Below are 60,948 nucleotides of genomic sequence, written 5' to 3'. Positions count from 1 at the left end.
GCCCTGCCTGTCAAAGAATGGTAACAGGACACGTATGATTTCTTCAGCTTCTATACTGGGCCACATCTTTGCTGAGGTAAAGACTATCATATTAAACTGTCTACTTGATACAACAATGTGGGATTCTCACAGACATCTCACTACTGTCACTTTCACATAACCTATTGCTTCCACCCCTGCAAATCAGTAAATTTTTGTAAATTGTTTATCTGTTTAGCCTAAAAGCCTAAGAGCCATCATCAATTCCTCTGTTTTTCTTAGCCCACTATCTCCTTCATCCAAGTGATTATGAGAGGAGAGCAGTCTCCCACCAAGACTGACAGACTGGACATTCACCAATAATAGGAAGTTGGTTTGCATGCAGGACAGTTCACAAAACTCTAACAGAGATGACATTGCCAGAGTTTGTAGCACTAAGATTCTCTGTGGCACAATTTGGCATACAGTGGCTCGTAACTGGAGTCTGTTTCATTTGTGTTAGGATTTTCTTCCCAATAGCCTAATTGCCACAAGAACACAGACTCTTCTCATATTACTCATGGACTCCGTAATGCGCAAAATGATACTTCATAAATTCTTGTGTATTGATTATTATTCTCTTTGGAGAACTACAAGTTCAGTCTTCCATAGGTTAAATATTTCTCAGTTTACCTCAGTGTTACCTTAAACCTGCATTTTAGCTAATATACAGAAATAATAAAACCAAGTAATATCTGTTACTTAAAATCAGAGATTAAAAACACTTCTTTAGAAATATTAATTTAGAGAATATTTCTTTCTGGATTCTGGAATTACCCAATGAACATATCTGGCCTTGCTTGCCCAAGTACAATAGTGAATAATTGGGACAATATTGTATTTTGTATCATAGAACCAGAAGGATGTGACACAGTACAAGTATTGATGAGAAGTAAAAAGAACTACAATAAAGCAGAGACCATTTGTAAATTATTTGATTTATGTTCTTTGCAGAGAATAAATTAAATTAGTTGACCCTGAACTGGAAGAGGAGAAGAACCTTTCACTTGTGTAGTTTCAAAAGCCAAAGATTTGTGTAATAAAATAGTAGGGAGAAAATACCAGTGGAGTTCCCAGTCAATGGCTGTAGTAATTAGAATAGGAAAGGAGTTTTTCTTTCACTGCGGAAAACATCAATTCTATCCTCTTCTGATTTCTCAGGATGGTACAAACATTTAAGGAGTGGTGCATTCTGGTCATAATATGTCAATGTCACTCCATCGGCAGTCTCAGAACTCATGAGTATTCACTTGACCACACCATTCGTGTGCAGCAGGAATAGTGCTGACCTGGAAACTGGTCAGTGTCTATGGCATGTATGGGCTTTTCTTTGGGGGAAAAGAGAAACAAGTTAGGAGGCCATTGCAATAATCTAGATAACAGGTGATTGTGACCTGAACTTGAGTGGTAGTGGTGGAACTGGAATTGGAAAGAAATGAAAAGATTGCAGATATATTTTGAAAGTAGCCAACAGGATTCATTAAAGGTAAGACATGAGGTGTGAGAGAGAGGAATGAAGGGTGACACTGTCTTTTGATCTATGCAAAATAAAGGGTATGTTGGCAACCACTGAGATGGAGAAGGTTGTGAATACAACACATTTCAAGGGAGATAGAGAGTTCAGTTTTAGATATGTAAACTTTGAGTTGTCAGCTAGAAATTCAAGTAGAATTGTTGGGCAGCCAGTTGGATATGTGCATCTCAAGTTTGTGAGAGAGCTCTGGGTTGGGAGCTCCAGGATAGAATTTGGAATTAATCAGTATGGATAGCATTTGAAGCTATGTAATTGGAGATCACTATGGGAGTGAGTCTGTGTGAGGAAGAGATGAGGACTGAAACTGAAAAAGATGTTGAATACTGCTATGAAGAAAAAAAATAATAAAACAAGGAAGGGACATAGGGATTAATGGAGAAAGTATAATTTTAAGAACAGTAATATTTGTGAAATCAGAGATAATTACTTTTCCTAAGAAAAGACTAAGACAAATTGAGAAGAAGCAATAATGCAAGACATAATAGAAAAAATTCTCCAGAGTAGGAAAAAAAAAAACCCCAGAGTTTATAAAGTAGTATAGCACATTGTATTCTGAGCAAAGTTAATGAAAGTAGACTCATATCCGTAAATATTCTCAGAAAAATGTTGACCATTAAAGACAAAGAAGCCATCCTATAAGCATGCAGAGAAAAATTTATCTATAAAGGAATAAAAACAGGCTTTTTAGGTTTTCTCTGTAAAGAAACAATGTCAAAAGGATGTTGTCCAGGCAGTTCATATACCCAGCTAAGATTGCGTGTTACTACATGAAGTGTGAAAGGACTATGGAAACACCATTTTTTTCCCTTATAAAAACTAAGTCAAGTATTTTTTTACTTATTGAGAATCTCACTTCCAAGGACCGTGGTGAGCAATGGTACAAATAAACATAGAGATTTAAATCTAATCAATTGTTACAAAAAAAAGACAACAAGAGTAAGTACAAAAAGAAACAACACATTCTTAAACAAGAAGCATATCTTATAAAAGTATTCACGTATTTGTAAATATAAACTTAATTCCAGAAACAGACTTGAGATAGATGACATGTATTTGAAAATATAAACTTAATTCCGGAAACAGACTTGAGATAGATGACATGAATTTTAAAAAAATCAGCAAGAAGTCACATTAAGGACAAGTGAGATAAATTAATCAAAAAGAGAAGAATATGAAGAATATAAAACTTAGCTGAATTAGCCTCAGAATGTATATTTAATGTCATGTATTTTGTAGCTGTGGGTCAGACAACTAGCTCTAAGAAAGTCTAGTAAATAATGTGAACAGGTTTTACAAACAATTGTGAAGATTCATAGGGCCTCTAAGGAAATATGTGTACACACACACACGCACTGTCCAGAAGAATCCCAACTATTCCTGGTATTGTGACCTGAAAAGAAGTTTTTTCACTTAAGTTCATGGAGAAATAAGCACTGAATATCATCAAGGACAGTATCCTTGACTCCTTGACAACACATGCATATTAAATATCCACTAAGTTTCATAGTACTGGCTTTTTTTTTTTTTTTTTTGCAGAGGCAGGGTCTTGCCTTCTTGCCCAGGCTAGTCTTGAACTGGACTCTCAAGCATTTCACTCGCCTCAGCCTCCCAAAATGCTGGGATTACAAGTGTGAATGACCGTATCTGGCCAGAATTGTTTTTTTTTTTTGTAATAATGTCACTTAATATAGGTTTATGATATGGTGGCAAAAATGATTTACTCCAAGTAATTTTTACCAAAGGCTAATTCTTTCTGATTGTGTGGTTTAATCTTGCTATAGGTTTTTGAGTGTCTAGAGTTATATGTATTCTTCTAGTCATCATTTGTAAATATTGTCTTTCTTAGCTGATACATTGAAATTGTTGAGAAGTGATTTGAGATTGTGCTTCCTGAAATTTGATAATAAAATGCTATAATCTAGGTTACCAGTGAGGTGATATTCTTTTCAGGGAATCACTGAACTCAACAAAATCTTAAATGGAAGGCATGTTTAACTGGAATGCTTTCTTGCCCCTCATTGGAGGTAAGGACATAACAATTAACCATTCAATCATCATCATTGTCTATAAATCAATACTATTATATTTGAACTAATAGTACAATTCAATAGTTTAGAACTAATGGTATAATTCAATACTATTAGTTCAAATAGTTCAAATAGTTGAACCATTAGTTCAAATCTAATAGTATTGAATTGAATTGTCAAAGAGAGAAAGTCACATCAGACATAATGTAAAAGTAGGCAACATTTCTTATAATTTTAAAATTTGAATTTAGGTAAGATATATTTTACTATATCTTTGGAAAACATTATTGCATTTAAATTTATACTGTTCATACTGTCATGGAATAAACATAACTTTGAATTGTATTTCATAATGTATACAACTGTGGTCTATTCCATCACATGTCATGTTCTCTTTCATTTTATGTAGTTAGATTGCTTTTCTGGTCTGAAACATCAGAATAGTACCTTGTGAGATGAAGTGAGGGGGTGAGGAACAGCTTATGTGTTATAAGCTGGAGTGGGAAAAAGGCGTTGTGTATAGCACCCCCTCTCTCATGTCAGCCTAATATGCTCATAAGAATTTCAGCTTGGTCTTTGCCTATTTGTATTCTAGCCATAGGCTTAAAAATCTTTTGTGTAGTTTGGAACCATTCTGTTCCTTGGTGGTTCACAGTATTAAATGAGACCTTATTATGTGTCAGGCACCACCTCAAGGCACCTGGGATGAAGAGATACATTAGGTAGGATATGGGACTATAACAAAGAGATCCCAAAATATAGTGGCTTAAACAACGCGGTTATTTATTTTAAAATTTGGATAGGTGCTACAGGCTTGGTGTAGCAGTGGCTCAGCCATGTTGGAGATTTAACTTCTTGCTCTGCCATTCTCAGAATGTGGCTTCAGTTTCATGGACCAAGAGACCACTCCAGGTCTCATGTCAATTTTGCATTCTAGCCAATGTGAAGGAAGAAAAACAAGGGGAAGACATGTCCCCTTGCTTTTTTAAGGGGAACTATCTAAAAATTACGTCTGTGACTTCTGCTCATTTCCTATTGCTAGATCTTAGTCACATGGCCACAGCTAACTGCAAGTGAGGCTGTGAAATGTACCCGTGGCTGGATGGCCATGTTTAGCATAACCTCTGCAGGTTCTGTTGCTGACAAAGAAGGGGAGAATAAATATTGTCAGATAATTAAAACAGGCCCTTTCTCATGTGGAGAAGGAAGTAGGCATGATCCTTGGCTTAAATTTGGCTCAAAAGTTAGAATTTACTCTTTTAATTCTATTCATATTCTTCATGCTAGTTATACACCATTTTACTTAGCCTGGAATGCTGCTCTCCCCGGCAATCTCAATTTACGGGCATTTAAATATAAAATAGTATAGAATTTACAATATGTTAACTATATTTCTTCTATCCCATCCTAGTGGCTCATGTTACTAATTCCCCCACATATCTCATCCAATATCTACTCAAGTTGGCCAAGTGCATGTCCCTCATTCTACTATGAACTCCTAACCAAACAAGAAAACTGTGGTGAGCAGAGCCCAGTTCATAGTAAGCATCCAATAAATATTTGATAGATTTTTATTAAATTGGTAATGAAAGTTAGCACAAGAATTGGATGCTGAACAGAGCAAGAAAACTCAATCTGATCCTGTCCAATTTAAATGTAAACTGAGCCTACATTATTTCTGCTTTTCACTCGCTCCTCACTATGACATTTATATGCTTGTTTAGTTTAGGGCTACACATAAGAATGACCATGAACATTTGACTTGGGAAAGGGGAATCAGGAAATTGTTCACCTTCTTGATCATTTTGTCAACCCCTCTTTCCCAAAGGAGATATTTATGTAGCCCAATAACTTTATTAAGCTGAAATAAAACATATCTTCATGTTTTCTTTCTATATAATTTCTGTAAAAAACATATAATTTGCATTCATTTTTATAGAAGAAAAGAATCTTGAAAAGAAACTTTTAATTTTATATGCTAGCATAGGAAACGTAGTCAATAAAATGAAAAAAGACTGAAGACAAGGGGGAGGGGGGAGAGACAGAGAGGAAGAGAGCTATGATTTTAAAAAAGTTATTGTTATTCATAGGTACTTATCTTGTGCCATGAGTGATAAATGAACAACTAGTAGAATGGTAATACAGTATAATACATTGAAAGCCAATTACTAATGATATAGGAGCATTAAAAAACAACTACAGCTAAATTGTAGCAAATCAGTCAGAGTATTAAAAATATTAGATTTATGAAAGAGTGAAGTACTCTTAAAGAACATCTGCAAAATCATAGATGTAATAATGGCATTATACTTCAAGCTGATGAAGAAAATGTTATAAATCACATCATCTGCCTTGGAAATTCTCCCAATGCTTGGAACTTTATTTCAAGAGAACCTCTATTTCTGAATTAAATGCCATACATTTGAGAATTGTATTCACTTTTGTCACCTGATCTATTTGGTAATACATTTTGTATGAGCCTCCATAAAGGGTTTCCCCCTGACCTTAGACAGAAAATTACTGTTTGTCTGAGTAGTGTCCTTTCCTCTTAAAAGGTGTTTACTTAGGTTGTGTTCACACTGTCCTCTCAGCCAGGACTCTTTAGCATCTCTGACCTCAGTGCTGCTCTTGTCATTGATTTGGGCTCCTTGGGTATGACAGTATAACTTAGCATTTTTTTTTTTATACTAGCACTGCATATGACATAAAACAATCTTAGTTTTTCACTCGGAAGTTGTGTTTCTCTTTTGTTGAGATAATGAAACAAACATTTCACACAAATGTTCTTTGTTATATGCTCAAATTTAACCTTTAGAAATTCATCTCAATTAAATTGTACAAAGGTATTGATATCAAATTTGACTGTAGTGGGCCATACATGGGCTAAAACACAGAATGGGTTTATCTAATAGGCATATTTTTTCCTCTCTCTCATATTCATGCTCCAGGCATTAATATGATGATGTTATGTTGTCAGCTAAAGTACCCTATTTATCATATTTATTATTAATAATGAAGTACGCTAATAAAATGTATCACCTAAAGGAAATAACAAGTGTTATATGGTCTTGCAGTAATAATCTTTTTATTATAGCACAGGCAGGGGGATGCTGTATATATATATATATATATATATATATATGTTTGCTATATATACATATATATATAGCAAACACATATAGACACACATAAATGTAGATGTATTTCTGAAGCATTTAAGAAATAGCCCAATTCAGATTAAAGGAACTATTTCTTTCTCACTCTGTGAACACAAAGCAGTACTAATATATAAAATGAGAGTAGGGAAACATCATACAAATTGTATGAAATAGAAATCATCTCAGTAGCAACAGATATACTATTTGAAAAGTAGTATAAATAGAAAACAGAGGAACTAACAGCAACTTTGTAAAGGAGGCCTTCTGTTTATGCTTATAAATTCCTGGCCACTCCAGCAATTCTGGTCCATATTTGCAAGGATTGTAGATTGTATGCAAACATATGCCTAATTGTTATGGACATGGAGCTTTCATTATACCAACATTTGTCAAGTTTACCTCTAGAGAAGGTAACAATTGAGTCAAAATCTGGCTCCACGTTTGTCTCTGCGTGAACAAGCTATTTTAACCAATTTGAATTTGTTTTTCTCTGTGTAAGGTGAATATATTAATATCCTTTTTAGTAAGTCTTTGTGAGGTTTGAATAGCATAACTTACATAAACAGCTGGCGCCCAGTAGTTGTCCCATGAATTAATTGCTCTGCCCCCTGGCTTTGAGGTGCCTTTCTCTGCACTGGCTGCAGTGGGGGTGGCAACAGCTCACTGGAACAGTCCACAGGAGACAAGTTGCCTTTAAAATCAGATGCAAAAAACAGCCAAATAAATAATACTGGATTTATGGTTCACGATTTTTGAATTTGCCCTTTGTGTTCCTTTATACCAGTAGTGAAGATAATGGAATCAGAGAACAGTAAGTAAACACTTGTTTTTTGTGATCTTTTTCTTTTTAGAATTCACCCAAGTTTTCATAATCTCTGATTATGTAATTAACTGATTAATTTTTGACAAGTGTGAACAAAGAATAATTGTAAATACAATATAATTCACCTGAATCAATGGATAGGGTTTTGTTTTGTTAGAATTAGCTCTCTCTCGGGGCTATTATGACCATATTCTAGGTATTAATTTAGCATAAGTGGCAAACTGTTTTGGTTTCTGAGGAGATTTTTTGTTCTGGTTTACTGGTATATAACTGTTTCCTCACCTTTTCATTTCCTGAAATAGCACCAACTACAGTATCTAAATTTTGACTAATATAAATCAAAGCACATGCTTTCCTTTCAGTAAAGTCCTCTATTTCAACACATGTGCAGGATTTTCCTTTTTAATGCATTAGACATCTGTTATTACTAATGGGGATAAAATGTCACATGTTAAAAACAATACAAGTTATTAAAAGCAGTTCAGATTTTAGATATTTTGAAATTATGCTAGAAAAGTTGATTTTTTTTCTTTGGTTCTGTGGCCGAGTTTTCAAAACATGAATATGCAAAATATGTTAAAATGAATATGCATAGGAACATGTGAATATGAATTTGTAAAAGCTCCTGGAGGTCACACTTATCAGGTTCTAATATATTCTTTTAGAAAGTAAATATTAAATTTTACACAATTTCTATGCACCATCACACACACACACACACACAGCACACACACACTGGGGCTAAGTAGGAAGAAAAACTGTTTACTAATTGTTTAAAAGTCTGGAATTTCATTTGAAATGTTAAGTGTATTCCTGACTGTCAATAAATGCCTTAGTGTTAGTATAGATTACTGTTATCTGTTTGTTTTGGGGAAGGTGTTTGTGTGTGTGTAAATTACAGATAAACTGAGCTGTGTTTTAGATGAAATCCCTTAACGTTTAATCAAATTTTCCATTTAAGTGTCAGTAGAATGAAAGAGCATGTTTGTTAAACGGTTTTCCTTTAAAATTTTAAACTCTGAGTACTTAATGGTAAATTTAATCCTTATCTTTCTAATTAATTTTAACTTCCTTTTTTGGGGAAGGCTGTCAGAATACACGTTTTGTTGAAGACAGATTTATAAAGGAAAATCAATGTTTTCCCAAAACCAATGATCTCTTTTATGTAAAACAATATAAAAACTGGGAAAATAGGCTGTTAGAAGTCAGGATACTGAATATTCTTGCAAGAAGAGAGGGGCAATGATTGGAAGGGGGACTGTAGTGTGCTGGGAAAGTTCTACTCTCAAGTGTCCAAAAAAAAAGTTAGACAATATAACTGCTAAGCATCTTAAATACCTACTTCAAATGTTTTAGAGTTAAAAAGACAAGAGTTCTCACCTAGATAACTAGATCCTGCTCTTCAACTAAGAGTAGACATCATAAATTGTATTGTTGTGTTGCTCTTTTTAGTTTAAAATAAGTTTATTGTTTTTCTGATTACAAAAGGATGGCCTGATTACAAACCAGGAAGATACAAACAGGCATAAAAAATGATCAGTCCCCCTCTAGTATATATAAAATGAAAATTTATATTTATAGATATAAAAATATGCACATACACAGATATACATGTTCTCATATGAAGCAGAAATAAAATTATGCCTTACGCACTGCTTTATAAAATACTTTTTTCTTATCAATTTTTGGAATTATCTTTCTGCAGTACAAACTTTTTTGATAATTCATCCTTTTAATGGATGGAACAATTTTAATTAAGGACTTACTTTTTTAGACATCTAGGCTATTTTCCATGTTTTGATATTATAAACAATACTGAGGTGCATATTTTGTAGTGCCATCTTTGTGCATGGTCTTGATTATTTCCTTAGGCTAAATTCCTACAAGTGAAATTTTTGTAGGCAAGTAGTAAGAATACACAAAATGTCATAATGTTATAGATATGACTTAGATCTTCCCAATCAGAGCTAAGGTTAAGAGAGCATTCTTGAATCCCTTCTAACTCCTTTCTTGATATGGTAAATTATTTGAACTTCAGATACTCTTGAATCTCCCCAAGAAGAAACAGTCTTACTCCCAAGGAAAGTTCTGTTTTTCTCATTGAGTCAATGACCCTCATCTAATCAATGAGTGTTCTGTAGGTTTTCAGAATAGCAATTCCAGACACTTTCTTTTCTACCATTGTCTGGCTGTTGGTCTTAATAGTTGTATTTAGACCTGATATACATATGTGGGGCCAATGTTTGGTGAAGAACTAGCAAAATTTCTGGGCTTGTTTTCAATGCATAGAAAAATACTGAAGCTCACTTAAATACCTGTTTTGGTTACAATAGATAGAAATATTCAATAATCCTTATTATTAAGACATAAATTATTCAAGAAAGAGACATCTATTACGAAAAAAGCGTAAAACCGCCTACCAAATCATGGAGGAAAAGGAAGAAAAGTCAATCCTTTTTAAGGTTTGAGTTAGGAATAAAAACAATTTACAGGCCAGGTGCAGCGGCTCATGCCTGTAATCCCAGCACTTTGGGAGGCCGAGGTGGGTGGATCACTTGAGGTCAGGAGTTCGAGACCAGCCTGGCCAACATGGTGAAACTTCCTCTCTACTAAAAATACAAAATTAGCTGGGCATAGTGGCAGGTGCCTGTAATCCAAGCTACTTGGGAGGCTGAGGTGGGAGAATTGCTTGAACCCGGGAGGCAGAGGTAACAGTGAGCTGAGATCTTGCCACTGCACTCCAGCCTGGGCAACAGAGTGAGACTCTGTCTCAAAAAAAAAAAAAAAAAAAAACAAAAAGCAAAAAACAAACAAAGAAAAAAGACTTTACATATGCAGAATTCATTCTAAAATACACGCGAAGGCACTCTGATTGAAATACTTTGGTTTTGCATGTATGTATATTTCCGTGTGTGAATCATACAATCGGCAGGGAGCAGGGGGATTGTGGAATTGAGAAGCAGAAGTTCTGAGGGTGTTCAGTGTAAGGACCCTGGGGTTTGGATTGAAGTATGATGCATATATTCATGTGCATGTAATTTGGGAAGAAGTTGTTGTGTTTTGTTATGTAATGCTTTGAGTTTGGGCCTTTTTCAGCCTGTTTTATGTTAACTTTAGAAGCAGTTGACTGAATTTGATGAAATGTAGTATACTAATAAAGGGTATGAAGTTTAATTTGTGGTTCTGTCATCTGAAACAAAATGGCATCCAATATATGTTTTTTAACTGAACTCATCTGCTTTAATTTTAATGGGCTTTGGTGAGATTAGGCAAATAAATAGTGATGAAAGAAATGGCATGGCTTGTTCAATAAGATCTACAATTAACAAAACCACTACTTGTCAAATGCTTGTTAACTATACTCACCACATTTTTTGGCCAAAAATATGAACTGATGGTCAGAATATTTGAAATTGGGTATGTTTCCCAAATTGGAAACATTTTAGTACATTTCAGAAAGCTCTTTACCATCAACCCTCAAATGAGCCACTTGAAGTTGAATCACAGCTTTTAAAAGAAATGGGATATTTAATAATTCTCCTTTTAACTTTCTAAGCAAGGAGGAAAATTCATTATATAACATGCTACATATGTAAAAAGAGCTATGCATTTTTAAATGTTGAGAGATTATGTGCAAGTGAAGGCCAATTTTATCTTTGCAAAAACTTTTACTTAGATTGCAGGTAAACCTAGGCCAAAGAATACAAAGCTTTTGCCATGATATTGTATAAAGCCACTAATGTTAAAGTGCAAAAAACAAAAAATCTGTTTGTATAAAGAGGATAGGTTAGGTGTCAAATTTGTAAAGACTGTAAATGGCACATACAACAGAGGATATCCAAAGACCACTTCAAGACTCACATTGCCTCTCTGATGCACCAAGAAGAGGCTCTTTCTTTTTTCCTCTCTGATTCCTTTCTATGGGAGGCAGGTAGAAGCCTCTTAACTTTTTTGGGTAGACAGAGGCATATGTCTCAGGGAACCTACAACAAAGCATGGTACACCACCTCATTTCCAGTTGAACAGGCTGAGTGGGTTCTAGGTTTACAGATTTCATCAGCCTAGATCAGGTAGTTTATTTACTCGAAAATAAATTCCCAGAGGATTTGCCAAACGTGTGGTAACTTTTTCATATAAAAAGTTTATATGCAAATTTAAGAGTTTTTTTTTTTTGATGGAGTCTTGTTCTGTTGCCCAGGTTGGAGTGGAATGGCGCCACCTTGGCTCACTGCAACCTCTGCCTCGCTGGTTCAAGTGATTCTCCTGCCTCAGCCTCCCGAGTAGTTGGGACTACAGGCTTACTCCACTGGGCCTGGCTAATGTTTGTATTTTTAGTAGAGATGGGGTTTCACCATGTTGGCCAGGATGGTCTTGAACCCCGGACGTCAGGTGATCTACCTGCCTCTGCCTCCCAAAGTGCTGGGATTACAGGCCTGAGCCACCATGCCCGACCAATATTTCAGGAGTGTAGAGTTTACAGTGACCTTTCTGGCAGACCGAAGATTGTGATTATGTATGCCATGGACCAGAAGCCTTACCTTTAAATTTATATGTTTAAAAACATAAGAGTTCAACGCAGCAACTTAGATTGGGCACAAAATGTCATACTACTTAAAAAACTTTGATTATATTTAGGAGAAACAGGACAGGTATTTCATATTCCTATTCTATGTGTTATCATGAGCCTTTCTAAAAGGCTGAATTATCATTTTGTCCTACACACACATTCAACATTGAAATAACATAAACAACAATAGCGGCATTGGCTAAATTTTTATATTGTGTGAGGCACTGTATTTATATGATCTCTTCTGAGTCTTATATGAGCACTTATATGATCTCTTCTGAGTCTTTAAATAGTTTCATGTTTATGATTTCCACTTTACAAATCAGGATGAGTAGGTTTAAGTGTTAAGTTAGTAAACTAATTTAGCAAGCAACAGAATTAGGATGTGCAAATACTACAAATCCATAATTAGAATGTAGCTGACTAAGAATATCAGCACAGACCAAGGAACCCAGAGTCAAGCACTCAGTGCTCGTCTATATTCTTTAGGGTCAGAGTGAAAAAACAAGTCTCGATTTTAATTCCAGAACCCACATAATGCCAGGCACAAAATGTTGGTTTCACTTTCATGAAACACGTGAAGAAAAATTACAGTAGAACAAGACATAAGTATCTGTGAATGGCTCATTAAAGCTAATGATAATTTATATTTCTATGGTTTTTTATAGGTTCAAAGGATTGTCATAGTAATTACCTGATTATTTTAATTTTTAAATTTTATTTTGAAGTAATTATAGATTCACAAGACTATGCAAAGATGATGGACAATTTTCATTTTTTACAATATTTCTACTTAAATATAATGATCATATAATCATCACCAAATAATCTTAATCCCTCAGAGTTTGGTCTCTGAAATCCTTGTCTGGGTGTAAATCTTAGCTTCAGTATTTGTTAGCTGATTGAGCTTGGAAAAATTATTTAACTTCCATATTCTTTAGTGTCCTCATCACTACGAAAATAACAATAGTGTGTATATCCTAAAATTTTTATGAGAACTTTACAAGTTTAACACAGTGTTTAGTACATATAAAGAACTCAACACAGTGTTTAGAACATATGCTGTCATAAGCTTTCAATAGTTGTTATATTATTACAGATATTACTACTTATTATTATGGATAATATTACTTCATTCGGATCCAATAATCCAATTATTTTGTTGTTCTCTTTGAGACCCTTTCTGGTTTCTCCAATATTTCACTGAACTCTGGTATTCAATATAGCCAATCAGTTTAAGATCTAGCCAGTACCAAATATAGAGTTGTATTACTATCTTTTGAAGAAGTTACAAAATTATCTGCAGTAAAGTAATAGTGCTATCATTCATTCGTTCACTCATTCAAACACGTTTAGATGATGTTTTTTCTTCTATTGTTCACCAACTGTTTGATCTATTTCCAAATTCTCATAGACATTTTTCTTCTCTTTTGAAGACTGGAAATCATAAAAAACTGTCCATAACAGCTGCTTTGAGGTCATCTACATTTGTTGGCTGCAGGTGGAAATCTCCTTCACACAGCCTGAAATAGAAGGTTGTAAAATTTGGCCTTTGAGGGAGCCAGACCAAACCAGCCTTTTGTATAATTTATCATCCACAGAACAAGTTAAGGTGCTTTTGATCTTTGAAGGCAATATCTTTCAAAGTGCTGTGGTGCTTATGTGTGACCATTGGTCCTTTTTGGGAGTCCCAATATCTTGCTGATTTCAATAGTGAGTGAAGGAATTTTTAAGATGGTACACTGATGACTTAGTTTAATAGAGAGATTCTAGAACTTGCTGAAATCCAATTGTGAAGATCAAATGAGATAAAGTATGTGAATGGTGCCTTGAAACCAATAAAGCACTAAGTAAACCTAAAGCAGTTTATTGTAATCATTTCCATCATGTCGTATTTGTCAAATTCTTGATTTCACAGCATATCGAATGTTCCATGCCTTCTGCCAGATTAAGGGTGGGATTCTACCACATATTTGCCATGAAGAGCGTTTGAAAATACATTCATATTTTTCTTTGCATTTCCTCATACTCCTTTAAGAAATGTAGTATAGACACAGAACTAACAATTTGGTGTCACAGAATATGTTGTGAAAATTTATAGGCTTTGGTTTATAGAGACTTGAGGAAGTTTTTCCACCTTTCTCATATTTTATTCCTGTCAGTTTGCATTGCTTCTTTTCTTTCCTTCTCCTCCTCCGCCAGGTTTGGTTTTAAGCTTTGGATTCAAAGAAACCCCAAAGTCAAAACAAAATGGTCAGAACTGCTGACTTTTGTTTTGTAATCTTTTTTTAGTCCAGTATTCACAGGAAGAGAGGGTGCTGACCAGAAATTGGGCCTAACTTCACCCAAAATGTTGGCAAAGTTCAGGAACCTTTGAGTGAACTTGTGCCAAGTTAATGATATATAGCAAACTTCACCAGTTTTCCAAAAACATTTAAAATATAATTTCATTAAATAATATCATCCTATAAAAAGTCAAGTTCATACTTAACATTCAATACTAATCTGCTAGCTCTTTTTGATAAAAATAAAATAACAGTCTAATTTGTATTTTGTATTAAATAGATTCTCTTGTTTTTTAAAAGTGTCAGGTATATTTTGGAACTGCACATGTAAAATGTACTTGTGGCTTCATTACCTTAGAAGTTTCCTTTGAAGATCTGTAATTAAGAAAAAAATGTAACCTAAGATCATGCTTATCAAGTTTCATCTCAGGATTTTTACAGCTATGTTATCAACCTCCCAAAAGATTATTTTATAATGGAAATGCTGACAAATGTGATAATAAACACTAATCCAAGGGTCTTAATTGTATCATATGTCTGCATGTAGGAATTATGCGTACTAGCAGAATATTTGGTTCAGTTTCCAGCACTTAATTTTGCCAAAATCTGCTTTAACATTGGGCAACTAACTGTAAAAGATGATCAGCCTAAATGACTCCCTGTTGATGGTAAGGGCTTCTGATTATTTTTAGATTCCTCAGAAAGCTTAATTATGTTTTTCAAATATGATTTCATTTAGATCTTTTTATGGCTTACATGTCTGAATACTAATAGTAATCTGATAGCTATGGGGAACTTAGTTTGAGACCAAAAGGCAGTGTTCCATCAGTAGAGAGTATATAAATAAATCGCCTCCAAGCAACATCTCAGATGGTATTTAGATTCTAAATGTTCAAATTAATTTAAGATTTCAAAAACAAGTTATTTTAATTGTCCAGAAGTAACTGACACCATTAGGTCTTAAAAAAATCCTGATTGAAGTTACTGAAAAGGCAATATCTACTCATGTTTCTATCAATTTTAGTTTAGGAGGTAATAAACAGTAAAACTATTTTAATGTAGTGGGTGTTACATACAAAAACCCTTGTATTAAAAATTAGCTGGGCGTGGGGTGCGTGCCTGTAATCCCAGCTACTTGGGAGTCTGAGGCAGGAGAATCGCTTGAACCAGGGAGTTGGAGGTTGCAGTGAGCTGAGATCGCACCACTGCACTCCAGCCTGGCGACAGAGCAAGATTCCATCTCAAACAAACAAACAAACAAAAAACTTGTGTTAAAGGTGCACTGATTTTATGCATCTAACATGAGGAAAACTAAAATTAAAATAATGCTTAGAAAAGTTGAGGGTCAAAATATGGAGGTACACTAGATTTAAGTTCAGGATGTGGATCATTTTGTCTTACCTCTATTGGTATTTGATGAAAGGAATAAGTCAATCCCTTTCTATGTGACTCTGATCCTTACTTGGGTTCAAGTTACTCTGAGTAAAATTATTATGAAAATATCTTAAAAGACTACATTTGAGGCAGTTCCTAAACATGTAAACTTACAAATAGCAAAGCATTTATAAACGATTAAAGTTTTTTTTAAGAAGGGTGGATAATTCCTCTATTGATAATGAGAAAATAACTTTTAATTTAGAAGTTTTTTAGGTATCATTTACTATGATGAAGAGGTATTCACTGGAGGAATATTATTTGCTTACTAGGAACAAAATGTATTAGAATATGAGGGAGAAGACTAAGGAAAATGGGTGGCTGTGTTGACTCCTCAGGACTTAGGAATGTTGATGTTCCCTGGTCTACACAATTTTGCTTTATTTCTGGTTTCCAAAACTGGTTCTTTCAACAAAATATTAAGAATTCCTAGATTGGAATTACTTTTTTTTCTTTTTATTTATTCAACACTTTCAGATGATTTTTAAAAAAAGAATGATGTTTAATTTCCAGGAGAAATTGAATTGGTGGAAGAATAAGAAAAAACAACACTCTGTGGGGCTTTGTTGTTGTTTGGTATTAGCTGTTTATGTATTTTTTTGTTTGTTTACCTGTTTATCCTGATGTTCTTATGGTACAGTTGGAAAAATTCTTGGTGGAAAGACACAGTAAAAGTAAAAAAACATCTTGGGAGTGGGGGATCGTTTCAGAACTAATCCAGGTCCTATGAAAAGGAAAACTAAGAAAAGTTTTAAATATTCGAAGTGCTAATGAAGGGGCTGGGAAACAGGCAAATCCCTGCAATGCTAGAGGGTGGGAGAGTGAACTGGCAGAACCCACCAGGAAGGGAATCTGGCCATTTATATTCACAAACTTGAATCCAGAAATTTCACTTCTAGGTATCAAATATTAGGAAATAATAATAGACAGAGAAGACATTTACAAGAATGCTGTTAGCAGCATCATTTATTTTTTAAAAAGGAAATAGCTATCTATCTGTAAAGGGCTGGTGGTGTGATACATGGATATGACAATAAGATATGGTAATCAAAATCACATTTGAATAATATTTAAAGTTAAGGGAAAACATTGCACCTTCTATAATGCCAAGTGGAAAAATATCAGTATCCCAAAGTATCTCGAATTAGTTAAATATGTTGAATTTATAACTGCACAGGGAAAAAAAGACTGGAAAGAAATAGATGAAAATGCTAACAGTATGGTAACTTGGAGTGATTCGAATTTTTTCTTTTTTGAAATTTTGTTTTCCAAAATTTCTAGGATGAGTATATGTTACTTATTAATGAAATGAATTCTATTTCTGAAAGCATGATTAAGAGAATTGTGTGTTCGCACAGGCGCCCGCCTATTCCTGTGTGCAATGAGGGGCGAAATAAAGTGTTGGAATAATCACTGGGGATTATCCTTTAGGATTACTGAATTTATGTTTAGGTGGGCATTATTCAATCGGGTTCCTCTCCTCAGTTACCCACTCCTTTTTGAAAGACCCCAGTTCTGGTACTAGCACGTCACCTAGAAGGAAGAATCCTGGAATGGCACGGGTCCAAACTAGAGGCGGCCTCTCAGCATGGACCCGCTTCAACTTCATCTGCATGGCAGGCGTTTTGCAAGGCGTCAGAAGGCACCTCCTCTTTGGACTTTTTGTCTCCCCTGGTAGTCTCTAGAAGCCATTAGAGTGAAAGCTATCTTTCCTCCCTACAGCTAAAAATGTAAAAGTGAGCGCTCCGGCGGCCCTGCTCCTAGAAAGATCCAGGCTCCTTCATACCCCAACCCCTGACCGGGGGACAGTTGGTAGCGCTGGCTGGTGGCGAAGCTGCAGGGCGCCCAAGGCCCCCTGCGGCCCAGGAGTGACCCGAGTGCACTCGCCCCTTACTCTGGCCTGGGGCCTGAAGGCACTGGAACACGGAAACTGATGCTGCACTTTAGGTGCAAAGCGTAGATTTGCACCCTAGCTAAGGCACTGAATGAACACCACTGTGGCCCTGGGACAAGGAGCTATGGTCCCTCTGGGATCAACTAGGTGGAGAAGGGGAGGGAGAAAGGAAGAGAGAGGGCTCGAGCGCGGGAGAGAGGAAGGGACGGGAGGGAGAGGGAATGGAAGACAGGAAGAGTGTCCCCTTCTCAGAGGTCGCACTTTGTCAGCAGTTCCTCTCGACTGCTCTGTCTTCCATTTTTCCTTTCCTCAGTTCCTGGACAAGCCTCGGAGGACCAGACAGAACCCTCTGGCTATCAGAAAAGCTCGCACCCCCGCACCCTTGCGGCGTCTGCTTCAGACCCTCCACGCAGGCGCCAGCTGAAGCGCCTGCTGGGGATGGCGTACCACCGACCCTTGAGGCTTTTTAAAAAGTAAGAATTTCTACTTTATTATCTCTATGAAAAAAAAATGTAAAGAGGAGAGGTTAGATTTTATAGAAGCTCCAAAGTCTGCCATTTGCGAGGAGGATTCACTTCCCACCCACCCAGCCCACGGAAGCTCTTAGGAGCAGCCTGAACGGCCCCGACTCATCCTCACGCTCTCTGACTTCCCCGCTCGCCCCTGACCCCGACTTCACTCAGGGCGGTCGCGTAGATATGAACTCTACAGCAGCCACTCTGCTCAGCGGATTTGGGGATCTTACAATCTCGACCCCGAACTCCAGAAGGCCAGACGTTCTGTCTTGGGGCGTCCCTCCCGGCCTTTAGCCTCACCCAGTGCCCGGTCCTGACACACCCCAGCACTACCAGACAAGGAAGGGCAGACTGTCCACACCAGGCTCAGCCGCTTTCCTTCTTCTCACAGCTCTCCAAGAGCTCGGTCATGAAGGAGATGTAGACGATTGCCAGGCGGAGGGTCTCGATCCGGGACAGCCTTTTCTCGTAAGCAAAAGTGGGCACCTTCCTCCGCAGCTGGTCAAAGGCCTCGTTGAGGTTGAACATCCGCTTCCTTTCGCGGATGTTGGCGGCCTGGCGCTGGGCGTAGGTGATCACCCTTTTCCTCTTGGGGCGGCCTAATAGGGAGACACCTCTTCCGCGCTCCTCTTCCTCCTCCTCTTCTCCGTCCCCCTTGTCCACTTCGCACTCCTCTTCTTCTGGGTCCCCCTCTTCAAACCGCGCCATCCTCCTGGGTCTTCCCTCTCGGAGCGCAAGGGCTGGGTCCCCCAAGGAGACCCCGGGTGCGAAGTCGCAGAGGAGAGGGCGTCTCGGGGATGCCAGGGACAGGTCTGCGACGAAGTCCAGCACCGTAGCGTCCACGCAGCTCTCCGGATAGGCCGCCATCGCTTCGGCTTGGCCCTGCCTCTCATCGGTTTTCCGCAGGGAGGGGCGAGGCTGCTGGTGGGGATTCTTAACAGCCTTGAATCTGATGTGGCACCATCACCGAAGGGCCAGGGAACATTAAATATTTATAACCAAGCTGATAACAGGATTAGTCGTACCGATAAGGAATGCTCTGACAACGTCCCTTCTCTCGAAGCTTATGGAAGATGACAAGCTTGAGCACGCATGGAAGACTCAAAGGGACAGGCCTCCAGTTCTGAGATCCTTTTCTCTGCGCCACCCGGGACAGTTCCTTGTTGGCAACAACCCCCAGCTCTTACCTGCTGTGCTTTTTGTGTCTGTCTTCACCCCTGCAGCCAACTAATGTTCTCCAGGCTCCTTATCTCATGTAGTTCTTTAATTTCGTGTTGGATTTTCAAAGCGAGGATGTTTTCCACCGCGATGGCTTCTCCTTGACTTCAGGGTAGGAGTCTTGAATCTTGCCACCATCTGCCAATGGATGTGGAGCAAGTGCATGTGCTTTTAATGATGTCCTGAAGAGGGGCCCTGCCTGCCTGGGATCGAGGGGAGCTGTTTGTCTGGTATCCCAGTGCAGCGGCTTCTGAAAGGCAAGACCTTCCATTAGCTTAAGTAAGCATGGCAGGGGGGCCGAGAGTGCATTCCCCAGAGTCGCTGTTGGAACCGGCTTTCTTTTTCTTTCCAGGGCATCGCAAACAGCTCTCCTGCCACGTTACAAACCCTGACTTCTAAAGTCTGTTTGGATGCAATCAGCCTAACAATTGAGATACTTGACTTTCCTTTCCCTACCTTTACCTCCTACTCATATAAAATAGAGGATTTTATTCCAAGAGGAAAAGTTATGATGGCAATAAAATGAGAAATTTAAGCTCAGGATATTTTCTATGCTCGGGCTTTGCTGTATACTTTTCAGTGTGGGGGACAAAGCAAACTCTCCTCACAAACAAAACCACTTCAAGCTCTTTTCAGAAATGCGATTTGCCCTTGATAAGCCAAAGAGTCAATCAGCTCACCCTCTGCTGAGGAGTCTTCGGACTTTTAAATTGCGGATCGAGTATTTGTTCCCGAACAAAGAAAAAAACCTAACACTTCCATCTGGCGTATTTTCCTCATTGATTTGTATTGTCCTACAGTAAGATTTAAGTGCAGAAACAATGAGTTATTGAAGTATATTTAAGGGAGATTTTTGGCTATCGTTAGATCGTTGTTTTTGAGATAAGAAAGAGATTTTAACTTTGCTTAAGAAAAATAAGAGTTTACTCATTTTATATTATCTCTAGTATCCCTAATATTTTAACAAAAGGGTTCTTTTTCTTTGTTTGCCAATAACTATATTTACTTAATTATTCAGTACTGTGTAAAGATTTATTTAAAAGACCCATTGTGTCAAAGTGACAGATTAGAAGATAATTTTAAAGGTAGATTAGAAGAAATAGCCTAAAAAGATGAATGTAGAAACATCCCAGTTCAAAAGAGAACTGCCCAGGACATCAGTCCCTATTAAGGGGGTAAGTTGTGGCTATGATGTTTCACTCAGTACATTGGACAGCTCCCAGAAACCAGAAACCGCCTATTTCTAACAGGTAATCTCAGTTCATTTTCTTCTTCCTAGCCCCTCTCTGTGTAATCAAAACAATATAACCTTTAATTCTTCTTTTAACCCATTTATGTCTGGTGTCTCTCGATCTTTTAATAGATTTTATCTTCTTTTGCTTGTGTTTACTCTTCATTCTCCAGTTTGAATTGTGATAACTCAGGCAGAGAATAATTGAAATTTGTGATCCCGGAAGATGTTAAAGAGAATGAGATCTTTGGTTATTACTTAGTTGATTTTTGCTAAGCTTCTTTAAAAGGGAAGGCTGAAAAATAAAAACTAATAGGATGGTCAACAGTGGCTATGAAGCTAGTAAATGGGAGAACTGATTTTTGTTTCAAAAAAGTAGTAACATGCTTTCTAACCCTTGTTTAAATTAATATGTTATTAAATATTTGGACAAATTTATTGTTGATTTTTAAATTATGTTAAATGCTTCTCAGTGACTTATTTTTTATTCATTTACAACCTATTTGCAAGTGGATTAAACACCTCAGTCAAGTGAGAATCTAGTTTCACAATATAATACACTGGAAAACTTAATGAAGGAATACATGGTTGATATTTAAACTTAAAATTTCATAAAATGGGGGTCAGAAGCCTTCATGAGACTAAAGAGATAGTTTCATTGGACTGAACTCCTTTAAGATTTTAGCCGAGGGAATGCATCTTTCTTGCTTGCCTGCCTGCCTGCCTTCCTTCCTTCCTTCCTTCCTTCCTTCCTTCTTTCCTTCCTCTCTCCCTCCCTCCCCCCTCCCTCCTTTCTGTTTCTATCTTTCTTTCTTTCTTTTTCTTTCTTTCTCTCTCTCTCTTTCTTTCTTTTTCTTTCCTTCTCTCTTTCAACAGAGCCTCACTCAGTCATCGAGGCTGGAGTGCAGTGCTACAATCATAGCTTACTGTGCCTCGAACTCCTGGGCCCAAGCAACTCTCCCACCTCAGCCTCCTGAGTACCTAGGACTGCAGGCACTGGCCACCTCATCAGGCTAAAGGTTTTGTTTTTTAGACAGGAGGTCTAACTATTTTGCTCAGGCCTCAACCAATCCTCCCACCTTGACCTCCCAAAGTGCTGAGATTACTGGCCTGAGCCACTGCACCTGGCAGAGAATGGAGATTTCAATAATCATATCACAAAAGGAACTGTAGCAAAAGTAACGTAACCAGTGCCTAGAATTGGGTTGAAATACTTGCATTAAAGTATTAGGAATTTTTAATATGTCATACTAGGTACACTTACAGCAATTATTTTAAAATATTTTCTTTTTTATTTCATCATAAAAATCCCAGGATAAACACTTCTGTTTATACCACCTTAATTTCTGTTTATCTTACAAGGTTATAATCACACTAATATAATTAAAGCAAAAAATGTTAAAATCTAAGTTATGAGTGTTTTTCATTTATAATTGCAATTAGTTATACAAATTAACAATTATAGTTATTTCATTTATAATTATAATTAATTATAGGAATAACTGAAATTCTTTTTCTCTGCTTATTGTGAAATGGTCATTTTATTTTTAGAAGACTTTTGTGGGTATTTGGTTCCACAGTAAATATGTATGGCAAAAGCAGTAAATTTATAAGGTGCCAAGTGATGTTACAGTTCATCCTATTGGAAGGAATCATTATTTTCATTTCTAGATTTGAAAGTTAAGAGAGAGATGTTTTTTAAAAACTCAATTTAGGATTAAAAGAAGCTAAGTTCAACCTTGATTCCTCTGTGTTCTAGGCCTATAGTTTATAGTTATTCAGTGACCTATAGGGAGGTATTTATAAAAAGTTTGATAACTCCTTCACAAATTTTACTCAAAATATTTCAAGAAATGATTATGAAATGACAATCAGTTTTGCTTATTTGATTATCTAGTTTATTTCTATTGACCATTCCTATTAGACATAAAACATTTTGTTTATACTATTAAACTGTTCAGAATCAAAGCAAAAAGAAAAAAAAATGACCAAGAATGACTTAAGCAATAATTCTTGAATGAGCTGAAGCCTGGGTTTAATGGTGCTAAGGGGAGAAAGGTAGATAAATAAAGCATCCAGGGAGTAAAGCAAATATATAAATTCCCCCAATTAAAAAAACCTTACCTTTCCTTCCTCATGTCCCTTCTTCTATTATTCCAGAAACATTAACTTTTAGGGCAAATGATACAGGTATGACGAAGGTAGATGTCTGTGATGATTGTAGGAGAAAGGCATAAGAAGTACTCCTTCTGCTGACCTGGAGAAGGGACAAGTGTCTTCTTCCTATTCAATTTCAAATTATGTATGGCTATGACCATGGCTGGTTTTAGAGACAGAAGAACATACATCCATTTATTTTGTTTTTTTTTCATTTCATATTTTAGGTAAACTTTTTTGAAGCTCAGTGCATGTACTTCAAAATTCACAAATTATATACGTGCAGCTTCATGAATTTTCAAAGTGAATATATCCATGAAACCAGTGCCCAAATCAAGAAATGGAATGCCTTTTTGAAGTTTGAGGTAATGTAAAAACAGTTAAGTCTTAAGTTTATAGCTTGAGACTGTTTCACAAAGTGAGCATATGCATAATCTATAAAAATAAATTATATTCTGTATACTCTTGTGTCTTTCAGTCAATATTTTATTTATGTAATTTGTGCATATTCTCATTGTTGAATAGTATTTCACTGTGTAAATATACCACTATTTGTTCTTTCCTTTTCCCGTTGGTGGACATTTGGATGGTTTCCAATTTTTAGTTACTACAAATAGCAGTGTCATAGAGGTTATGGTACACATCTTTTTGTGAGTACATTTATCCTTTCCTGTTTGGGATACACCTGGAATTGGAATAGATTATGCACATGTTCAGTTTTAGTGGTTACTATAAAATTGTTATCCAAAATGGTTGTAATAATTTACACTGTCACAAATGATATATTGGAGTTCCAATTTCTTCACATCCTCACTGATACTTGCCATTTTCTATCTTTTTAATTTAAGCTGACTTAAAGATGTGTAAGGGTATCACATTTCAGTTTTAAATTACATTTCCCTGATGATAAGTAAAATTGAGCACCATTTCATGTTAGCCGATTAGTTACTGACTCTTTGATAAAGTACTGCTCCACTGTTTTTTGGATTTTTCTAATTTAAAAAATTGATTTGTATGAATATTCTGGGTATAAGTTCCATGTCAGATGTATGTAATGTAAATATCTTCTCCCAACTCTGTGGCTTTCCTTTTGACTCTCTTTATGGTATATTTAAAAATTTCAGGCCGGGCATGGTGGCTCATGCCTGTAAACTTAGCACTTTGGGAGGCTGAGGCAGGTGGATCACGAGGTCGGGAGATCGAGACCATCCTGGCTAACATGGTGAAACTCCGTCTCTACTAAAAATACAAAAAAATTAGCTGGGCATGGTAGCAGGTGCCTGTAGTCCCAGCTACTCGGGAGGCTGAGGCAGGAGAATGGCGTGAACCTGTGAGGCGGAGCTTGCAGTGAGCCGAGATCATGCCACTGCACTCCAGTCTAGGTGAGAGTGAGACTCCGTCTTAAAAAAAAAAAAAAAAAATTCATTTATATTTTTTCCAATTTTTATGGTGGCAAAATACATATAACATAAAATTTATCACTTTACCTATTTTTAAGTGTACAGTTCGGTGGTATTAAATACATTCATAATATTGTGCAACCATCACCATCATCCATCTCATACAAGTGGAATTATACAGTATTTGTCTTTTTGTGACTGGCTTATTTCACTTAGCATAATGTCCTAAAGAGCCATCTATATTTTAACACACATTAGAATTTCCTTTCTTTTTAGGGTTGAATGATATTCCACTGTATGTATATGCCACACTTTGTTTATCCATTCATCTGTTGATGGACACTTGGGTTGCTTCCAGATTTTAGTTATTGTGAATAATGCTGCTATAAACATGGATATCCACAAATCATTTTGAGACCCTGATTTCAATTTTTTTGGATGTGTCCCCAGAAGTGGAATTGCTAATAATTTGGTAACTCTGTTTTTAATTTCAAAAATAATTTTGTATTCTTTAACCAACCTCTTTCTATCCTCCCCTCCCACTACCCTTCCAAGACCCTGAAAACCCACAATTCCATTCTCTACTTCATGAGCTCAACATTTTTGGCACCCACATGTAAATAAGACCATGTGGTATTTTTCTGTGCCTGATTTATTTCATTTAACATAATGTCCTTCAGGCTCATTTGTGCTGCTGTCTAGTTTTAATTTTTTGAGGAACCACTAAACTGTTTTTCACAGTGGCTCTACCATTTTACACTCCCACCAACACTGTGCAAAGGCTCCAGTTGCTCCACATCCTCACCAACACTTGTTTTATGTTTGTTTGTTTGTTTAGATAGTAGCCACCTTTATGGGTGTGAGTTTGTATCCTATTATAGCTTTGATTTGCATTTCCCTAATGATTAGTGATGTTGAGGATCTTTTTATATGCCTGTTGGCTATTTGTATATCTTTTTTTTGAGAAATGTCTCTTCAGGTCTTTCACTCATTTTTGAATTGGGTTGTTTGTTTCTTTTTTTCCAAGACCTTTACTGGACAAAAAGTTTCTATGATTCATTCTATGTGTTATACATTTTGAAACCTGTATACATCTGAAAAGTATTCTGAGAAAAATAATAATTGTTTCTTTATGTATATGTAAGTGAAAATGTTCTCTATATATCCTGGATATCAATCTTTTATCAGATACATGATTTGCAAATACTTTTCTCGTTCTATAAGTTGTCTTTTTACTCTATTAATGGTGTCTTTTGATGCGCAAAAGTTTCACATTTTCATGAAGTCCAATTTGTCTATATTTTCTCTTTGCTTGGGGCTTTGGTATCATATCTAAGAAATCACTGCCAAATCCTATGTTGTAAATCTTTTTTTTTTTTTCTAAGAGGTTTTAGTTTTAGGTCTTATGTTTAGGTCCTTGATCCGTTTCAACTTAGTTTTTGTATATGGTGTTAGGTAAGGGTCCAACTTCATTCTTTTATATGAGGTTATTCAGTTTTCCTGATGCTCTTTGTTAAAAAAAAAACAACAACAACAACAACTATCTTTTCTCTATTGAATGATCTTGGTATCCTTGTCAAAAATCATTTGACCATATATGTGAGGGTTTATTTCTGGGCATTCTATTCTATTTCATTGGTTTATTTGCCTGTCTTTATGTAACAACCACATTGTTTTGTTTACTGTAGCTTTGTAGTAAATTTTGAAATCAGGAAGTATGAATCATTTAATATCTTTAGATGAAAAGAAGTTCTTATTTTTAGTGTAGTCAAAATTATGCTTTTTTACTCCTTAGTGTTGTTTATGTCATGTTTAAGAAATCTTAACATGTTTTAATATCATGAAGATATTATTTTATGCTTTCTTCTAAAAGCCTGTTTTTTCTTTTACATTTAGAACTGTAACCAACCTAGAAATGACTTTTGTATGGTATGAGTAATGAAGGTGGTAGTCAAAATTTATTTGGTTTTCAATTGACCCAGAAACATTTATTGAAAACACTATCATATTTTATTAAACTTATTCATTTTATGAAAAAATTTCTAAACTAAATGAGAACTTTTTCTGTTATTAGTAGTGCTAGGAAAAGAATTCAAATATAAAAGGAAATCAATTCCAGGATTTGTCTATATTTTGAACTATATTTATAGTTCAAAAATTCTTGCTTATAGTCCAACTAATTTGTTGCCATTTTGATTATAATCTAGGTTCAAATAAAAATAAGGACTCTAGAATGCTGTAGTTTAGGGATTGGCTAACATTTTCTTTAATGGATGAAAGAGTAAATAATTTAATTTGTAGAGGTCATGAGTCCTGTTGCAACTACTCAACTCCAGTTTTGTAGTACAAAAGGAGCCATAGACAATGTGCAAATGAATAGGCATTGCTGTGTTCTCTAAAACTTCACTTACAAAATTAGGCAGTGGGCTGGACTTGGCCCTTGGGCTATGGTTTTCTCCTGCCCCATTTATTGAGCCTATCTCCATATTCCCTGGTACCCTGGTACACCTAATATATATACTTGCCAAGATAAGGCCATCAAAAATATAAGTGAATATGAATTTGTTGAGTGTATTTTAGATTTATGCATATATATGTATCTCACATGGGTTGGGGGAGGTGAAAAGAGAATATAAAAATGCTCCTGAAACAACTGAATCTGTAGCTTCTGTCTTTGAAGTTACACTGAGGTGTTAGAGAGTAACAAGAAGCAGCTCTGCACAGGAGGTGTGCATACCGCCTTAAAGTTACCAGTGCAGAGACTGAATGCTTAGTTTTAATCACTGACAAGAAACACCAAATCTGATGATCTACTCTTTCAAATATTAGTATTAGCAGGCTGTAGGTAAATTACATTCAACCAGGAATAAGGAAGGAAGAGGTAAAGTTACTGGACAGAGCAGTCTTTTACTGTGTGAAGTGCTTCTCTTTGTTAAGATGAACTAATCTCATCGTCTAATGTTGCCAAATTAAATGATGTAGGCAACTGCTGATCCTGTCCACCTACATTACCTTCTTTGGGCCATAATCTGGCAGAGACTGCACATTGTTCCTCAACATCTACTTGCTCTTTCTGCCTTTTGGTAATAGAACCACCCACACATATTTTAGGTGGCATATTTTTACCCCACTAACTTGGTGCCAATGGGATATGAGTAGCATTGATATGTGCAACTTAAAGTTGGTCTTTTGGATAGCAAATGATGTGCCCTCTGCTTGGTTTTTTTGCCTTCGTCCCATTGCCTAAAATGTGGGAATGTTAGTAGTGAGCTAGAATTAGCTACGTAGCAAAGGATATCACTGTATGGCAAGATTTGGGAAGTTTTCTTCTGTAAAGGGCCAGATAGTACATATTTTAGGTTTTGCAGGCTGTATGGTCTCTGCCACAACTACTCAAGTCTGCCATTGTATTGTGAAAACACCATAGACAATACATAACTGAATGGGTGTAGCTATTAAGAACTTTCTTTACAAAAGTGGAAGGAAGGCAGAATGTGGTTCTCAGGTAATAGGTTGCTTACACCTGCCTTAGGGAATGGCAGAGCAACAGAAAACTGGGACTTAATATGACCTGTAGAGTAGAGCTGTAGCTCTCAAATAGAGAGTAAAGGTGGGAGTATACTTCTAGTGCATCTCATATCTCTTTATTAAAGTGGTATGCTTTCTGCTGGCACCTAAAAATCCAGAAGATGATTTGAAGATTAAGCAGATAGATATGCTTCTTTACATCTATTTTTAAAGTATAATTTATAAAAACTGCTTAAAATCTGTCATTACTTTTTTCATCTCAGGTTTTTTCTCTTCCTATGAAATAATTCCATTTCAGTTAGCCTTTGGGGTAAATCTATCTTTCAAATTTTCAATTATATTAGTTCTTACATTAGTTGTTGTTTGAACCCTCTCCAAATTCTTTATTCCTTTTTGTAAATGTGGAAAATTAGAGAGATATAAAGGAAAAAAAATCCCTCGGGATGCTATAAACTACTATGCTCAAATAATATTTTTCTCATTTCTTATACTACATCTTGGTATATTATTTTTAAAAGTGACTTTTCTTTGTAATAAATGTTATAAGTTTTACATTAATCCTTAAATCTATAAGTTATTTGTATATTTGGAGACTAAATGCTATATGTGTGATTTTAATTTAATATTTTTTCAAACGTTTTTGCTATTATACTATTCATTTATGATGCGAAGAAAGTATTAGTATAAGTTGAAACACATGAAACCGACAAAAATCAATCCATTTTTAACCTAAAAAATGGGCAGTTTCATTTGATTGAGCCTAGTTTATCAAGAGGTACTACCACTTAACGAGAAAGTAAAATTTTAAAATATAATTCACATTATACATTCATATAGTACTTGCATTAACATATAACAGATTAGAATAATGTTATCCTATTGCACAGTAAGTTTATTGCAAAGTAAATCTGACAATATATTATACAATTTTTTTTCAAAACAATTTTATTGAATGCTTATGAAATGCTTGATCTGAGCCTTGATCCAGGAATTGATCTAAGTGTTGGGTATAAATCAGTGAACAAGATAGGTATCTGAATAAAAAAAATCATTATTGTGTTGAAGGTGATGAGTGCTATGGGAGAAATTGTTCAGTATACAGGTGATCAGGAGTGCTGGAATTTGGGGACAAGTTGCTACTTTAAATAGGGTTATTAAGAAGAAGTATGATATTCGAATAAATACCCAAAGGCAATAGGGAGTTAGTTAAGTGCATATCAGGTGAGAAGTTTCCAGGCAGAAAGAACTGACATTTCAAAGAAGATAAGGTAGAAGGATGCTGGGGATATTGGAGAAACATCACAAAGGCCACTATGACAGAAAGAAGTGAAGGGAAAGAAGGATGCTAGGTGATGAGATCAGTTTGGTAACAGGAGTCAGGGTTATACAATGAAGACCTTTTTAGCCATTTAAGGGTCTTGGCTTTTACTTTGAGTAAGATGTAATCCATTGGAAACTTTTGACGATTTACTTGCAGTTTGAAAGGATTTCCTCTGGCTAATGTGTTGAGAATACAATCTATGGGAGACAAGGAGGCAGAGGGAAACCTGATGAGGGGCTATGCTATTGGTAGTGGGTGTGGTGATATCAAGGGATTGTTTTCTGGATGTAATTTGAAGAAAATTCAACAAGATGTGTTGATGGATTGTATGTAGAGTGTGAAGAAAAGACAAGAGTCAAGAATGATCTCAACGTTTTGGCCTGTGTACCTGGAAAGAAAGAGTTGTGATCAACTAACGTAAGAAAAACTCCAGGAAGAGGAGATCTGGGGCATGGCAAAGATCAGGAGATCCATTTCAATCACCTTAAGTTTAATATATTTATTTGACAGACAAGTGGAAACTCTGAGTAAGTTTCTGTCTCTCTCAGGGTAAAAGTAATCTTCATGCCTTACAGGGTGCTACATGTTGCACTATTTTTACACCCTAATACCTATGTGAACACATCTCATATTTTCCCTTCTCCCTCACTCATTTTTAGTTATGTTGGTTTCTTTTCTCTTTCTCTCTCTCTTCCTCTTTCTCTCTTTCTCTCTAGACAGGGTCTCACCCTGTCACCCAGGCTGGAGTGGCATGAACACCACTCACTACAGCCTCAACCTTCTGTGTTCAAGCAGTCCTCTTACTCAGCCTCCTCAGTAGCTGGGACCACAGGTACGAACCACCACGTCCAGCTAATTTTTTATTTTTTATAGAGACGAGGTCTCGCCATGTTTCCTAGGCTGGTCTCAACCTCTTGGACTGAAGCAATGCTTGCAACTCTTGGACTCAAGCAATTCTCCTGCCTTAGGCTCCCAAAGTATTGGTATTACGGGTGTGAGCCACTGTGCCCAGCCAATTGTTCTCAAATATTATCTGACTCAATGCCTTTGCATTTCTGCTTCCTCTGACTGTAATACTCTTTCTCAGATATTCACATATCTCACTCTGTCATTTCCATCACTCTGATAAACAGGTCCCTTGATAATCCCAGTTTATCAGAGAAGCACTCTATATTATATTGGGTGATCCCTTACCACCCTATATAAACTAGTACTCTCCTCCTCTGTCTTGCCCTCCCTAACACTCTTACCTTGCTTTTTTCTCCATAGCACACAAACCACCTGGCACAATATATATTTTCGTATTTACTTGGTTAGTTTTGATTTTCTTCACTAGAATATGAGTTCCAAATGGTAGCCATGGAGCTGCGCTGCTCAGATATTTCTTTCAGCTTCAAGGATTGCAATTAGCTAACATGTTTCTATTGCAGTGCCTTAGAGAGCCAATACAGTACTCAAGCCTAGACCATGTTCTTTTTGGACAGCCCCAACAGAAAAGGAATATTAGGGCTTGGTCATTTCTGCCCAATGTGGGACTTGTCCAAAGATATTATTTGCTCCAGATCTCCCCATTGTCTTTGCTGAGACTTTTTTCAGCTCTGCAACACAGTCTGACGTTCTTCTTGCCTAGTCCTGATTCCTTTCCTTTTTCCTTTCATAAATATCAGATTCGTATTCTGGCCTCAAGCTTCACCCACATCAATTCCATTTCTTTCCCCTTTATATTTCACAAGATTTACCATCCCACCTCCCACCCTTCCCAAATCTCTTGTATTCCTGACTTGGTCTTAAGTCTTAGTATCTTATTCATGAAGACTCTGAATAGAGACAGTTGTTACTGGGAGCATTCTAAGTAAGTAGTAATTTGGGGTTTAGGGATTGGGTTACCCGCCCTCCACCCCGCCCATGGCTGACACTGAGAATCCTGGATGGTGGGTAGAATGCAGATAGTCCCTGGCACAAAGAAGTGGTACATTTGCTAAAAATTTCACTGGGGTAACTGGAAAGGATGTTTGAGTGGAGGGAATTATACTAGGTGATGTAATAAAAGTGTGGAGGACACAAAGGATAATGATATTGACTGACTGTTAATAAACCGCAATGATGTCCTAATGAAAAATACTGAAAAGTTGCAATCAGTTAACGAATAATTTCTAAAAAGTGTGAAGGCCAAAGTTCTTATCTCCTGCAATGAGAGAAGAGAAAAGCCTGAAAACCAAATTTAGGACTTAATAGTTAGAGTTGTTGAGTTTCAAAAATGATTAAATGATCCACCAAGACAGCAAAGGTCCTGTTGAATCATAAGTTATGGGTGCCAGCTGGACATTTTGCAGTGTTGTTTCCAGGGATGAGCAGGCAGGAAGAGGAGCCGTCATCCTCTGATAAGCAGGAGGAGGTAGCAGGAAAATGTAGCGAACTCCGATGATCCACTTTGGTGTCTCTTGGCCCTCCCTTGCTCAATCATGACTGAGGAGGATATGGTTACACCAGACTCAGACTTCTCAGGAAAGCTAGTTTGAGCTACATCACTAGGTAAGTTCCCAAGACCATCAGAGATGATGCCTGATGTGGGGAAAATTTGGAATATGGAGTGGAAAAGGAAGGCAAGGAGTACCAATTGTAACTTCAAGAACTGCAGTAATGGGATTATACTTGGTTCCACTAATCCCTCTCTTCTAAATTTTTGCTCAGGAAGAGAGACTAACTGAACTTTGAAGGGTCCAACACCCAGCTCGTGTATAGAGAGGTGAATCACATGGCACAAAGAGTGAAGTGTGGCATCCTTAGAGGTGCAATGCTCAAATCTCTATTCTAGGAAGAAATTGTTCAGCTCTAAGGATTGCACTTAGCTGACTGCCTTCAACTGCAACATCTACCGAATCCACTGCAACTTTCAAACTGAAGACATGCTCTTCTCACTGAGTCTCCAGCCAATGACTGAGCGTGGTGATAGTAGTAAAGCCTGGCCATTTTTGCCCAGTATGAGACTCTTCTAATAGAAAAGCTCTGTGCTGTAGCTGTTTCCTGTATTGGCTGAGACAGCACTGTATCTGAAGCACAGTCTAGTGCTGTTTCTGCCCAGTTTTACTTCCTCCCCTCTTTCTTTTCACAGATATTATATCTTTATGACAGTCTGAAGCCTTTCTTGCCCAATTCTGCATGTTTCCTCTTTATAGTTCGTAGTTCACTTACTCTTACCCCACCACATGTATTTACCTCTTGCATTCCTAACTGTTCTCAGTATGAGGGCAAGAGTTATCTTTTTAATTCTGAACTAAATTTCCAGTGTTTTGAACAGTATATTCCAAGCTACAGGCATTAAATAAGTAAATTTTGAAAATTGCAACCTGAGTTACACATGATAATTATCTCCCTTCTCATTAGTTTGTAAACTCTCTCAAGACTGGTATGACAATAATAATAATAATAGTAATAGTTACTGAGCACTTACTATGTGTTAAGTGCTGTGCTTATATTACCTCATTTAATACTTACCATAAGCCGGTATAGAAGGGTTTCTCCTTTCCTCATTTTTTTAAGCAAGTCTCCAAAAGATTGAGTTTACAATGTGCAAATGCCCAAGTATCATTTTTTCAATGAAGAATATCGCAATAAATTCATTAGATATTTCCATTAAATAACTGTACGCAATGATACTAAGGGTATTATTTGTACTTGTTTCTGTCCTATATTATCTCCTCTAAACGTAAGGGATTTACTTAAGCTTAAAAATGCTGGTTGTATCAGAACTAACAACTTTGAAATGGAAGGCTTCCTAACCATTTTCCTGCTTCTTGACTCACCAAACTTCGGGCAGGGTTTTCTGGTTATCCTGCCACCGTCTTTAACTTCTTTGTGGCTTCTGATAGCTATCATTTGAGGATTACAGAATCTCCCTTTGGTTAGTATCACGGATGGAGAAAACCATTAACATGGTGGAAGCCATTACTTCTTGATCCCTGCGGGTCCTGAAAGATGATGACCTTCAGGAGCATGCTCACAAGTGCTGCTCTGTGCCAAGAGAAAATTCAAAATTTGAAAACAAATCTCCCTTCACTCTCTCCAAGTAGCCTTAAATTTATATTAATCATCTTGTTTAGCAAAGTGATTTGATGTACTCTTTTTATCGTCTTCCTAGAGTACAGACTCAAGAAGACCTCTTTCAATACATTCATGCAGTATTCAGATTGAATTTTGAGCTTATCCTATTTCTTTATTTGAGAGCCACACTGGCTCTCCTACACAGCATTAACTTAAAAACCCTTTAAAAGCAAAGTGCCCACACCCAAGAATGGCTGCTGGATCAATAGAACCATTCTGGAGTCTTTCACTCCCTTTTTGTCCCACCTATGTATGCAGTCTCAGTCTTTCTCCCTATCTCCCCAGACTTCAGAATTTAGTATGTTACTCCCACCTGGATTATTATACTCTAGATCTGATCTGTTATTCTCCTCCATGGTTAGATGACTTTGAAGTGGCTCTTGGAACCATTAGCAGCAGATTGATTACCTTCAGTAGGAATCTCTGCTTGAGGTTCTTCTTTACAGAATTCTACTCTGATGGTTGTTATAGGCTAACTGATCTCTCTCTGTCTCTCTCTTTCTCTCTATGAATGCATTAGGGATTCTGTGATCAATTTTTTATGTTCATTATAGGGTAAAGTTATAAGATGGTAGACATAAGTAAAGATGGTAGAGATTATTAGATATTAAACAAGCTTTTTAAGATATTAGAGAAAAAATGATCAAATGTTTAAAAAATTTCTGAGAATTTATCTGTACTTTGTAGATAAATACTTGGAAGGTTTGTTTTGTTCTAACTCTAGCTCATAATCTGGTGACCTTGACCTTGCTTGAATATCAAGTTTGAACTTGATGTTCTATGGAAGGCAAAAACTGCGTAGGGCAAGTATGAGCTGGTTCAGTAATACCCTTGGAATTAATAAACTAACAACATAAAGAAATACCATAATGTTGTTAGCCATTGTCAATTTACTTTCTGTCATCTGAGAAGAAACACCCTACACACACACACTATTATAGTGGAGTGGGACCCTGGGGCCTTAGAATTTTTAGGGTTCCGTATTGTATCTTTTCTCTTTTCCCATTTTTCTCACCTCATATTTTCATTCAGTGATCCTCAGATCTCATAATACTCTCTTTTTCCACTAGGCTAGGGGCTCCACCATGACTGATACTATAATACTAAAATAATTTTTAAAACTACTGAGCACTTACTATGTATTTGGCACAGTGCATGTGCAGTCTCTTTACCTCTGATTCTGCCTTGTCTTCAACCATGATATGCATCCTATCTAGACCAAGAAATTTTCTTGCATTTGAATGATCAGTTTCATTCTTTATCATTTATCTCCAGAGGGAATTAGTCTTTTTCCAGTATGATATGACTATGGTTAATAACTTGATTAAAGCTTTGGTGGATTAGTTTAATTACCTAGGTTAAATATTGGCCTGGAATATTCCACTGCAGCGTTCTCTAAGAAGAGCAGAGTAATTTTGATGCATATTGGTGTGATTGTAGGATGAAGTTTTACATATCACATATACAATCATTTAAAGTATGCTATCTTTAGGATCTTAATTTATTTAACGTTATGGAGAATTAGGTTCATAATGTGACAGTGATAGTCCTGAAGAAATCAGTCAAGATATATTTCTAAGTAACAGTAATGGAGAGAACACTGGCTTTTAGGAAGAGCACAAGTCCTTTCTCTAGTCCTTCTCTTACTTCATTTCCAAGGAAGATAAGTAATTTTTGATGGAGATTCTAGGATATTTTATTGGGTCATCGTCCTAGTGGGCAGAACTTGTAAAGGTGAAGCTTCTGCCCACCTACTGGTTTTCCTTTCTTCTTCTTGTTCTTTGTTCCATTGTATGAAAGTAATAAGATTTCTGGAGTCTTCACATGTCAACCTGTCCTCTGATTTCATTTTCCTCCTTTCTGAGTCTGTGAGTCTTTTTATTCTACGGAAGTGGGGGTATTCTTTAGACAAGCCTTAATGAACACAGATCAGAAAAATGCAAAGCGCAGCTTTGAACATAAGGCAATGACTCTCATTTGAACTGAAGACCACCTGTCTCAGAATGACCAGTTAGCTAAAGAGTAGATTCCTGGACCCAACTCAAAGACCAAGAATAAGAATATTTAATGGTATACAGAGATTACCCTATTTAGGAGATTGTTATGTATGCTAAGAATTGAGGTTTAGTTCAGCAGTGATTCTTCATCCTGGCTGCATATTAGAATTTCCTGTGAATTGAAAACTATTGATAGTGGAGCCACATTCCTAAGAAATTAAATCAGCGTTTAAGCTGAATTTCTCCAAAGAATTCTAATATGCCCCAAGATTTGAAAGCCATGGGTTAGGAAAATGGTGTTACCTGAATAGTATAATCTTATCTTTGACTTGCTTTTCTTTCTCTCTGACCCTGTAGTACATGGTCCAATCAAAGCTGGATTCTTATACAACCAGTGTGGTCAACACTTCCAACAGGAAGAAAGATGAGACATATTTGGAATTAATAATAACAAACATGAACAAGAATACTTGTATTGAGCTATTAGCCTGGGAAACTTCATTATAATAAGTTATAAACCTAAAAATACAATCATGAGGTAAATTCAAGTTACATACATTGTTTACTAAAAAATGGAATAGATTTTTAAGCATATTAAACCAATAATTCTCCTCTGAGGTTTGAAAGATAATAATCAGAGTATCATTTAAAATGAAAAGAAAAACCTTCTCTGTCTTATTCATCCTGTAGGTGATAGTAATCTGATGCATGAAGTCCCAATTACTGCAACTGCTGCTGGGTTTTTAAATCACCATTATATTGCTAAGGCATAAATCAGTACTCAGATTAATGTTCTATGTTTGTGTGTTAGGTGATCTCCTATATGGCTTTCCAGGGTTCTTACGTATGGGGCATATTTTCTTAAAGGATTCTATATTCAAATGTAACACACATACGCACACACACACACACACAGTGCTCTGAAATATGTATATTTGTCTATATAGTTACTGAAGTTGCCATTTATAAATTTTATTTCTTTGGTGATAATAATTTTAGTGAATCTGAGCATTCATTTCATTGATGTGACTTAGCTTTCTTGTTTTGAAAACAGTAATGATAATTTAAATGAACAGAAAAATCAACAGTGATTTCTATAATGCAATGTTTGAATCAAATAGTTAAAACCCACATCTCAAATTAACAGCACACTGGATATATTTTGTTCATCAGAAAGCTGAATTTGCTAAGAATATTCATCCATAAAGGGAAGGAAAAATCTATATGCATCGATCCATTATCACATTGCCTTTATTGATAAATAATGATAATTGTGAAGATGGTAATTTGTTTTATTTCAGTTTTAAATCATTTTACTGCCATTATTCTACTAAATGCTTAAGTAGATTAGGGTAGAAATCAATAAAAGGATATGGTTTTTATGGTTAAGGTGCTAATTCTAAGAAAAATTGTATAGGTTGAAATAATGCTAAACTTGGTAAAAAGTTTGCATACTACAAAAAGAGTTACAAAATACTATGTTTAGGGTATCTTAAAGCTCATAAAACATTTTTGGTAGCTAAATAGTATTTTAGGTTTATAAGACAATCATCTACATCTAAGGCAGACTTGAGAAATGAGCTTGGTTTAATGAGGGAGTGTGAATAAATTATATAAGCTTTAAAACTATCTAAATAAATTTCTGCCCTAATATCAATTTCCATTTTCTCAAATCTACTTGAATCCCAGATTATTTTGGTTTGCTATCTGCAGTTATCTCCAAATGTCCTTGAAGGTTATCTCTATCTCTTAATCCATGTGACATATTATTATCAATAAAGAACTTCTCTGACATGCTTTCACACAAAACCTTCAATTTCTTAATAGTTTATTTTGTTGTATAGCTACACACCCAAATATATTTATATAACAAAATAAATAACAAAATATTGTATCTATATAACAAAATTAATAAACTATTATATGTATACATAAAATCATATACATATAAGATCCTCAAATCCTTTGAGTACTATTAAAGACCCTTCAGACTCACCCTGTATTTTTACTTACCTTTTACCCTCACCTGCCCTCTTTCATCTCTCTTAGCCATCCCAAGAATACATTTTCTCATTCCTGATTATTTGCCCTGGTACTCCCTACTCTTCTCATTCTACACCCCTGACTTACATTATTTCACTCCTCTGCCCAAAATGTTTCCCATTTCCTGATTGGTCTCTGAATATCTTGCCCTGCTGTAACATATATTTCATTCAACAGCTAAATGTGATTATTTTAACATGGGAAATCTGATCACCACCATCCTGCTTACAACCTTTAGATGATTTTAATCATTCTTAGGCTATATTAAGAAACCTCTGATATGACTAACAAAGCCTCCAGTAATCTGATCACTGCCAACTTCTCTATAACCATCTCTCAGTTTTTCTCTTTGCTTTAGACATGCTTATGCTTTTTGAATTCCAGGGATAGGCCATAATACCTAAAAGGACATCTGACATGTAAAACATTTTCCCTGCCCTCTGCCACCACATCCTTCTGATTTTTTCCAGTTCTTCAGGTAGGAAATACAGAGATTGTAGTGTTGGCACGCTTTTAATAAAATAAAAAACAAGTGACTTCCATTTTTAGGCAAGGTGGAGCAAAAGGCACTGAATTTACCCTACTACCTGAAAAAAAGAGACAATGGAAAAAAAATATGAAAAACTTCTCAGATGGTCGGATTTTCAAACAATTTGCAAAATCTTCCCATCACCTAACCTGTGGTTGTAATTTTTGTTCACTTAACTAGCCACTATGCATTTCTTCTGTAATGCCATATCAGTAAATTTATGTATATTAAAATCAAATAAAATTCTCCTCAAAAAGAATCAAAGCCATAAATGTAAACATAAAACTACAAAACTCCTAGAAAAAAATACAAGAAAAAACCTTTGTGATCTTGATTTCAAATGCATGATCCATAAAAATATGAAATTGATAAATTAGACTTCATCAAAATTAAAACTTTTGCTTTTCAAAGCATGGTTAAGAAAAGTCACAGTCTAGGAGAAACGATTTTCAAATTGCGTATTCAAATACTTAGGAAGGGCATTTAAATTATATGGAAAATACTTTGAAAACATAATTATTAGAAAATAAACCGTCCAGTAAAAAGCTGTGCAAATTTTTGAACAAATATTGCAAAAATTCAGCAAAGAAAAAATACTTGCAATAATAAGTACACGAAGAAAGGCTCAATAACATTAGTCAACAGGGAAATATAAATTGAAACCACAATGAGATATCATTATACACCTATCAAAAATGGATAAAGAGACTAATTATACTAAGTGTTGGCAAATATGTGGAGAAATTGGACTTCTTATGCACTGCTAGTTGGAATGTAAAATGATATGACTGCACAATAAAAAATTTATCAGTTTTTAAATAAGTTAAACATATACCTGCCCTATGATCTAGCTGTTTACTCCTAGTTATTTTGCCAAGAGAAATAAAAGTATACGTGTGGCATGCAAATGTTTATCGCAGATTTACTTGTAATAGCTGCAACCTTTCTTATAATTTTGTTGTACACCATCCAAACGTTCATCAACAAATGAACGGACGAACTGTGATACATCTGAAGAATGGAGTACTACTCAGCAGTAAAAAGGAATGAACTATTAGTACACATTATAAAAAGAAATCAATCTTAAATATGCTGAAAGAAAATAGATAAAAGTACATATCTATTATTTCATTTGTGTAAAGTTCTAGTAAGTGCAAACTCATCTATCGTGACTGAAAGCAGGTCAGTGGCCAGTGAACTAGGGGTACATGCTTTACCGAGAGGAATTCCTAAGGGAGATGAGGAAATTTTGGTGGCAAAGGATGTGCTTATTATTTTGATTGTGGTGATGGTTCCATACATAGGTGGATCCATATATCAAAACTTATCAAATTGTATTTAAATGTGTAGTTTATTATATGTCAGTTATACCTCAATAAAGCTGTTTTATCTTAAAAAAGAAAAGAATGTGTCTAATAGGCAAAGCTTCCCTTAAGCTACTTCTATAGCTCTCCTGAGTTGATGAGAGGTGAAATTACTCAGCAGAATGTGTGGGGTGCTACCAAGATTGATAGTTGCTAACTGAAAGGCTTGGAGAATGTGACTTCTATTGACTTGAGAATGGATCTGGGTTCTTGAAGTATAAACCTGGAAATTCTCAAAACCTTATAAGCTGTTATCAGTTTAGTTATCTGGCCCATGATCTAATTATGCATTTCTTATATTGTCTAGTTTTGTGTCACCTGCAATTCAGTAAGATTGCTTTGGACCCTGTTGTTTAGATTATGTTTGTAACACCTAATGCAGATAGAATTTTGTGGCATCCAGTTTGCACTTGCCTTAATTGATTTTGGTAACTCTGAAAAAGGCTTTCATAGAAAAATTTTAAATAAAATTTTATAGTGAATTACACATACTGAACATGTTTTTAAAAATATCTTGATTACATTTATCATCAATATGAAACCTAATGCAATTCTCTTCCTAAATATTGATGATATTGAATGTAATTCCATTATTTTGAAAGCTTGGAAAGTCTCTATTTGTGGTGAACAATTAAATGTAGGACCAATGGTTTTAGTAAACAGACTAAAAAATATGAAAACCACATAACCCAAGTAGTTATATAATACTAAACAAACTTTCTGAAACGTATTTTTAGGGCTATATTCAGTCAAAAATACATGGAATCAGCAGTTTTTCCATGGATTATTTTTTCTGATGGCTTAATATTCTGGTCTTTGCATGACTGAAATTACAGTTGGAGTACTGGAATTTACATTGCAGTAAAATTCCCTTCCTTTGCTGTTATATGGGTACGGCTTTTAATTAGCTGATGGCTTTTAGTTTTCCTAATGTTATAAAGATTATTCAGTTATTATATATAAAGTACATAAATAATTGTATTTTAAGCCACATAGAACAAAATTAATCAGGATTTTTAAAAATTAAAAAGTAATAATATATTTATTTCACATTAAACATGAAATCAACATTATTACATAACCTTGCTCACATAGACAATATTAGGCCTTATCTTAACAATCAATAATGAGATTCTATCTAACTTTTAACAGTTTGGTGGGGCAGTTCTTACTAGTCTATAATTATTAGCCCTTTTTAAAAAGGCCCCTTTTAAAGCCCTTTTAAAATCTTTTTTACAGATTTCTAAGCAGGTGATTTTTAATTGAATAACATTGCTTACCTAAATTCAAGTGATAAGGTTAAAATATGCTTCTATTTTGTAGGTTAGCTTGTACTCATTCATGCTACTGGAGATCTAGACTAGCAGTTTTTTAGGAACAAACTTTGTTTTCAGATACTACTATTCTAATAATGACTAAACTGTACACTTTGGTGTTATCTTTAATATCACATTGGCCTTTGCCAGACATATCTATTTTGTCTAAAGACTAGTTTGCCAACTTTACTCCTAACTTTTGTTTGTTTTTGTTTTTGTCATACCTATCTCTTCCTCTCCATTCTTTTCTACAGGTGTAGTTTGGTACTTAAACTATCTTTCAATGGGACAAGAATGCTAACCTCTCAGGCAGACTTTCAGATTTTTCCCAGAAAAATATTTGAGTCATGGTAGAAAGAATCATATTTCAATGCCATTTTGATGTGCCAATTCAAATACTTCATCTATCTCTTGAATCTTGACCTGATTTTTAATTCTTAATTTTATTAAAATATAATTTAATGTTTTGTCATTGTTTTCATGGTTTCCAACTACTTGCACTCTCCCTATCTTCTCTAGGTATATACTCTTCAGCAGCACTATCTAATAAAAATATAATGTAAGTCATATATGTAATTAAAGTTTTTCTTCACATATACTCTGTAATAATCTGAGTCTAATCAAGGACAGAAATCACACAGTAACTTAAATAGGGGAAGTTTAATATAAAGAATTATTAAGCTAAGATAAAACTATGAAGATTTAAAAAGAACTCCAAAAGGTATCCTAGAGCTGAGGAAGAGTAGTCAAGGAAGGATAACCTTGAAAGTGGGGGACCTCTTTCAGGCTGAGGTCCATACTCCCTGGAAAAGAGTATGATTTCAGCTCACTGGACAGCAGACAATTTGCTAGATTACCTGGGCAAGAGTGATGGTCTACAGCTGCTGAGCAGCAAGGAACAATCCTCAAGGGTGCAATTGTGACAAGCTGAGGCTAGTAGGTGGGTATTCAGAAAGGGTTGGGGCACTCTTGTGGGTGTGGTGTCTGTATCAGAAGGGTTGTGGGAAGGTGATGACGGCCTGTGCACCCTGGATACATAGTTAGGGCTCAGCACCAACAAATAAATGTCCTCAAACACCCACATGCGGAGTGATTGTTTATCAGGAGCAACATAAAACCCCAAAGCTCAGCAGTCAGAACTAGGAAGAGAAGTCTTCTGCATCCTGCAACGTCTCTCTAGCACCTGCAACTGACAAAGCTTAAAATCATATTGCCTATAAAGGAGAAATGTTTAAGAATCCAGTTCATTATCACAGAGCATGTACTTAAGGGTGACTTTGGGACTCAGATGCAATAAATTGATAATGGACACAGCCCTATTAGAAAAACTCAGGTGAAATAAATAAATATAATACTGAATGCAATTTAACAATGCATTATTTCAGCATTTAACCAATATAGAATTGTTAATGAGATATTTTACTTTTTTAATACTAAGTATTCAAAATTCAATGTATATTTTACACCTACAACATAATTTGGACACCAAATTTTCATTGTATATATTTGATGTATATTTAAATTTCATAAAATTTATAGTTGAAAAGGTAGATTCATATAATCAAATTATGTCAAATTTACTTACCAGTTTTCCAATAACTTAATTGAGAACCCCAAATCATTTTTATTAACATTCAAATGCATATTGATAAAACTGATTCAGTTATTACAGGAATTGATAGAATTTTAAAACAAAAGCATATTAATTTCAAGATGGTATCTGTCCAAGTTAAGTAAATTCACTAAATCTTCAATAACTTCACATTATTAACATTAAATTCAAAAGGGTTTGGTAAAATTGAAAATTATGAATTTATCAATATCGACAAAATGTTCTTCAAAATTTCTTGCAGTTTTTCAATTTATATAATGCAGTCATATACAATTAAAGTTTTGTATTTAGATCCATGTTAGAAAAATGAATAAAAGCATTATTTTTGATTATAAGATGAAGCTTGAATTTTAACATGAATTATCATATCTGTTTAGCTAAGTCGCAAATAAGCTTTTCCTTTCCTTGGAGGTTCAAATTTAGCTTATTTGTGTGCCATTTAATATGGCTTATAATTTGATAAACAAGAAGCCCATCAGAATTTTAAATAAATTATGTTAGCTTGAATTTAAAGGAAAAGAGGAATTTTATAACAAGATGTATCTAGGTCCTTAACTTTCTATAGACATGAAGCAGACAAAGTTATTTAGCTCTAAACACAGGTGAAGATAGAGCCATGTGTCATGGTAAGCCACTCTCAGGCAACTCAGTTGGCTTTAATCAAGTAACTGCAGACATGTGTTTAGCTTTGTAATATATTTGTCATTACTATGAACCTTCCTTTCCTCCTTCTCCCTTTTTGAATTGGAGCACCCGTTGAAGTTTTCCTGTCTCTTTTCCACCATTGTATGTGAACAGATGCTTTGTTTCCTCACATTGAGGAGAACCATTCTCAAGGAACTACTTCCAAGGAACTGTGCCTAGACTCATCTCTACTTAGACTTGATGTAGACAAAATTCTCAACTTTTAGTTGATGCAATAATGAAAGGAGGCTGTTAGGGGTCTTGAAATGGGTGAAATTGTTTTGTACATGGAGGGATGTGAGTTTTTGTGGCCAGTAGCTAGGCTGTGATAGTTAGTCTCCAGAGATCCACAAATAATTCTTCTCCTCCCTGGATGTGCATGCCTCTCTTCCCATTAAGAGGTGGAGCTTATGTTCCCTTCCCATTGAACTTGGGTTGGGACATAATTCCAATGGAATGTAGAAGAAGCGATGGTCTAGATTGCAAGGCCCAGGATATAAAAGGTCTGAGAGCTTCTTTTTCCTTCTTAGAATTCAGCTTCAATGCTGTGAGCAAGCCCATGCTGTTACATCAAAATACACAATTTGAGTGTAATTGAGCCCAGCTGATATTCCAGGAGATGGTTGGCACCAATTTGTTGGTTATGCGAGTAAACAAATATTGAAGTAAATACTCAAGCCTTAGTTAAGACATCCCAGCTGATGCCCCATGGAGTGGAAGCAAGTTGTCTTCTCTGAGGTCTGCCCAAATTGCAAACTCATGAGCAAACAATTGATTTCTTTTTAATTCACCAAACTTTGGTGAAATTTTTAAAGCAATAATAAAAACCAAACACAATGCTACATATTATTTTTTGGATATATACCCTCATACAATAATTATATGTGTATCTGTATATATCTATATCTATAGATCTATAATATCTATATCTGTATCCATCCATGTCCATGTCTATGTCTATGTCTATATTTATATATATCTATTTATGTATCTATCTATATGTAATAGACACAGAGAGACACCACCCAGATTCCACTTTAAAGAGATTTTGCTGCCCAAATGCAAGGAATATCAGCAGAGAGCCTCCAGTTGTTAGATCCTTTAGAGTAGTGGTCTCCAACCTTTTTGGTACCAGGGACCAGTTTCATGGAACACAGTTTTTCTGTGGACCAGGCATAGCACAGACGGTGTTGGGAAGATTCAAGCACATTACATTTATTGTGCACATTATTTCTATTCTTATTACATTGTAATATATAATGAGATTTCTGTATTATTCTATTATATTCTGCTATTCTATTTCTATTATTACATCATAATACATAATGAAATAATTATGCAACTCACCATAATGTAGAATCTCTGAGAGCCCTGATCTTGTTTTTCAGCAGCTAGATTGTCTAATGTGGGGGCAATGGGAGACAGTGACAAATCATCAGGCATTAGATTCTCATAAGGAGCACGCAACCTAGATCCTTTGTATGCACAGTTCACAATAGAGTTTGCGCTCCTATGAGAATCTAATGCTGCCACTGATTTGAGAGGCGGCAGAGCTCAGGTAATGCAAGTGATGATTAATGGCTGTAAATACAGGTGAAGCTTTGCTCGCTCACCCACTGCTCATCTCCTGCTGTGCAGCCTGGTACCTAATAGGCCATGGCCAGTACTAGTCCATGGCCCAGGGGTTAGGGACACCCTGCTTTAGAGTTTTCCACAGTGCAGGGGCCCATCTTGCTTGAGGTTACGCTCTTTCTGTGGCATCCCACACCTAGTGACTGAATAAGGAGGGCCAGGTTATTTTAGCCCAATGAAGGATGTTCTTTTGGATAATATTCCATCCAGAACTCCCTGCCGGGTTGACCTAGCCTTTGTTGAGCCTGCACCGCAGTGACTTCTTCGTCTGCCCAACCCTACTCTCTCTCCACTCCCTTGATAGATGTTGGTCCTTAAAAAATATTTTACATCCAATATTCTGTCTCAACACCTGCCTTCACAGGACCCAACCTTCAACAATACCTGTATATCTATATCTACTCAATTTACTTAAAAACATTGATTAGATGCATATCAGATTTATGATTTTACCATAGCTTTTTTTTTGAGGAAATAAATGGGAAGAAAGGAGTAGGAGGGGAATATAAAGAATTTCACCTTAGTTTTAGGTTTTAATTTGCAAATCTGAAACAAACATGAAAAATTTAATATTTGGCATGTACATGGATTTTGGTTCCATTATCATTTGTACTTTTTCTTGGTCTTTGATTAATTTTATAAAACGTCTGTTTTGTACAGATCTGGTTGTTTCTTAGGTTTCTCTACTTAGCATTATGTTTTTTAAGACATATGTATGTTACCATTTTTATATGCATATGATATTTTCCCTGTTTCTGCATGTAGTTTATAGTTTGCAAATCTACATTTTTATCTATCTCCTTTCCCAGTGGTGGACTCACAGATCTCCAACTTCTCACCATAACAAACAATCATTTTACCACTTCCCTTGTAGATAGGGTCATAAATTTTATTCAGCATGAAACAGGTCAGTAAATGCTGAATTTGAGATAGGCTACATTAATATACGTAACTTTAAAGACTCATGTCCTTTTTCTCTGCCTGACAATTTAAATTAAAGGCCATAGGAAGAAACCTTTTAATCCCAAATTAAGGGGCCACTGATTTTCCCACAGACTTACTAATGAAGTGAATCAAGCCATTATGGTGTGTTTTAAATTCTGTGTGAATATTGAGTGTTGTTTAAATAGTTGTTAAAAAGTACTTATGGAAAGAAAAATTCTCCCATGCAAGTATATGAAAATTGTTGCTATTGTTATAAACTCATTTGAAAGTAGCATATTATTTGCTATGCAGTCTGCCATAACTTCTTACTTAAAAAATACTCGCAAGTACTATGAAAGAATTACCATTTTCTGCCCTATAATCGTGAATCTTGGCATCTTTGACAATTCATCTCATTTGAGTTGAAATTATGAATCATAAATAATACCATTTATCAAATTTTCAGTCTCATGGCTAACATGAATAACCAACTTGGACACTGGTCAACATTATGTACTAGTTGCAACCTAACTAAAATTTAAATTTCTAACAGAATATAAATTACTTTCTCCTTATGAACAATGATTAAGCATATTGAATGACAACATTTTTTGCTTCACTGCTTTTAGAAATTTGGAATGTTAAAAAAATTGTTTTTCAAAATAAAATTTAAGATTGTTTTCATTTACAGCTGAGAGCTATGTATGGTCAATTAGAGGTGGTCACAAATTATTTAACATTCTTCCCATGGAGAGGTAGTGTCTATGCCTTACCTCTTGAATCTGAGGGAGTTTATGATATCTTTGGTCAATAGAATATGATAGTGTGACATTGTGTATGTTTCCAAGCCCACCTTTTAAGAATTAGTGGCAGTTAGTTTTCAATTCTAACCTCTTGCAATGCTCATTCTGAGGGCAGCCAGCTTCCAGGTAAGAAATCTGACTATGCTGGGAGGGCCATGCTATGGAAAAGCCCAGGCCAGTCACATGGATAGCCACTTGGAGAAAGATGTCTAGTCAACTCCTTGCTGTTCCAACCATTTCAGTACAGGCATCAGACGTGTGGGTAAAAAAGACTTCAGATGAACCTAGACCCAGCCACTATCTGACTGTAATCAAATGAGAGACCCCAAAAAGAATGACTCAGCTGAGCTCAGTTGACCCACAGAATGATGTGAGATAATGAATTGTTGTTTTATGCCATTAAGTTTTGGGGTGATTGATATGAAGCATTTGACAACAGGAACACTTCATCTCCACATTGTTGCTCAGGATTATAAGATGTTATGGTAATTATGCAAAAATAAAATCTATCAATGGGGGTCATGTGATCTTTTTAACTAAGAGTTTGTGTCTGTCTGTGATACTGAGATGAAAAGCAGGAGGAAACAGGAAATAGTGTGTAGTTTCTGAATGTTTAAAGATCGGACTGTGTTTGAAACTTATTACTGCAGTGATCTATTGGCCAAAGAAGACAAGAAAGAAAAAGAGACACATATGTTTGCAACTGAAGATAAGGTTGATGAGTCTGAAAGTGATTAAGAGTAATGAGAGATTGTTAGAGTGCTAAAGAGTGTTTTTTTTTCTTCCAGAAACTCTTTCATCGTCCCCACAGAGAACATTTAGCATTTCTCTGAGGGACTATACAGACTTGGGAAATTATTATTTTGTAATTGAATATACACTCATATCTATTTGGAACTGGGGGTATGTTATCAGAGTACATGAAAATTTATCTCTGAATATTTGTATATTTTCCACGTTCTATCTTTGAGTCCTGGATCTGTACTTACGAAACTTGTAATCTCCAGCAAACAACCTAGATCACTGACCTTCAGTATTTTAATCTGTAAATGAAGATAATGACTGAAGCCAATTCAGAAGTCTTTGTTGTGAAGAATACATGAGAGACGGCATGAAAAACTCAGGAGAATGTCTAGCAGACACTCAATTCTCAAAGTTATTACTATTATTAATATTACTATTATGCCCATTTAAATGATAATAGATAATGAAAAGTAGCAGCAAGACAGATTGTTTAGAAAATGGTTAAGTTCACTGTTTCTCTATTTTCAAGCAAACTTCAGCAGGGCAAAAGGTCCAGCGGAAACCTACTCCTTCCCCATTGCTGTTTGTCCTAAAGATCTGGCATAATATTTTCGTAAGTAAATGACTGTTGAGACAACAATGTAAAATGTCCATTCTGGATTTCTATTTTTAAAAAATAGATTAAGTCTACATTTCAGAAGAACATATGCCATGCAATATAGACTAGAGGAGGATAAATAATTCCTTGCCTAAGATGGAGCTAAGTAATGAATAGTGCGAGTTGAGCTGTGATAATATTTCCTTCCTGGAGTAGTGGAAATGAGAAGGAATAAAAACAATTCTTCATGATCTGGAGATTTTTTACCTCTTATGATTAATTTTTTCCATTTATTGCCTTGGAGCCCTCATTTTCTGCACGTGCATATATATACTTGCTGTACTTTCTCATCTCTGGGAAGTCACACATCTTTCTCCCAGGATCACTCACTTCTTTCCTCTTCTCTGACTAAGCCTAATGTTCATTTTTCTAGTCTTAGAGTAGAAATCACTCTGGGATGTCTGCTCTGATCCACTAAAATAGGTGTCCTCTTTCTTAATGTTTCTGTGGCCACCTGAACTTTATTCAAACTAATACGTCTTCCGGTATACTGAAAAATTTGGTATATTTGTCTCTTTCAAATAGACTGTAAGCTGCTAAAGGGAAGTAACTCTTTTGCTTTCATTGGTATGTACATTGCTTGGCATACAGAAGGTACTTAAAAAATGTTTGTTAATTAATGATTAAAGAGATGCTAAAGTCAGAGGGTCAAATCTGTTGAGCAAAGAGAGCATGCTGCATGGTGACTCTGACTTTTGTCCAGTGACCCTCATCCAGTGACCTTTTGGAGTTAACTGAATTTTATATTTTTTTCCTTCTTTTTATTTACTTTAGCTTTTGCATTGTTATATTTATCTACTTTTCATCACACTTTATTTAAGGCCTTGGGTTTTCTCTCTAAGTAAAACATTGACCTGTTTTTATTTTTTAATAAAAATGATTGAGTTTACATTTGAAGGAATAATGGTGGCGGTTTTCATTGCAAACGTGGATGTTTCCTTAACACACATTAAGACCATATCACACTCTATAGTATTGCGAAAAGGAAGGTGACCTGTTTTCAAAGGTAATAAATAGTTTTAACAACAAAGGATGTAAACACCTCATGAAACAGAAAGTCTCTAGTCATATGAATGACTTGTGGCTAAATATTTCAACAGGATCAACCTTTGCTTCTTTGATCTTTAGATTTTTACCTTTGAATGTCCACACCTGGCATCTGCAGTAAAATGCACAGCATCTGGATTAAAGAATGCAAATAACATCCATTCAGGCACATCTTTAAGAATAACTGCTCGAAAATAAATAGATTTGGACTGCAGTAAAAACTTTCCATGATTTTTGGGGTCAATCTTAACTTTCTTTTTTAGATGGACCTATTGTTCCTCCCTTTTTGGGACTGAGTAGGATCATTTACTATTCTCAACTTTATTTTAATACTAAAGAGTGTTATTAACCTAGTTGATTTGTAAGAATGACTGGTTTTGCTTCTTAAAGTTTCCGTGTAACTTTCTGCTTCAAACAGATTTATAAAGGCAGGAGAGAATTATTAATTAGCAAGATATCTAAATATTTTCTTTATGCTATTTATTGTCTGGAAATTTTATGTACTTTGGGAAAATGTAAAAATTTGAAACCTGGCAAAAGACTGTTTTTTTAATTGTACATCATCATGACTCATTTTCCCCAAAGCTTTCATGGAAGAGGAGTTAGGAAAAATACAGGAATTGGCAATAAAACAAAAACAAGAAAGACAAATATTAATTTATTATTTATAATTAAGTAATGTGGATATTTAAATCCACAATATATCTCAGTACTTTGAGGCAAAATATTTCTGGGACCGTTTTATGTTAAATAGACAACCATGTGACTTAGTGTTCTAAGAAAGCTAGTAGATCATGCTCTCTTTAAGTGGATTGTTAAACATGCCTTTAAAATATAATCAAAGTGTTATAAAATCAGTATAATAAAAGTGATTTTAGACTAGGCAAGCAATTTATAACATATTAATAGCCACAGGTTTTTTCATTGAAAGCTATTTGGTTATTAGGCATTCATATATGATTGATGCAATTGAGTTATGAATTTTTATTTCTATTTCCTTCTATCTTTAAAGAAGGCACATTAAGGAAATATATTCAAAGTGAATAAAATTATATACAATTAAAATTTATTAATTCATACAATGCTTTAGTTCCTGTCAATTTCCCCCCATCCCTATTCATCTAAATATCCAGATGTTTGATGTTACATGTGATTGTATGAAAGCTCTGATCTGAAATCCTATGGCTTACTGGATTACCCTTTACCCACATGGTTTAAATTAATAATAAAAAAATGAGCCAGGGCAATCTTGCAACAAAAGAACAAGACTTTATTGTATAACAGAATTGCAGATGTGGAAAGGTGCTCATAATAAAGACAGAATATTTCTGTTTCATAGAGCATCTGGAATGCCACAGGATCTCTAAGTTATCAGGAGCTAATGTTAGACAGCCTCGGTTTGTGATTAATTTAATATTCAGAGAAACTTTTTTTAAAGCCTTGTGCCATTCATCATCATAATGTCATTTTTGCAATCCCAAAATGATTTACAAAGTCAACTCCTCACCCCCCAATTTCTAAAACAATATTAAGACATCAAAAAGTTTCAGATACAAACTTCAAAGGGCAGCCAAGTCAGAGATTTCTGCCTAAGACAGTTTAGATCATTTAATATCCTCTGGTTTTCCTAGGATAAAATTACAGCCTATAGAATTCTTGGAATCTGGCTAAGGAAGTATTATGTAATACAGCACAGAAATTTTGGGGACACTGGCAAAGACTACACAGAGAAGGAGATGCCATCTTTTCAATTTATCAACCTTTCAGTGAGTGCTTGTGAAATATTAGAGGCATAAGAAGTTATCCCTGTGTGAATAGCAAGCTCTGATAACTAGAGAAAGGTTTGTGTGTAAGCTCAGGATGACATTCATTTAAGGACACTTACTTTCTTCTTTGCGGTCACATCACACTACGTTGAAGCTTAGACGCAAGGTGGAAGGTGATGGCTCATGAATGAAGTGGGAACAGATGACAGGAACTCATTCTGGCACAGCCACAAAGGGAATGTGTCCAGTCACTGTGGTTTTCTAGGGACAACTGTGACTTCTGGTTGCTTTTGCAGCAACATGATGTGGCATGCAAGAATTACAACGCACATAATTCTGGCTGCAGGAACCACCCTGTGTGTAACCACCAAGTCTCTCTGAGGCAATTTAGCATTTTCTAGAAAAAACACATTCAGCTTGAGGTTCAGCTGGTAAAAGAAAAGACATGTGAAACAAATGTTAGTGTTCTGACTAAACCAACATAAGTGATTATTATAGAAAATGACCTGTTACAGAGAACTTTCCACCCCAGACATGTGCTACCAGAAAGGTGAGCATGTTATAGATTGTGATGTGCTTAAAGCAACATGGATCACTCTCAGTAACATATATATACACATATATATATATATAAAAATGTTACATATATGATATATTTTATATATATATATATTAGACAAGATTTGGTTATTCAAGGCTATACTATTGATCTAATAGTTGGCATTGTTTCTAGGCCTTAAGTTGGCAGCAAATCATACAAAGTGCCTTAAGGTTCTCATAATTTAGAGAGACAAACAACAATAAAAAGGAGAAATTATAGGAAAAAATTTTTGGAAAATTACTTTTCATAATTTTAAATTTGATTTAAACATTTAAGTGTGTATTATTCTAATTTCAGTGTCTCATGCAGGTGCCCAAAAGTGTCAGTAGCCTTAGGCCAAAAGAGCATGATTTAAAGTGATTAAAGTGTGAGACCTGCTTAAATATTTAATGCATCTAGATCTTAGGAAATCAGAGTCACTTTGTAGATATATTGCAAGGTGGCATAACTAAATAGATCCAAGCACTTATTAGTTCAAGCTGCATTTTATACTGTTTCTAACATGTGTTGATCCTCCCAGTTTATTTTCACTTCATATTTTACATTCAGATATGCTATTCCATCAGAATGTGGCTACTCTTTATTGGTTTTAAGGGTTTGGGAGCATAACTCTCTGTTTTAGCATAAAGTCTTGAATAAATTGCCCTATGTTGTATTTTTGGGTTCATATTCTTCTTTAGATTCTCCCATGAAGTTACGTAGAATTTCTTTGTGTATGAAATGTTTAAAATAAAGGAAACCATGACCACATATTCAAAGTTGTAAAATAGGCTTAACCATAACATCAGCATAACTTTTCACATTTTTTCCCATGGTATTTCCTTGTCTATTCTCATTTTAAAGATAAATAAAAGCTGGAAAAGTAGTTATAGGTAAAGGATAGAAGCATATTTAAGATTAGAAAGTAGGATAAAGAGGTGGAATGTATCAAAATAAGGTTAAAAGATCCAAAATAGGGAGGTGGTGACTGAGCTATGTTTGGAGATATGTTGTATGCTTTACCTAAAAAAATTAAAACTATGATGACATAATAATAGTTGATAGAACAGAAGTGTGCGAAAAAAAATGAATATGACTTCAGGGAGATTATCAGTGATAAAATATTACCCCTTTGCTTTTTGGTTGACAATCTTTCCACCAGTTTATTCTGTATCTGCCAACATCTAGATTATTTTATTTTAAAACATTATTTTACCTTTTTATTTAGGTCACACACTAATGGTTCACAGGGACTGAGTAGTAGTGAATGGGTAAAAGTGTCCTATTGAAAATTAGGGACAAAAGAAAGCACTCATTCCTAGTAAATTGTCTAGCTACTACCTCAATTCTCTCCACTTACTGATATGAGGGAATATGAGGTCTGTGTAGCTACAGCTAAATCCTTAGCACATCAGTAAGAAAACAAAAATTTATTTTCGTACTTAAAAAAACTAGAAAAAATTAAAAACAAATATAAAACCATAATATTATGTCATTATTTCAGGTATTTTCAAATTAAGAGAAAACCTAATTAAATCACAAGGAAATCATAATTTTGTGCATGTATATAATAGAGGATATATAGTAAGATACATATTTCTTTATTGCAAACCAAAAACCGTCAGGATGTAGAACCATATGAGGCCCTGGAATTCCAGAGAGAGAGAATTAAGACTTTATATTTTCTTGATTCTATCTGTTCTCACTTTGTCAGTTTTTGCTGTTTAAGTCTGGCTGCCATGCACAACTGAACAACATTAGACTACACGAGGTATAAGAACCATAATGCCTTCCACTGTCAGATTTTTAAAACTTTTATGTATGCTATTAAAGCAAAAAGATGGAAATTTAAGCAATTATATTAAGGTGGTTTCTCAGGCACTGTCTTCTGCATTTATACAGGTTTTTCTCTGGAACTATGTTATTAGTTGTCTGAATTCCAGTTAGATTATGTGTGTCAAAACTGAACAGCCACTGACAAGACTATGTATATAAAATGCAAATATTTGATTTTTAGGCAGTGCTTAGCAATATTTGCTGTGTCTTTTTGTAGGAGATTGTTGTAGCCTTTACTACCTGTAAGACAGTTTGAGGCCACGCCTTTTAAAATCAGTTAGGAGACCCTTAATAAAGAATTTAGGTAATGTTACCCGTTTGTTAGATATTCAGCCTGTACATGTATTGTGGCAAATCATTAGGACTCTATGAATCATATGGCCTCTAATGTAGAGGATTTATACATTGTTTTAGATTGGACTAATTTTTTTTCATCGAGAATTATGCCCTTTTGTTCCAGTAAGTAAAAGCATTTTATGCACAAGGAAATATGGTGGTGGCATATAAAATGTGGAAAGACCACAGGAAAAAATTATCTTTCAGATTAGATATATTTCTTTTTTTAGCTTATTAAGAAAAATTTAATCTTAGAGACCTAAAAATAAACTAGATCTATTCTTGCTCACAAAAATATTGTAATCCAGTGACAGAAACAGATATAAACATCTTTGCTTACAATGGTAACTATAACTACTGTGTTTAGATGCCTCAAAGATTTGTGGAAGTAGGTGGTTAAAATAATAATTACAATAGACTATGAAGTGTTTTATAATTAATATCACTTTTCTGAATATGGTTGGGATAAATGCTGGATAGTAGGGTTGTAGAAGAGGTGGAGACTAATTGTTTTGAGGAAGTTAACACTGAAACTATTTTTTAAGGCTAGTCAATTGAAACAGTGGGTGGGAAACTTTTTAAAATTATTTTTCTCTTTTGAGATAACTATAGATTCACATGCAGTGATAAGAATTGATACAGAGAGAACACATGTACCTTTTATCTGGTTTCCCCAGTGGTAACATCTGGCTAAATTATAGTGCAATAGCGCAACCAGGATATTGACATTGATACGGTTTAGTTACAGAAAATTTATGTCACCACAGGATCTATCATGTTGCCCTTTTGTAGCCAAACCCACTTCTGTCCTATCTCCTGGAAACCTCTAATTTGTTATTTATTTCTTTAATTTTTGTCATTTCAAGAAAGTTATTTTGACTCAACATATTTCTCTGGAGACACATGCCGATTGTTGTGTGTTTGGATAGATTATTTATTTTGGTTGGTTTTATTCCATTGTATGGATATACCACTATTTCTTTAACTATTCGTTTATTGAAGGACATCTGGGTTGTTTTCAGTTTGGGGCTATTAGGAATAAAGCTGCTATAAATATTGTTTTACAAGTTTTTATGTGAACATACATTTTTGTTTCTCTGGGATAAATGCCAGGAGTGTAATTGCAGGGTTGTGCGGTGCTTGTATGCTTGGTTTTTAAGCAACTGCCAGCCTGTTTCTTAGAGAGCCGTTGTTGCTCATCCTTGTCTGCATTTGGTGTTGCCACTATTTTTTATTTTAGCCGCTTATATAAGTGTATATAAATATGTCATGGTGGCTTTAATTTGCAGTTCGCTAATAGCTAGTGAAGTTGAACATCTTTTCATGTACTTGTTTGCTGTCTATTTATCCTCCTTGATGAAATGTCTCTTCATACGTTTTGCCTGTTCTCTAATCATTTGGTTTGGTTTGTTACTGTTGAGTTTTGAGAATATGCATATATTATAGATACTAGTCCTTTATTGGATAATACGGTTTGCAAATATTAATATATTCTTTCTCTCTGTAGCTTTTCAGACTAGATGTGTCTCTTTATAATTCTTCATCAACTACTAATTTTATATGTAGCCCCTATGTAAAGTAAAATTTTGGCTCTAACACAATGGCCTTTAGATTTTTCAAGTCACAGGAGTGAGATTTTTTGCTCCTATGTGTCCTTTTGTTGAAATTTAAATATGGAAATATACATATGAGTTAATATAAATGATCCAGAAGCTAATAAATTTATCTTTAATTAAAATAAATGAATTGAAAGAGGCTCACAATTACTTCACGTATGTTTAGATGTGCTAGTCATTCACAAAAGAAAACACAAATGTTGGTATGTTAATTCCCTCTGAAGACATCCAAGAAGATATAACATTGACCCCTCTTCCTTTGTGGTTAGTTGATAAAATATATATTCATCTGTTGCATCTGGCAACTGCAGAAGCCAGTCTGGATGGGTCTTGCTCAGGGTGAGGTGTAAAGGAATGACTGTGCTTTGCTTTTCTGAGCATCATTAAAATTCAATTCCAAAATTTTGTTTTAATAATATGAGGGACCAAGCCACTGCCACTGAGAGCAACTATGCCCCCTCCAGTGGCACAGCCACAATGCACCAGCATAGGCCTTCCATGAGCCTGGAAACCAGACTCTCAGGGAACCATTCCAGAGTCTGAGGACAGCCACCACACCCACTGGCACCAGCACTGAGTGTACCATCTGGAAGCTTGGAGAATCGACCTGCCTCAGCCATCACAGCCAGTACCCATACAATCCATCAAGAGACTTGAGGACACACCTGCACTACTTACCATGGCCAGCACCTGTGCATGTCATCAGGGAGCCTGGGGGTTGACTTGTCCTACACACCGCCTTGGGTATCTACGTGAACCATCCAGGAGCCTAGCAACAGGTCTGCCCCTTCCATTGCTGCCACTGCTGCCAGCACCTATAGACATCATCTTGGGACTTGAGTATTGATCTATGCTGCTACTACCACCCCTGGCACCCCACATACCACCCAGGGACCCAAGAATCTACTCACTTACCTGTCTTACTACTGCCATCATTGGCATTCAAACAAACCACCTGAAAGCCCAAGGACTGACTCACCTGACTCTGCCATCACCACTGCTCACAAATGCTACCTAGGGCACAAGAACTACCCTACCTAGTTTCCTCATTCCCAGAAAAGCCTCTTCATAGCCTTCACTAATAGCCACAGCCTACCATTGAAGAACTCACAGAATACACTGATACTGATTACAGCTGAAGAACTCATATGGAGACTATATTACTGTGCCCACTCATAATCAAAGCCAAAGCACCCTACTGAACCAACACTATGTACATCTATAGAAAAGTCTTTCTCTATGAAAGCCAATCCATAAAATTGGAAGAAATGACTATTACAGCATATGTAGGGATATCAACATAAGGACACAAGAAATATGAAGTCAGGAAGCATGAGGCCTCCAAAAGAACATAATAATTCTGTAGTAATAAATACCAATGAAAAGAAAATCTGTGAAATGGCTGAAAAAGAATTCAAAATTACTATATTAAAGAAACTCAGTGATACACAATGCAGATAAACACAGATAAACAGTACAAAGAAATCAGGAAAATAATTCATAGTCTAAATGAGAAATACAATAAGGAGACATGTATCATAAAAAAGAACAAACAGAAATCTTGAAACTTAAGAATTCAATAAATAAAATTTTAAAATACAATTGAGAGCGTCAACAACAGACTAGATCAAGTGAGAAAGAATTTCTAAACTTGAAGGCAGTTCTTTTGAAATAACCCAGTCAGATTAAAAAAAATAAAGAATTTAAAAAACTGAAGAAACTTTACCTGACATATGGGACATCATAAAGCAAATAAGTTATTTAATTATGGGAATTCCAGAAGAAGAATTGAGCAAAGGCATGAAAATCCATTTGGTGAAATAATAGCTGAAAACTTCCCAAGTCTTGTAGAAAATATAGATATCTGGATACAGGAAGCTCAGAGATTCCCCAAGTAGATTCAGTGCAAAAAGGTCTTCTCCAAGGCACATTATAGTCAAAGTGTCAGAAGTCAGAGACAAAGGGACAATTCTAAAACTAGCAAAAGAGTTAGGTAAAACGTAAGAGAATACCTTTGAAGTTAACAACAGAGTTCTGAGAAAAACTTCACAGGGCAGGAGAGAATGGAATGATACTTTCAAAGTGTTTAGGGGGAGCAAAAAACCCTGTCAGCAAAGAATACTATACCTAGCAAAGCATTCCTTTAAAAATGAAAGAGAAATATAGGCTTTCACAGAAAATCAAGAACTAATAGAATTCATCACCACTAGGCTGGTGCTGCAAGAAATGCTTAAAGAAGCCCCATATCTGGAAGCAAAATGACATTATCTACCATCATGAATACACAGGAAAGTATAAAACACACTGGTAAAGAAGATACACAAATGAGAAAGAGGAAGAAGTCAAACATTAGCACTATTGAAAATGACCAAACTGGCCGGACATGGTGGCTCGTGCCTGTAATCCCAGCACTTTGGGAAGCCGAGATGGGTGGATCATCTGTGTTCAGGAGTTCGAGACCAGCTGGCCAACATGGTGAAATCTTGTATCTACTAAGTATGCAAAAATTAGCCAGGCATTGTGGCAGGCACCTGTAATCCCAGCTACTCAGGAGGCTGAGGCAGGAGAATCACTTGAACCCGAGAGACGAAGATTGCAGTGAGCCGAGATTGCACCACTGCATTCCAGCCTGGGGAACAGAACAAAACTCCATCAAAAAAAAAAAAAAAAAAGACAATGACCAAACTATAATGATAAAGAACGAGAGAAAAAGAATGGAACAAATGATATACAAACAATCAAAAAGCAATGAACAAAATGACTGGAGTAAGTTCTCACCTATCAGTAAAAACCCTAAATGTAAATGGATGAAATTCTCTGCTTAAAAGATGTAGACTGACAACAGATAAACGAACATGACCCAATGATATGCTGTCTTCAAGAAACTCACTTCATCAGTGAAGACACACATAGAGTGAAAGTGAAGGGATGGAAAAAGATTTTCCCCTCAAATGGAAGTCAAAAGTGAACAGAAGTAGCTGTACTTACATCAGATACAACAGATTTTAAGTCAAACACTGTAAAACCAGATGAAGGTCATTATATAATGAAAAAGGAATCCATCCAACAAGAGGGTATAACCAGTTTAAATATATATGCACGCAACACTGAAGCACCCAGATATATAAAGCAGATATTCCTAGATCTAAAGGGACAGGTAGAATCTAAATCAATAATAATTTGGGACTTCAAAACCCCACTATGGCATTGGAAAGAACATCTAGACAGAAAATCAACAAAGAAACATTGGATTTAAACTGCACTTTAGGCCAAATGGACCTAATAGACAGTTACAGAACATCTTATGGAACAGATGCAGAATAGACATTCTTCTCATTAACACATGGAAAATTCTCCAGGATAGACCATGTGTTAGGCCACAAAAGAAGTCTCAACAAAGTTTTAAAAATTAAAATAATACCAAGTACCTTCCCAGACCACAATGAAATGAAACTAGAAATAAGTAGAACTTTGAAAAGTGTACAAATACATAAAAATTAAACAACATGGTCCTGAATGACCAATGGGTCAATAAAATAATTGAGGAAGCAGAAAAAATTTCAAGAAATAAATGAAAATGGAAACACAATGTAACAAAACCTGTGGGATACAGCAAAAGCAGTGCCAAGAGGGAGGTTTATAGTAATAAACATCTACATCAAAAACGTAGAAAGATTTCAAATAAACAACTTAATGACGCACCTCAAGGAACTAGAAAAGCCAGAACAAACAAAACTCAAAACTAGTAGGAGGGATGAAATAGTAAAGATCAGAGCAGAACTAACCAAAATAGAGACAAGAAAAAAGAAAAATTGAACAAAACACAATGAAATGGAAACTTGGTTTTTTGAAGAGACAAACAAAAGTGATAAACTGCTAGCTAGACTAACCCTCTCACAAAAGGGAGAAGACTGAAATATATAAAACCAGAAATGAAAAAGGATCATTAGAGACTATTATGAACACCTATACAATAACAAATTAGAAAAACTAAAGAAAATTAATAAATTTCTGGACACATGTAACCTATTAAGATTGAACGAGGAAGAAATAGAAAACCTGAACAGACCAATAACAAGTAACAAGAGTGAATTGGCAATAAAAAGTCTCCCATCAAAGAAAAACTTAAGACTGAATGGCTTTACTGCTGAATTCTACCAACTTTATAAAGAACTAACACCAGTTTTTCTCAACCTATTCCAAAAAATGAAGGAGTATACAATTCTTCCTAACTCACTCTACAGGGCCAGCATTACTTTGATTTTAAGTTACTTAGCTTGTTTTTGAGACAGGGTCTCATTCTGTTGCCTAGGCTGGAGTGTGGTGGCACGATCATGGCTTACTGCAGCCTTGACCTCCTGGGCTCAAGTGATCCTCACACCTCTGCTTCCTGAGTAGCTGGGACTACAGGAGTGTGCCACCATGCCTAGCTAATTTTTACAATTGTTTTTAAAGTATAGATGGGCATCTCACTATGTTGCCCAAACTGGTCTCAAACTCCTAGGCTCAAGCAGTCTGCCTACATCAGCCTCACAAAGTGCTTGGATTACAGACGTGAGCCACTGAACCCAGACACAGCCTTACTTTGATCCCAAAACCTGACAAGGTCACAACAAAATAGAAAACCACAGGCCAGTATCCATGATGAACATAGATGCAAAAATCCTCAACAAATACTGGCAAGCCAAATTCAACAGCAAGTCAAAAAATAAAATAAAACACCATGAGCAAGTGGGATTTATCTCAGGGATACAAGGATGGTTCAACATATGTAAGTTAATAAATGTGATACATCATCAACAGAATGAGGGACAAAACCCAAAAACCATATGATCATTGCAACAGATACAGAAAAAGCATTTGATAAAATTTAACATCCCTTCCTGATAAAAATGCTCAACATTGTAGGCATAAAAGAAATATACTTCAACACGGTAAAGGCCATCTGTGGCAACCACAGCTAACATCATAATGAAGGGGAAAATCTGAAAACCTTTCCATAAGAAGTGGAACTAGACAAAGATGCCCACTTTCACCACTCCTGTTCAACATTGTACTGGAACTCTTAGCCACAGTAATCAGGCAAGAAAAAGAAATGAAAGATGCTCAAATTGGAAAGGAGGAAGTCGAGTTGTCCCTTTTTTATTTTTGAGGCAGGATCTTGCTCTCTTGCCTACGCTGAAGCGCAGTGGCATAATCATAGCTCACTGAAGCTTCAACCTCCTGGGCTAAAGCAATCCCCCTGCCTTACCCTCCCAAGTAGTTGGGACCACAGGCATGGGCCACCAGGCCTGGCTAATTTTTTTTTTTACTTTAAGTAGAAACAAAACCTCACTATGTTGCTCAGGCTGGTATCGAACTCCTGGGTTTAAGTAATCTTCCTGCCTCAAACTCCCACAGTGTTGAGATTATAGGCAGGAACCACCATGCCTAGCTGACATAACTTTATATTTAGGGAAACCTAGACTCCACTAAAATCTCTGAAATCTCACAAATTCAGTAAAGTTGCAGGACACAAAAGCATCACAAAATCAGCAGTGTTTCTACACACCAGTAATGAACTAGCTGGAAATGAAATAAAAAAAAAAACTCCATTTACAATTGCTACAAAAAAAAAAAAAAACTCTAGGAATAAATTTAACTAAGGAAGTAGAAGACTTCCAGAAGAAAAATTACGAAACACTGATGAAAGAAATTGGAGAGAACACAAACAAATGAAAAGACATCCTATGCTCTTGGATTGGAAAAACTAATATTGTTAAAAGGATCATAATACCCAAAGCAATCTACAGATTCACTGCAAGCTTCATTAAAATTTCAATAGCGTTTGTCACAGAAATAGAAAAAAAAATCCTAAAATGTGTACGGAACCAAAGAAGAGCCTAAATGGCCAAAGCAATCCTACACAATAAGAACAAAGGCTGGCGTGGTGGCTCATGCCTCTAATCCCAGCACTTTGGGAGGCCGAGTTGGGCAGATCACAAGGTCAAGAGATCAAGACCATCCCAGCAAACATGGTGAAACCCCATCTCTCCTAAAAATGCAAAAATTAGCTGGGTGTGGTGGCGCGTGCCTGTAGCCCCTGCTACTTTGGAGGCTGAGCAGGAGAATTGCTTGAACCCGGGAGGCAGAGGCTGCAGTGAGCCGAGATTGCCCACTGCACTCCAGCCTGGCAGCAGAGGGAGACTCCATCTCAAAAAAAAAAAAAAAAAAAAAAAAAAAAAAAAGAACAAAGCTGGATGCACAAAAT

The 60,948-nt window shown here is 35.7% G+C and overlaps 1 protein-coding gene across 1 annotated transcript; it reads right to left on the bottom strand.

The window, feature by feature from the left end:
* Positions 1–18,369: 18,369 nt before the first annotated feature.
* FERD3L (Fer3 like bHLH transcription factor) lies at positions 18,370–19,860 on the bottom strand. The gene has a single exon (XM_002818177.4). It carries the CDS (start codon positions 19,120–19,122, stop codon positions 18,622–18,624), a length of 501 nt encoding a protein of 166 aa, XP_002818223.1. The 5' UTR covers positions 19,123–19,860; the 3' UTR covers positions 18,370–18,621.
* Between the last annotated feature and the right edge of the window lie 41,088 nt (positions 19,861–60,948).

Source organism: Pongo abelii, chromosome 6, assembly GCF_028885655.2.
Source record: "Pongo abelii isolate AG06213 chromosome 6, NHGRI_mPonAbe1-v2.0_pri, whole genome shotgun sequence".
Lineage (NCBI taxonomy): Eukaryota > Metazoa > Chordata > Mammalia > Primates > Hominidae > Pongo > Pongo abelii.
The sequence above is the reverse complement of the archived record's forward strand: the minus strand, read 5'-3'. Positions and strand labels throughout refer to the sequence as shown.

Excerpts from the sequence above, each read along its gene's own strand:
- FERD3L (XM_002818177.4), bottom strand. The coding sequence starts at position 19,122 with ATGGCGGCCTATCCGGAGAGCTGCGTGGACGCTACGGTGCTGGACTTC.